The 72,089-nt window shown below is 39.5% G+C and overlaps 1 protein-coding gene across 1 annotated transcript; it reads right to left on the bottom strand.

The window, feature by feature from the left end:
- Positions 1-9,506: 9,506 nt before the first annotated feature.
- On the bottom strand, positions 9,507-53,310 carry rcor2 (REST corepressor 2). The gene is made up of 13 exons (XM_051932411.1): positions 52,326-53,310; positions 45,366-45,488; positions 39,590-39,646; positions 37,715-37,795; positions 36,883-36,935; positions 34,025-34,186; positions 28,540-28,664; positions 27,452-27,518; positions 24,459-24,680; positions 19,062-19,139; positions 18,115-18,172; positions 13,879-14,114; positions 9,507-12,920 (listed from the first exon to the last, which is right to left on the bottom strand). The coding sequence occupies exons 2-13, from the start codon at positions 45,484-45,486 to the stop codon at positions 12,582-12,584; spliced, it is 1,599 nt and encodes a 532-aa protein (XP_051788371.1). The 5' UTR covers positions 45,487-45,488; positions 52,326-53,310; the 3' UTR covers positions 9,507-12,581.
- Between the last annotated feature and the right edge of the window lie 18,779 nt (positions 53,311-72,089).

Here is a 72,089-nt window from a genome sequence, read left to right on the forward strand (position 1 = left end):
CCTTGTTGCTTCAGTTGGTTTGAACGGGTGCTATTTAGAAAGCTCTTCTGTAATTGACAGAAATGACAAAGCTACAGTACTTCTACTAAATACAGTTTAAAGTAAAATAGCTAGGTGTCCAATTGGCTCAGTGGCTGGAAGTGCTGCCTCACAGGCCTAAGAAATGTGGGTTTGAATCCCAACTCTGTCATTGTCTGTACTGAGGTGCGTGTTCTCTCCATGTATCTGTGATCTTTCCTTCCATATTTCAAAGATATTTTTAAGTTGGGCTAATTGGCCATCTTAAAACTAACTCAATGTGAATGAGTGAGTGAAAGTGTGTGCACAAGGACACGCCTGTGAAGAACTGTTACACCTTAGAAAAATATGAATTTAGTGCATTCAGGAAATGGGTAGATGGATGGATAAAGTTGCTGTGTTCTTCCAGGTAAAGGTCCCCACATTACAATACACTTCAATGGTTCATGGGTTGAAGGTAAAAATTTCAAATAAGAAAAGACAATTCAGCTCATAGAAGCATCAATTCAACTCCCAGTGCATTACATATTACTGAGTTCCTTACCTTATTGGGTCCTAAATTGGGGTCCTGAGGTGATTCATCGTGTGGTGGGTGCTCCTAATCCCCTTACCTTATCAGAGTGAGCCCAGCAACTTTATTAAAAGGCCTCACTCCAGTCACAATTCAGAGCTCATGACCATAGGTGAGGATGAGGATGTAGACTGCCCTGTAAAGTTTAATCTTAGGATTTTAGCTCCTTCTTCATCACCACAGTCTTGTAACATCTATAAAACTGACACCATGGTGCCAATCCTTCTCTTAATCTCATGAGTATCTTGATCGTCACTCATAACCAGGACCTGCAGGCACATTTATTCCCTTACCTCTTCCTAGAAGACCATTACGTAAAATTTGGAGTGCCACTTCTCAGCCTGAATAAAGTATGTCATACAAACCTGCAGAGATCAGAGCAGTTGACACTAAGAAGGACAACATCATCTTCAAACAGGAGATGCAACTTTAAATTCCCAAAACAGATAACTCTTCAAACCTCGACAGCATCACAACATCCTAAGAAAAGTGAAAAGCGATGACTCATTCTTGGCAGAGTCCAAGGTCCAGATCAGGGGTCTCCAGCTCCAGTCCTGGAGGGCTACTGTGGCTAACTCTTCATTCTAACCCTTTCTTAAGTAGTGACCAGTTGGTGCTGCTAAATTACCTTCGTTTCCCTTCATTCTTATCGGCTTGTTTTTAAGGATTCAGGCCTCTGAATTGGTTCATTTTTTTTCTTAAATGGCACCCAATTAGAAATAAGATATGAAGTGAGCTGGAGACCCCATATCTAGACTGCAAGAATGCAAACAATATTGGTGTCTAGTAAATGAAGAGACTGGATGACTTGCTCTTGTAGCAGCTTCCAGAAGATTTAGCATGATATATAATAAAAAAGATTTTTCCAAGTTCACAAAACAAATGTACACAGAATTGGTAAACTTCTATGATACTTCAGAAAATGTGTGTGAGGACGAGGAGTTCTTCTTCTTTACGTGCAGTCTTGGGGAATCTGGAATAAATTACAGAGCCATGTAGGTGAAGCAGAAACCTTGACAATCCTTAAGAAGTATCAGGATGAGATACTGTGACTTCATGGCTGTTAGCTAAACAAACAAGCTATACTGTCATATAAGCTGCTCCACTGTTCCATATCCAAGTTGGAATCTCTCTTGATCTGAGGTTCAGCTTTCCAGTATCTTGTCTTGTCTTTGTCTTTCGTACAACACTAAAGAGGAATGTTGGTCAACACAACCCATAAAATCTGTTTTATTTTTCTGAATTTGCAGTCAAATTGCAGAAATGGAACTAAGTATCCCAGTCTCCATTTATTTAGAACCATCTTGAGCTTCATTTTTCTCTGTCTGGCAGTTCCTCTTGTACCAGTTTGCTATGAGTAGCCCTATTAGGAGCATATATCTGCAGGCAACATATTGTATCTATGATTATCATCGAGACTAACATGCCTCTCTACCAAAGTCACAATCCTAAGAGGGGATGTTGCAGTTCTCAATTGTAGCCATCATTTACATAATAATAAGAAAATCACAAGAAGTTACAGTGGCAGTGGTGCTGTAAGAATTATGTTTCTAGACTTCTCTAGCGCCTTCAACACCATCCAACCTCTGCTCCTTAGGGACAAGCTGACAGAGATGGGAGTACATTCATACCTAGTGGCATGGATCGTCGACTATCTTAAAGACAGACCTCAGTATGTGCGTCTTGGGAACTGCACGTCTGACATTGTGGTCAGCAACACAGGAGCGCCACAAGGGACTGTACTTTCTCCGGTCCTGTTCAGCCTATATACATCGGACTTCCAATACAACTCGGAGTCCTGCCATGTGCAAAAGTTCGCTGATGACACTGCTATCGTGGACTGCATCAGGAGTGGGCAGGAGGAGGAGTATAGGGACCTAATCAATTAGTTTGTTAAATGGTGCGACTCAAACCACCTATACCTGAACACCAGCAAAACCAAGGAGCTGGTGGTGGATTTTAGGAGGCCCAGACCCCTCATAGACCCTGTGATCATCAAAGGTGACTGTGTGCAGATGGTGCAGACCTATAAATATCTGGGAGTGCAGCTGGATGATAAATTAGACTGGACTGCCAATACTGATGCTCTGTGTAAGAAAGGACAAAGCCGGTTATACTTCCTTAGAAGGCTGGCGTCCTTCAACATCTGCAATAAGATGCTGCAGATGTTCTATCAAACAGTTGTGGCGAGTGCCCTCTTCTACCTGGTGGTGTGCTGGGGAGGCAGCATTAAGAAGAAAGACGCCTCACGTCTGGACAAACTGGTGAGGAAGGCAGGCTTTATTGTTGGCATGGAGCTGGACAGTTTGATATCTGTGGCAGAGCGAAGGGCGCTCAGCAGGCTCCTATCAATTATGGAGAATCCACTGCATCCACTAAACAGTGTCATCTCCAGACAGAAGAGCAGCTTCAGCGACAGACTGCTGTAACCGTCCTGCTCCACTGACAGACTGAGGAGATCGTTCCTCCCCCACACTATGCGACTCTTCAATTCCACCCGGGGGGGTAAACGTTAACATTATTCAAAGTTATTGTCTGTTTTTATCTACATTTTTATGACTCTTTAATTTAATATTTTCTTTATCAGTATGCTGCTGCTGGAGTATGTGAATTTCCCCTTGGGATTAATAAAGTATCTATCTATCTATCTATCTATCTATCTATCTATCTATCTATCTATCTATCTATCTATCAGTCACAACAATTGTGCTTTCCTGTCCATTGCCTAGTATTACACCCCAGTGACTTGGTCATCGGTGTCTTCAGCTCAGTACAAAATAAAACTGGGCGCAGCAAGAGATTTGAAAGCACAATTAAAAAGTTGTGAGGTGATCATATAATCAGTTCCCCCGGCAATTCCAAGTCCTATCATTCGACATTCTCAGAGGCTATGAGGTTTGTCAGTTACGCTCAAAGTTGACATTTTGCTGAGTTTCAACAGGTGAGTAAATTACATATCTTTAAAATAAATAAATAAATAACAGCATACTACTTCGACATTGTTTCTTTTTGGTCCATTTGCTGTACTAGTAACCTCAAGCAGTGACTTATTGTCTGGGTCTCAAGATTTCCTATCTTGTGGCTCTGACTTATTGCTTTCATTTTCCTCACCTTTTCTCTGTTACGTGTTATCTCATTCCTGCCATTTACAGCCTTATGGCTTTGAAACGTTCTTATGTTCCACAACCTCCAGTGTTCATGCCGTGACTCATTCTGTTAATCCAATACCTTGCATTCTCCATGTCATGAAGTATTGTTTCATAGGTCTTACTTTCTACCTCCAGGCTATATTTATTGTTTCAATTCCTAAATTCAATGCTGTTCTACATCTTGCAACTTAGCGCCTGCAGACTCTGATTTATTCTATTGTTCAAAATATCGTCTGCTTCCTGACTGTTAAGGTCATTAGTTCTGACAATTTAGAACATGATGACTGCTTCATCTTCCTTTCCATGACATCCTGCTTCTATTCTGTAATTAATTTTCTAATTCCCACAGTTTACTACTTCCAAGCTTTAACTTATTATGTACGACCCAGAGCTTTTGATGTCCAGGGTGTATTTTATTATCTTCACAGGTGATTTTCTACCTCCACATTGTAATTTCTTGTTTGATTTCCATAACTTGCTAGATCCAGACTCTGACTTATTGTTTCTTCCCCCTAATTGTCTTCCAGATAGCTGTAATGTATGTCTGGTTTTCATAGATAGAACTTCATCTGTCCACAGCTTTTTAAGGAAGCTCTTTAAATAAATCAATAATATACACACACTATGGTCTGTACACACACCAGAATGCCTACAAAGCAAGAAGATTAAAAAGAACGAGAAGTTCTCACTTGGCTGTCCCAGTCAGAGTGACGCACTGCCGTATGCAGACATATTGCTGTTAGTCTAAGTGAGCCCCTGGAGTGTTTCCTGACACACTTCTGTTGAATTCTTCACTGGGTACCTCCAGGCTGTAGTTTATTGTCTCGATCCCATGACTTGCTACCTGCCGCCTTTAATTTACTGATTCCCAGAATGCAACTTGTTACGTCCAGACGGTCTCTTCCTCTGATTTTCTACCTTCAGCCTAAAGTGTACTCTCTAACACTGATGATCTTCTACCTCTGAAATCTATTGTTTCATTCCTGACTCCCACATCCTGAATTATTGTTTCTTGTGCCACCCATGCTGCTTTGAAGTTCCATCATTTTTAGTTTTATTTCTGTAACTGACAGTTGTTGTTCTTGGAATTGTGTCTTTTCTTAAGTTTGCAACCACATGGCTGTGAATTATTCACAAGTTGTCACAATTTCCTGTCTCATTATGGTAGATATCTTGTTCCCAACCTTTAGTTTATTATTCCATTTCCAAAAATTGTTGCATCCAGGATTTGCCTGCGATTGGCAGAGCTGTTTGTACCCTCGACGTAATGTACTGTACAGTTCCTGAGGTTTACTACCACTTACTACCTGTAACGGTCCAGTGGTGCATGTACAGTACGAGTGGGATCAGGAGAGTGCCCAGCCTGACGTTGCACCACGTGCCCCTTAGAAATTGTGCCATCCACAGTTTTTCCGCTTCTTGGTGTCTTTGTAACTAAATGTCTTGCCGGTTTGAACTCTCCCACGATTGCAACTGTCTCATTCCCACAATTTAGTAGCCTCGGGCTTTAATTTACCATCAAGTTTCTAGAGCGTGGTAGTGCCATGTTCAAATGTACGATTATAATGTTCACGGGAGTTCATGGCTTCTTGTTTCAGGTACCGTGTTTACTAGCGTTGGTCAATGAAAGGAAGCTTCATTTTCACAATTCCCGGCTTTGCAGTCCCAACTTCTCGTCTCATTCCTGTTGTTCACTTTGTCACTGCCATTTTCTTCCAGTCGTCTGCGTTCTTTCTCCGTGTGCTACTTACTGCTTTGGTTATCAAGTGATTTCTGCCAGTCTTGCTCAAATATGCCCAGTTGCTTGTCAGAACACTCTGAATGACTTTTGTGACCAGCTGTACAGATAATAAGATCAGGCCTGCTCTGTTAGTGTTTGTCAGCTCCCAGTAGATGAAACCAACAGGTGCCAGGGCTACAACCCTCGCGGCTTTAATTGAGCTTTTATGAAAGGCAGATGCGTGGCACTTGAACGCTGCCAACTCTCACTAGAGCTTGAAAGAAGTCATTAGACAAAGAAAACGCAGAGGGGACGAGGGCGGTTGGGGGGGGGGAGAAAGCGTGGTGTCTGACTGCCCACCTTTCTGCCCGAATCCATTAACGTACTCATTCTGGGGGAGACATGAAGGCAAACGCCTGCACGGCGCCTAATTAACTTCCTCACTCCCACAATACGCATTCATGCAGGAAAATCTAAAAGGCTCTTCATGGGAGAGGAAAAATAAAATGGAGCAGCTTCCCCACACCACTCATTTTTAATTGCTTTCTATTCCAAATGTCTTGAGAGCGATGAAGAAAAGGTGGCAGGAATTCACAGACTGGAGTGTTGGACCTCCCTGCTGTTCAGGCAGCTTTCTAGTGACACAAAGGGGGAGGGACTTTAGAAACGAGGGGTCTTAGCAGTCCCACAGATATCAGGTGATCCTCAGTGCAGGTTGTCGTCTTGGGCCATTTTTGCGTGTCTGGGTTTTGCCCGAGTGACGTTTAGTATTTATCGGCCAGACCCTGATTCGAGCCCTGCACTCCACATTGGGCCATGTAAGCTGTCAGTTTACTACATAACAAACCTCGACAAGTTGTCCACTGGCTGTACCGGCTTCTGCCTGCCGCATATTAAACATCCAATCCCAGCCTGCATGTCACAGCAGCCGCCGCGATTCTCGCTTCCTTGTAATTCACTCTTGAAGTCTGCGGCTCGTTGGGGGCAGCGAGGCTGCCAGGCTCATTTGTCTGGCCAGTGACAGGCTGTCTGCAAATGGTGGTGGCACGTTCACTTGCTTTTTTGTATTCCCGTTCTCATGGATTAACCCTTTTACCATCTGAAGCGCTCGTTCTGACATCACGCTGGCTGCTCCGACTGGCTTTGTATCAGATGGCTGTCACAGCAGCTCCCTTTGTTCGAGCCTTGTTCTCAAGTCAATGATGAAATGCATTTGTACAGCAGATGTTTCTGTCACGATTTGCTCCAACTGCTCTCAGCTTTTGAGTACACCATTACGAGAATCTCATGTTTCTGTTTGTTGCACTGACTCGGAGTGAGGGCCTGGACGAATGCACTGCTGTTCTCGGGGGCCTCCATTTCAAACAGGGGACTGGTGGGATAATAAAGGTTGACAGTCGTGGGGATATCGCTGTGCTTAAGGCCACTGGGTGGGTATTAGACAGCTAAGGTTAACCAAATAAAACTGAAGGCCGTCTTAACGCAGGCCTGATGGCGCCACCTTGGTGGTGGGCGATCAATGGTAGAACTGGACATGCCATAGAACATGTTGGCAGTATGAATTCAATTTAATTTATGTAGCAAACATTTTTATGCAAAATGGCTTGTATAAAATATTTGTAGCAGAGAAGTTTCATCCATTATAGTCTGTACACCCCAACCGACAGACTACATCAACCTGCACTCCACACCCTGACGTTACACGCAGTACTGATACTACAGTGTTACGGTAAACACTTTTGATTAGATGTGTAAACATCTGGGGCCTCGTTTCTAAAGTTTGCATATGCACAAGAGGAGGGTTGATACTTTCCATGGAACCGTCTGGATTTCTACATGAAAACTTGACACAAAACCTTCTGTATATTTACAGCGATTCTGACTCGTGTGTACGCAGCATTTCAGACAAACCAGGAAATGACGACACCTTTGATCAAGCAGTCAAACCAGCAAAATGTCTCACATATAATCTCTCTATTATATAAAAAAAAAAATCCTGGGACGAGACGCGACTTTTTCAGAGAGATACTATCACGTCCCGCGAGATGAGACTTTGTACCAAGAGATTTAACCAGGCTCGGGGCCGGAAATAAAAGACAAAGAGTAGATGACAAAGTAGAACATCGTAACGAATTCAAAAACGTTGGCGCGATACACATGCACAGCAGGTTAGAGATAATGGAAGTACAGAAATTTGAAAGTCTCAAAAAAATAATAGTAAAGATCGCATTAGCGCAAACAAACGGAAATTATTACTCAGTGAAGTAACGGAACAGTGAAAAGAGATTGGATTTAAACTTTAAGTCAGAGACTTGTAGATCGTCTAATTCTATGTTATTTGGAAAAATTTGGCCATTGTGTGCACCATTATATTGTTACAGAAGGAGTACAATCAACATTAAATTTGATTGCCTTAAATTTGTAAACAATAGGAAATCAGTTTCAATATATTGGATAAATCCCACGTCATTGATGTAAATCTGAAGAAATGGAGATCACACAGAAAGAGTAGCACTGCTTTGATGCTGGGTGCTGCCGGTTTGCAAAACCAAGCAAAAACTTGCGTATGCAAGGAAGGAGGAGGAGGAGGACACGCCGATACGGCACATTGCTGCACTCACCACATCATGAACCAAGTCAGGATCCCAGATTGGGACTAGTGTAGCCATATAACGGGTGACACCTCAGCGCCATTTTTATGGCGACTGGAGTGCCAGTTCTGCCGCCAACCCCCAGGTTTTTCCCTGCAGGTTGGAGGGCCGACATGCAGGGCTGGATGCGGATTACCGTCATACTCAGGACGGAGCAATTGCAGGTTAAGGGCCTTGCTCAAGTGCCCAGTGCAGTAGAGTCACTTTTGGCATTTACCGTGAAAATGCGCGTGACTTTACGGCAAGTTTAGTTTTTATACATCTCAAAGTGTGTGTGGAAATACACGCGGCCCCGGGTTGTCATGTTTCATTCAATATTAAAGGTTTCAAAAGAATACATTGACTGCCAACACACCTTTTATAACCCACGTCACGGGCTGTAGCAGTATTCCCATCACATTTGGCCCCATTCCTGTGTGCCACTTTTGGACTTGGCAGAACTGAAGTTGAATTCCTTTATTTTAACTGAAAAATTGAGCACCAAATTCCATCAACAGGGGAGTGGATGCCTGCAGCCAACCCCTTTTTGCATTTCCTTTCTGTTACAATGTCTTTTTTTAACAAGCATTTTAAAAAATCATTTTGTCCCACCTACAAGAAATCCCCCACACTCAAGAAGAAATTGAAGTGGACCCACAGTGAGTGCCGCTAAAGACAAGAGGCAGAGCTCTGCTGGGACGTGTCCTCCTTTGGTTTTCAGTCCCTGATTTGGTCTTTTTTCAAAGTGAGAAAGGGAGAGTGGCCACTTGTGGTCGATGTCACGATTAAAAGAGCTTTGTGTAAAGGAGTTTGTTTTAAATAACATCAGAGTTGTTGTACGCACAAGAACAACATGAAGGGCCTAATGTCAGAGTCAGTGTGTTCGGACAGACACTGAAATGAATGAACACCAGAAGGACACAGTAACCTCATCACCTGTAAAATGTGCGGTAGACGAAGGTGCTACTAAGATAACACAACTGTTTTAACCGAGACCACCACAATCACATTCAAAATCCGACTGTACCGCTTACATTAAAAACATCACATTTACTGATCGGCAGGTTAGGTGGATTGGAGATTCCAAATTGTCCCCAGCGTGTGCCCTGCGGTGGGCTGGCACCCTGCCCGGGTTTGGTTCCTGCCTTGTGCCCTGTGTTGGCTGGGATTGGCTCCAGCAGACCCCCATGACCCTGTAGTTAGGATATAGCGAGTTGGACAATGGATGGATGTTTTTTCTTTATTACGTGGTTCATTGTTTTTGCCTTTGCAGTTAAATATCCTGTGGAACCTGAAAACAGAAGCCGGCTGACAGATCTGTAAACGCCGTCACTTTCCCTCACGTGGACTTATTTTTATCTTTGCAGTTGACGATTCCCTGATCTGTCAAGGTTAGACAGAATTAGCACACAAGAGTCTTGTGTAGTAAAATACTTTTATTGAAAATTTCTAAGAAACATCGTCAGAAACTAGGATCTTCAACACACTACAAAACCATTAAGGAAATAAAAAAAATACATTTTCCTTTAAAATTCACTATTTAGGGGGAAAATCTAAACGAAACACACACGCGTACGTACAGTAATAACTTAAAAAAAAGTGTTTTCTCCACTAATGCTATTATAAAATTGAAAAAATAATTCAACATATGTTTAGGCTGCAGTTAAACAAAGGCAACAATGGAATAAAACTTTTCAAGCAATACACCGGCCTGGAGTCGTTTTACTTTCCTATTCTTCTACAAGACAACAAATTAGAATGTTAAGGACTCGTTTGCTTCTTTCTTCGTCATCGCTCGTCACTTTTACCTTTTTGTTCACATCTGGAAGCCGAGATGGAGTCCATGACTGATAGCACCAATTTGTTAAAGACAATAAATAGTGAGCTAATGACATCTAAAACGTCAAGTTGTAAATTTATAATCAGCAGGAGCCCCGTCATGTTGGTTGCTTACTCTTCGCCACTGGCTACTGGTTAGCTTAACAAACTCTCTAATCAGAACCACCGGTGCCAAGCGGGAAGACGGACAACAGGAGTCAAGATGGAGCACATGGCGTTCTTTCTTGCATTTACCCCGAGTCTGTATCACATGTGAATAAATCTCTTGTTAAATTAACTTCCAGTTTCTCACTTGGGGGAATGTTCTTATGTGCTACATCTCATCGAAACGAGTGGCTCCAAGTGCTTAACGGCATTATCAAAAACGTGTTTGCTCCAAAGAAAAGGTGCAAAACTTTGTTATCACCATTCGTCCCAAAAGGACAAAGCTTGCGGCCGATCATCCGAGAGTTCAAAATGAAAAACAGCCCAACTGTGGGTTATCACCACTAAAAAGAATCGCTAATCCAAGTGTCCTGCTCGTTACGTCTCTGCGGTCACACAACGTCCTTTCTATCTGTAATATTTATTAATGTACGTCATGTCCTATCGTTTTGGGCAGGCTCTGTTTAAAGAAGATGCATCTTTGCCGCAGTCTGACTAACTAAGGCTTCTCCATCAGTCAAAATGAAGCAGGCAGTCTGTTCCAACAATCAAGATAAAGCAATAGGCAGGACTATTAGAAGGTTCAGAAGAACACGAACACACAATTAGGGACCGACATTTCAAAATGGCCACCTAATTTGGCCTCCATGTATAAGTAACCCGATATGGAAAGACAAGTGTCAGTGCTTCACACGTTGAAATGCACATGTGCTGGTGGTGGTGCTCAATCTACACGTACTCCGGTCAGCCAGCAAAATTGATCTGTAATGGCTGCTTAAAAGAAAAGGAAATAAAAAGAAAAGCAGCCATACTGTTAACCTTCAGGCTACAGTCGAGTCGGCCGAGCGCAGCCTTCGTGTCTGGACTAGACGTATTTGATTAGTGTTTTTTTGGCAGAGGGAAGATGTGGTGCTAGTTCAAAGAAACGAGGCAGACAGAATGATGGCACACAATTAGACCGCCTTCTGCCTTCAAGCAATCCTGCCAAGCTGCGCCAACCAAGTGGCACGACAACTCTTTGTAAAGGCGAGTGCTCGGCCATTTAACACGAGGATCTCATCCAAAGCAAAATCCGTGTCTTTATCCCAGGAAGGTCGTCAAATTAATAAAAAGTTGCACATCCTTTTCATTTTGAGGCACTGCAAAGACGGTAAAATATCGAAAGATTACTTGGCTCCTTTTTTAAGTCGGTTTAAGAAATGAAAGCCCAGCTTAACCTACAAAAGAAACTCGAGCCGTGGCAGCAGTCGCTAGTGCTACTGTCAATCACTCGGTTCAGCGTTTGTTTTTTTTCGCTCTGACAAATGACATTCAGGACCCTGCAGGTCACATCCACCCCCTCAACTTTTTCAGCGTTTATTTTAATTGGCAAATTCGCTGTCACTTTGCTTTAAACGGCCTCGGCTGATGTTGTGCCCCAGCGTCCTGGAGTGAACTAGAAAAGAAAAAAAAAAAAAAAGCGGCCACATCACTGAGACTCCATATAATGCGGAGTGACCACAATGTGACATTGTTGGGAACGAGGGAGGAATCGTGTGAGCTTTTCTGCACCACAGCCTGCGACATTTCAGTCAAAGTCAGTCGCGTCAAAACCAAAAAGCCGAGGTGGGCCTTACTGAACTGAATAAGCAGGAAGCCAACTGAGCGGCCGAGCTCTCGCTTACGAGGGGCCCCATTCACGTTTGGTACGTTGGTCTTCTTTATGCCAGTGTTTGACAATCTGAGGTGTGTTATAACGTCTCGGCTTTCCTTTTTGTTTTTTCGCCTGGATGTTCTTTCATGCAGACTGGGGGTCACATTTGGGCCACAACACGTTGGGTTTCTGCTGGGCACCATACTACTGCCAGTATGAATTTGAAAACTATTTGATAATCCTGCCTTATTCCAGGTCCTCGTTTTTGGACTGTGCTCTTCTTTGTTCACATCTAGCTAGAATTTCAGTGGATCTACAGAAACTGGAGCTTCGTCCCTATTTGTGTTGTCAATGCAACAAACCCTGAGATGGCAGCGTGCTTCATGCACTGACTTGCTACACTGCCAGCATATGCACTCTCGTTGCCAGGACAGACATGCTCTGCATCTTCGGGCAGGGTTGGTGTAGGGCATGTTGCTACGGAGACGGTGTGTGTCCCCCAAGGCCACTCCCACAAGCTTGCTAACATTTCCCCATAAAATGTTCCTTGGTTGCTATGGTGCTTCCAGTAGCTTGTTGCTAAGGAGTCCCCATACGACTTGCTTGCCATAAAATTAAAAAGTCAGTGCAGGTTCAGTGTTGTCAGTGAAGGAAAAAGGCTTGAGGCCTTCCACTCACAGCTGTACATGAAAGAGGAGTTCAGCACTCGAAAATGCCCAGAAAAAAAAAATAAGAAACAGCTACGTTACTGCAACAGGAGCAACGGCACACCTGCTGCTGGAATCAACTTTAAAAGCAAGAGAGTCTTGCCTGCATTATTCTGTAGCCTTGGGTCACTGCAGTGCAGCCCAGCCTCTCTCTTCTCACAATCTCATCATCAGTGTGTGCTGTGACTGGGGGGATCCACCTGTAAGCCAATGAGTGAGGGTGGGAGATGAGTAACACTGTTGGACGAGGAAGAGCGAGCCGGTCCCTGCTGTCGAGCAGCTGCCACTGCAGGTCGGATTAAAGGCGGAGGGGGCTGATTCAGAGCTGTCCTGGCCTGCAGAAACTTTCCTTGCTGAAGAGGAGGTGGCTGGCGGAGAAGTGTGGGAGCAGAAGGCAAGCTGGGGCGCAATAAAGGGGGGGGCTGGGACAGGGTGGGTGGTGCACCAGCCCCTGTACTGGCTGGAGAAGTGTTGTTGGAAGATGGGGTGGACACCCCAGTAATCTGTACCTAGAGAGAAAAATCAAGAAAAAGAGGACATTAAAATGAATAGAATTTAAATCTGAATCTACCATAAAAAGGTCATTTTTTATTTATTTTTTTTTTTTTTACATAAAACAGAGTTCCTATTTAAGAAAACCACATTCACTATGAGCAGACCCCCATGACCCTGTGTTAGGATATAGCGGGTTGGATAATGACGGACTGACATACACGCACTATGAACTTGATCGAAAGGAGCAGATAATAATCCGTGTCATTTTTTTTGCCTTCAGGCTGCTGTAGGTTTGTTTCAAAGATGAGAATTAACGGTTTTAAATGTTTCTAAACCACAGCCACCGAGTGCACTCACATACAAAACACTCGTCTACATACGGAATGGGGAGTTAGGAGTGTAGGCTTACAGTAAAGACAGAATGCACAAGATTTGAGGATCATTACAACATTATTTTTTCTTGTTTATAAGATCATTATTAGCATACGTTGTGCTTGAACACTCTTTGGCCTTCTGTGAGGAAAATGAAAAGTGCCATTGCAAAATAGTCAAAATGTGCAGCTTGATGTGTGTGTGTGTGTGTATATAATAATATATTTATACAAAACCCTTGCGATGTTGAACTCCTTCCTCTCTCATCAGTGCCAACGTAAAATGCTGTAGGTTACCTAATGAGAACGCTCACTATCTAGACAACATGTAGCTCATCCTTGCACATCAGATGATTAACACTTTCTAGCTCTTAGCCATTTGCACTTCTGACAGCTGAAAACCGTGCTCTGTTTGGATGAGAAGAGTTGAAAAGGGACGACTACAATTTATCCTCTTTCCATATCAATTTAACATCCAAGCAAAAGGAGATGCCATACCAGGTGGCCTTACCCCTGCTGCTTCATTACAAAAATTGGAGGAAAGATTGAGCAAAGTATATTCAACTTTCAAATCTATCAGTCCAAAAGTAAACACACAAACCTCATCTTCTTCTTCACTGCTGGCCAACGAACCAGCTCCTGAGCTCTTGTTGTCATCCAGGGAGGATAAATTTGCAGTATTACCCTGAATTTCCTGCTCTGCCTGCCACTCACGCAGCACTTCCTCCAGATTGAAGCGCCGTCTGTAGCTGACGAAGAACGATTTAACTTGTGCCACTGTCTTGTTACCAATCACCTCCGCAATTGCTGCAAAATCTTTCCCATACTTTCGAATTGCTAGAAAGAAAGCAAAGAGTGTGATTCATGGCATTTAAAAGTACATTTACTTGTTCATTAGCAGTGAAAAGAAAACATTTTAATGTTAACAATCCCACCTGTCAATAAGCTTTCTTTAGATTGCACATTTGTTTTCAATAAACCTTCTGTACTTCACTTCTGCAGTCAGAGGCAACAGACTATATGTACAGTACACACACACAAACACACAGTATATGTATAGGATGTTCGCCCCAAGGGAAAAAACTGCAGTGCAACAGTAGCCTGCACATATTAGCAGTAGTCAAATAAAATCTACACAGAATATAGTCAACTCTAAACAAAAAAAAATTGCTGTAAAATAATTTATTATGGGCCATATGAGAGGCTGGGCATTAAGCTAAAAGGCACACCACACTGAAAACTGCCAAAAACACAGAAAACAAGTTAGTGTGTTAAGGGGAGCTTTTGTCAGATGTGTCTGAAAAAAGTCAGTGTTTAGGCCTCTGCTCATTTTAATTAATTTTTATCAAGATCATTTATATAACTAACAACCTGGTTAAGTTAACTAGGCAGAACAGCAGAGACCCAAGAGTCACAACAATTATTACAGATAGATCTAGATCAGTGTTCCCAGCCTCGGTCCTGGGGACCCACTGTGGCTGCAGGTTTTTTTGTTCCAACCAGATTCCTAATCAGTGACAACACCTGATAACACTGAGCTCATTTAATTAGCTGGTATTTTTCTTTTATTCTACATTCAGAAAAGCATAGCAGCATGAGTTTTACATTTATAAGACATTTAGAAATATTTCTGCTTTTGCTATAGATTTAAATGTTTAACTCTCTTTTGATTTCATTATACTGTGGAACCTCGGTTTGCGAGTAACTTGGTTTACGAGTGTTTTGCAAGACGAGCTAAAATTTTTAATAAATTTTGACTTGATAAACGAGCGATGTCTTGCAATATGAGTAGTATAAATAGATTTCCTCTTGGGATTAATAAAGTATCTATCTAGTAAGTATACACTTTGTCTGCTGAGTAGGGAATTCATTCCCAGGCTCCCAATTACCAGGAGCCCAGGATTCCCGGACATTTTTCATTCCCGCATTCCTGGGAATGAAACTGCTGTAATTCCTGGGAAAACGGTAATGGCCAAGCTCGCATATATAGCTTGTAAAAGTGTAAAAATCGATCAAGAAATAACAGAGTTATAGTTGAAAATAATTAAGGTGGCGCCATTGCTGCAGCTTGCACTGCATCAGACAACAGCTTTGAACAGCAACTTGAAATTGCAATGCGTCAGTCTGTTGCATACGCATTATCTGTGCTAAGAAACTTGCCATCACAGAATGGGCAGAGCGTGCTTTCTCAGCGGCTGGCGTACTTCTGCACGAAGGTGCGCTCTTGCTTGGACGACTGCACGCTGGGCACGTTAATAATAATAATAATAATAATTCATTACATTTATATAACACTTTTCTCAGTACTCAAAGCACTATCCACACAGGGTGGAACCGGGAAGCGAACCCACAATCTTCCACAGTCTCCTTACTGCAAAGCAGCAGCACTACCACTGCGCCACCTGTGAGGACGTTGTGTTTTCTACGCTCTTATTACCGCAACTAAAGATACATGTACTTATATGACAGCATGAACTGCTTGTAGATAAGGTTAGTCTTTTATTTGTGTCAACATATTGCAGTAGTTTTATTAAAAATAAGTGTCGGTCATTCTAAAACCGTTCACATGTGAGATGCCCGTGCACTGTGTCATCCCCGGGAGCCCGGGATTCCCAGGAATGAAATGCGACATTCATATAGTCAACATCCATACGAGCGTATACTGTTTACTACAGCATTGTGACTGTGTGTGTGTGTGTGCTGTGACGTCCCCGAAAACGAAACGAAAACGGGCAAATGGGGCTATGCATACAAATGTCCATCCATCCATTATCCAACCCGCTATATCCTAAATACAGGAGCCAATCCCTGCCAACACAGGGCACAAGGCAGGAAACAAACCCCGGGCAAGGTGCCAGCCCACCACAGGGCGCACACACCCACACACACCAGGGACAATTTAGAATCGCCAATGCACCTAACCTGCATGTCTTTGAACTGTGGGAGGAAACCGGAGTACCCGGAGGAAACCCAGACAGACACGGGGAGAACATTCAAACTCCACGCAGGGAAGCGAACCCGGGTCTCCTACCTGGCACCTTTCACTGCGCCACCATGCCGCCCGCATACAAACTTAAAAGGTTTAAATAAAACATAAATATATACCTTTATTTTTACTTCCTTAACTTGTGGAGGGTGTATCCTGTAGCAAAGCCCTAAGTTTTGTCATGAAAGCCCCTTTCAGTCAATAAGCCTTAAAAACAGGTGTAAAGCTAAACTTGCAGCACCGCTATTCAATTACACTTGCCTAACGCCTCTCCTAAGGGGAGATACTGTGGGATCTGGGCATCCGTCAAAACACCAATCACAGGCCCGATTAGAAAGCGGGAAGCTGTGATTTGTCGTCTCCCTCCCATGTAACAATCACAGCCCGTGTTACAACGCACTATGTATGTATGTGTATATATGTATATGTATATGTATATATGTATATGTATGTGTGTATATCAATACACAGGATTGAAAGATATAATAACTTTTTAATAGACAGACTTTAGAGACATTTACTGTACATGTTACTACTCGTTCTTTAGTTCACGCCCATTCTCCTACTTGCATCGGCATTCACAGGCATTACTAATCATTCTGTAAGTATCCCTTAATAGACCTTACTAATCAACTATCATTACAAAATCCAACGTGGTTTGTGCCCTTCAGAATGAAAACAGTTTGCATTTACTTTTTTAATAAAAGGCGAGCTTTTAAGCCTGAGAAATCACGCCGTAAATGCACACGCTTAATTGCACATGTGTTGATATGTATGCTTACACAGTATTAAACCCACCAAGACATGGAATCGTTTAAATCAAGGCGCTGCGCTACCTTCTTCCACATCGGCCCCAAGGCGTTTCACGTGATTACGTAGGAGGCGTGATGACGCGACTCCGCCCCCATTCATTACAGTATATGGACAAAAAAGAGGTTCCAGTTATGACCATTACGCGTAGAATTTCGAAATGAAACCTGCCTAACTTTTGTAAGTAAGCTGTAAGGAATGAGCCTGCCAAATTTCAGCCTTCCACCTACACGGGAAGTTGGACAATTAGTGATGAGTGAGTCAGTCAGTCAGTCAGTGAGGGCTTTGCCTTTTATTAGTATAGCTATACATATATATACATATACATATATATACATATACATATATATATATATATATATATATATATATATATATATATATATATATATATACATATATACTGTGGGATATAGACGGCCTGTCACCCTGGCCAACACCCCCAGGCTGCCAGATGGAGCTGTCCCTGCTGCATGGAAGTGCCCCGAATACCAGCAGGGAATCATGGACAATGGAGTTTTCCTTTACAGCCCTGCTGGATATCACAGGGGCCAACAGATGACGCTGCACATATACATATATATTATATATATATATATATATATATATATACATACATATATATACATACATATACATACATATACATACATACATATACATTCACATATATATACATATACATACATATACATATATATACATATACACATACAGTATGTATATATTATATATATTTTACCAAACTTAGTTTTCTAATTTCTATATTGTTCCCAAAACACATAACTTGGGAAATAACACATCACTTAATTGGCCCTGGAGTCCAATTAAAAACAGAAGCTGGTTGGAACAAAAACCTGCAGCCACAATGGGTCCCCAGGACCGAGGTTGGGAAACACTGATCTAGACAGAATTCAGAGTTCGTTTCAGTCACTATTTTAAAAAAGTTAGATTGAATAGGAATTGACAAAGTAAGACAGGTGAAATGGCACATTCTTGTCTAAACTCTTCTTATGTTCTTATATTGAGCTCTTCACATACCCTGCACTGCTAGAAGTTGTTCATCTGTGGTCCACCGAGAGTTCAACTTGGGGTTTCCCTGCAGAGGGCAAAAAGACAAAATAGACAACATATAAGCACATGTTCAAAAAAAAACAAAAAAAAAAAATCTGTATTACACACAACCTAAATGCTTAACATACTGGCTTAAGAAGGTAATTATCACTTTCAAAGTCAGTCAAATGGACATTGCACATTTCATATTGAAAGCAGACTTCTATCCATCACACCTGCAACCTTCATTAAAAGCTACTTGTGATTCAGTCCAAACAGGACTTTCAGATGGAAACAATCACCAAACACAATGATGTCACCAGCACATTATCTTCAAGCTGCCATCTGCTGTTATGTGGATGAGATACTGTATTGTTAGCCAGCGTACTTATTCAGATAGAACAGTTTTGTTGGTATTGTGAAAATAAATGACTCACAACTGCCACCAACATATTTGGCTCGCTCACGTAACTGAAGAAAAATGTAATAGACATCAAATGCCTCTACATGCTATTATTTCATATTAATGCAAAACATTTCTTTCTTTGTCCTCTTGTCTACAATAACTTTAGCATGGTTTGTGAATTATTGTTCAACTATTTCAACTCTGTTGTATAAGATGGATTGAGGGTGACAGGCAGTGACGTGCCCTCACTCACACACACACACACGCACACTGACTTTTTCAATACAGCCACAAAATGGAAAATGACTGACCCTGCTAAAAAAAAAAATATGAATCCATTTCCAGTAGCATATAAAGAATGAGAGGAAGCAGACCTGAGTATTAAACACTCTTCCCACAAAAAGAAAAAAAACTGAAGCCAAAATGAAATAGGATCGGTTTTAATGTTTTGCACACACTTTCACAAGTGACTTCTCAAGATAAGCAGCAAGCCATGGAGTATTCAGCTAAGCCATTGTGCATGCCTCACCTCCAAGGGCCGCAGCTTCTCTATTCCTTGTTCCAAGTTGAGTTTCAGGCTACTGTTGATCTGTTTGATGTGCTGCACCTTCCACAGAAAAAAACAGAAATGTTTTAAAGCTGGACAGTTGCCTTACTAACCAGCTGTCAAAATGAATGACAAATCTTTTATCATTTTAGCAAGCAGACCTTTATTTTAAAATCTACATAAAATTTAATCACAAATCAGTACTTAAATATTGTGTGTTCAAACTATATGAGAAAATTGTGCATACGGATTCAGAAACCATTTTATCAAAGCCAATGACATGAGATTACACAGGTTCCTTCATAACATCCAAAACATGATCTCCTTAGGTTAACTGGAAATACAAACACTCTTGATTTTTTTAGTTTACTGCAATTGAACCTCATGATTTCGGGAAAAGCCCTGGAAAACCAAGAACTATGACGACTTGAATATGATGACAAAATGATTTTAAAAAATAAATAAATAAATCTTCACTAGAAAATTAGCTCCTAGGTTTTTTCATTGCTGTCCTTTAATTATAAATTCCACAGTGGAATGCTAAAAAAAATAACTGCTTTAAAATGTGTTAGTGAAGAGCACTCTATATGAACGAACTGTTTTGCATTGTGCTGTCCTACTCTCTGGCAGAGTTGGGAAAATCATGCTAGATTGTTTAATTATAATTTTCATATACTGCAGGTATTGAGGTATCAATAAAGTAGGGTACTGCAGTATCTTTAGTTGAGATGTATCCTTGACACACTGAGGACAAGAAACTGATTTTTTCTTCTTCTGCATTACATCGGTTAAAAAAATCATGCAGCTGTGTGACATCTGTTGGATTGTAGAAACAATGCATTTAATTGCTATTTCCATAATTAAATCAAATTTTCTCTCAATTTAATGTTAGCACTGCTGCAGAGTTTAGTTTTCACAGACATTGTTATGTTAAATCCACGTACTATGCCACACTACAAACTATGATGGTCTCACTTACCTCTATCTCTCTCTCAACTCTGAGGTGACCCAATTATGATTTTTTTTCATATATTTAACACAGATTGGACTTTAGTAAAACATCCAAAACCCACATGGTATACAATTTTATAAAACTGGATTTTAGTATGTGGTACTTAATTCTGTTTCAATTCAAATTGCCCACATCTGACCTAATCATGGCTGACATTAAAGAACAGTAAGTGATACACTGAGCAAACTTTTTTTTATGCACAAATATTAAAATGTTATTCATGTCATTCCATAGAGCTGTTGGAAGCCATCAACGCAGCTAACACTACACTCCCGCCACTCTTGACTCCTTTATCAAAAACCTTCTCAATAGAGGTGGAGGAAATCACAGCAGAAAATGCCATGGTATTTAATGCTATAGCCCTTCTGCGTTAGCTCTCCATTTTTTACAAAAAAGCTCTGCTTTTAAAGCATAGAAAACTAAAGGACATCAGCAGAAAAACACATAAGGGGGATCCATGTTTATGTTTACCTGCACCACACAAGTAGCACATTTATTTTACATAAGTTGAATGTCTATGTAAACGCTCAGGCAAAATGTAATCCATTTAACACCTCAGACATCAAAATAGATATCTTTACCAAATCTGATTCAGGCATCGAAAACCTGGTAGTGTAAATAGACCCTCGGTAATAGGTCAATTTATACTAAATTTATATTTCACAAACTAATGTACTCAATGAGAAAACAGGGAAGCTACATACTTCAGCTAAACTTACTTGCATTATCTGAATGCAATAAAGCTTTGTGAGAAGGAAAAGGATAAGCAGACCCAGAAAACAAAACTTAGGTGAATGCAAAGCATCAAAGGATATAGATTTTTTTTACTACATGGTTAAATAACAAGAAGGTAACTGAACAATGTTCAGCATGTACAGCTTTTATTCCAGCATTCAATTTTTCTGAAAACAGCTTGTGAATGACTATTACAATTTTAAATGCATTATTTGTATACATTAAAAGTACATTTTAAATTTGAAATGTTCTAATCTTAAGGATTGTTTGCAGTAGGGCTGTCAACCATCAGGACTTATTCGCAAGGACTAGCCGAATTTGAAATGATGTGTGTGGTTATATATCATAACCGGATTTTCCTATTCTTATTGTAAAGACTGATAAGTTACTTGACATTCACTTACACCGTTAAAAAATTAAAGCTTTAAAAGGATGAACTGAGAGAAGGAATGTCCTCACCTCATTAGGTGTAATATGATTTGATCTTTAACTTATTGCTTTAAAATAAAACATTTTTGCAATATGCTACAGAAATCAATAATAAGTTGCATTTATAGAGCGCCTTTCACAAACCCAAGGTTGCTTTAAATACAGATTAAAAAAAAAAAAAAAAAAAAAATCACACAAAAGACAAAAGTTTGTAGAAAAGGAAAGTTCCGTGTTGAGAATTAGTATCTTGTTTTTAATATTTTAAAACCTAAAAATAGCAGTATTATCATACTGTAACCTGATTTTTGGGATAATATTGCACCATAGTGTCCTATGTAATTTTTATTTCTAGTTTATTATGAACTTTTTAATTCTTCTAAGGCAACCTAAAGATCGGGATACATAAAAAAAATTGAACACTAGCAAATGGCTCAACTCAGTAAGAGTAATAAAGTAAGTTAGTGGCTAGGACTAAACCTTTGCTACAACATCACACAGTGTGCCCTTTAACCCTAACAAAGTGTAAAAAACTGAAAAATGTATGAAATTCAGAAGTTCAAATATATGAACAGTTTTTGCATAAAAATATTTGTTTCCAATCCTTTTCAAACTCCCCTTGAAAAAATTAAAAAAACAAAATGTATAAGCAACAGAATAGAGAGATTGCAAAGGTTGGAAACCTCAATGTGCCTAACAACCGCACAATACTGTTGATATTGGTTTTCTACTTTGATGAGTGAGCAGCGAGCTTTGACAGTATTGAAAATCTCAAACGACCTTTGTACACACAATAGGTGCCTTCCAGATGAGCATCGCCATCAGTGGGTACATTTTACGCTACATTGTTGTACCCAAACATACAGGAGGATTCTTTTTCCCATTATCACACCTTTCAAGTATGCCAGACTTTACTAGCAACTGGCTCAAGGGAAGACTGCCCTTAGTCCCTACTCACATCCAGTTCTTGATTGCAGGAACCAGTTCTTATATTATTAACCAAATGTGTATGAGCTCATAACTGATGAATTGTGTGACAGTTTGATTGCCTTTGTTTAACTGTTAGGCTGTTTGTTTCCTTAAAATCCCACTAGGAATTACCTTAAAAGTGAGCGTTTTGGAATAGTGACATACAGTAAATGATCATCACTGGTTGTAATACTTGTAAGTGACAGTAGTTAGCTATTAGCACAATCACAGTAATTTGATTTACAACGGTGTAATATATTGTTGGTCAAATGTGACCACCTCCTTCATGGTACTTGCATAGTAACTGTTCAAAAAACAAAACCTGAACATGGACTAGATCAGCGAAAGGCAACCTTTTTCGAGTTGCGGCGCACAAAGTCCAAAAATAAAGCCCATAAATAAAGTCGTGACGACACAATCTATGGACAATCGCCAATAAAACCAGTTAATTTTACAAGTTTGAAAGACATTTTAATAATAAAGGAATCAAAGGATAAATCTTAAATTTAATTAATGTGAACGTTGACATTGTTTTTGAGCACATATGAGATTGATGCGAGGATCAATTTTCAAAAGACAGACGCGCATTTCCTTGTCGATCATTTGAAGTCTCTTGCGTTTCTTAGACTTCATTTCCGTAAGTGTTGAAAAACCTTGCTCACAGAGATAAGAGCTTCTAAATGGTAAACTGGAAAAGGTCACTGAGTTTACAAAGTTTACTGTGTTGATCATCGGTGTCAAAGCGAAAATAAGGTTAATTTTTCCATAGTAATACTCAGACGATTAAGTGGTGAGAGCTGCAGCTACAGCGATACTCTCTCGTCGGCAAGAGCCGAAATGTAGCGTTCATATTTTCTCGTTCTGTACTTGCTCCGCCTTCTTCTATCTGTACAGTGAGCGAGATCTTCTAACAACGAGACTTTTTAAGTCTCACGAGATGTGTTTTTGACACCGCTGGTGTTGATATTATGATGAATGGTGAACAGCGAAAATTTTAACTTGCATTCAAAATAAATACATTCATTTATTCAACAATCTGATTAACCATTATCTGTTTTTCCAACATAAAATATTTTTTTTTAAACATTATCTTTTTAATCAACCAAAAGTTCAAAAACACTAGCAATTTTAAATATTTTACAAAAGATTTCGCAACGCCCCTAGAAAATTCCACGGCGCACTGGTGCGCCGCCTGACAGTGGACTAGATGAAGAGTCAATCCCTTTTAGAGAGTGTAAGCTGCAACAAAATATGACTGAAGTCAGCGATAATGCATTGGGTATTCCAGATATTTTCATGTAGGGTGGCTCTTGCGGTCAAGAAAGAGAAACTTCAGGAGGCCAAACTTACATGTACCTCTTGAATTTTAATCTTCAGATTTTTCAATATCCATTCCTGACAAATGTTTATCCGTGTTGCACAGCTGGCTTCTCTGAATAAAAGCTTCAGCAGATGTGTGTAGATTTAGTCAATCCCACACTCATCACCATGTTAATCTAGCAATCCATTTTCTTATATGCTTATCCAATTCAGGGTCACACGGAGTCAACACATACCTCCTAGCATTGGATATTAGCCAAGGACCAGCCTTACACATGGCCCCTGTAAACTGTGGGCCACACACCCTTAGACTCGCTCATACCAGGCCAATGTTGAGTCTGCAAATGACCTTTCATACATTTTTGGGGATATAGAAGGAAAACCTTTACAGACACAAAAAGAATGTACAAACTCCATAAAGACAGTACTTAGGCTGGAATTTGAATATAGAGGCCATGCTACACACTGTGCCACAGCACACAGCACAAAATAAGACAATTTGCATTGCTGAGACATCATTCATTCATCTATGTATATACTGTGTTGACAAGCTGAGTAAAAAATCAATCAAAGTAAAGGAAAAGTAATAAATCACAGTGCTGTACACAGCTGTGACTGGTTATTATTTCACCCTGGCAGATGTTACAGTAACAAGAAATGGCTGTTTTGCTTTTTAACATTATATGTTTTTCCTTTATGTAAGAAGCAAAATTAACTCAATTATACAACAACTAAAACTTCAGAATGGCTTTAAGAAACAAGATATTCAAAACACTACACTAAAAATGACTTTTGTTATTGTTTCACACTTTCAAAAGTTCACTTGGACATTTAATCAACAAACTATAACCTGTTTGTCTCAAAATGAAACCTATCAACTGGTAGTCAGTAAGAGACAGAAAACAGTAGTCTTGTACCTGTCTTTTCAGGGATATAAGCTGCGAGTCCAGCTGCCTTAATGTTAAAGTTGCAATGTCTGGGTTGGCAGAAAGAGCTGCAATATCCTTCTGACTCAGATACATGCCCTTTGGTGGGCGCCGACGAGAGCGAAGAGGGTGATGCCGATATTGAGAGTTCTGTGGCTCCTTCCTGATAGGACCAATTTTGCATGCAATATTAGGCTGCTTCTGGAGACTGATCTACAGAAAATAAAAAGAGAAAATTATAAAAAGTTCAGGAACTTCACGTAAGGATATATTATTTATCTTTTAATTGTTATGGACAAAATTGTTCTTTCCTGATACCAAACATGCAGCCAAATCTGTCAGATTCAAATCACTTTCACAAGTGTTACTTGTACAAAATTTGAATATTTATCATCATTTTCTATTTCTTTTCAAAATTTGAAACTTCGGTAAACCAAGACTAATTCCTGCACCTCATGCTTTTCTACTATAGTTGGGGGCTCAAGGCAAACCACCTTTATCCTGTCTCGTGTGTGGAACCTGAACCGTAATTCCATTGAATTAACAAAACCTTCCGGCCCTCTTACAGCTTCTAAATAATGCCTGGGAAACAATCATCCATTAAAAAAATGGTTCACCATAGAAATTTCTTGGTGCAGAATATTCTATTCATTCTAAACACAACCCTCCTTATCATTTCATGTTAATCTACAACACATTCAGACAATCAAACAGCATTGATGCTAAGGTATGTGGTAATAATATAGAAAAATTAATGCCTGTTAACCGTTTGAAAACTGATGCAAACAGCCTAATCAAGATTTGCAACAAAGAGCTTGGGTACACAGGAATATTATGGGATATAATGAATTCAGTGTTATACCACTAGCTTCTGAGCTAGAGAATTCCCTTTCAGACCATAAATATATGAATAAATGGATTAACCAACTTTTATTTACCTTTTTAAAGGACATCCCATCTACTAACCCACACATTTGTTAAAAATCATCATACAGAAGGAAAGAGTAATTCTTTTTATTATCTGTGTTCTACTTATGATAAAACTAGGAAGTTAATAACTACATAATAGCTTTTTTATTTCATATACAAGTCAATTTTAAAATCTTTAGTTGCTTAAGCCACTGTCACTTTACATGACCTCCAGTGGGAGGGGATGTCAAACTTTACAACTACAGCTGATCTGTTCACTTGAGCATGTCATATTACGGTAGAAATTGCAGGGAATGTTAAAGTAGACAATCGTGCAAGGATTTTCCAGAACAGCTTTACATTCAAAAGTATTGTGCGCATGCCCCTTTTCCTGACAGCGAATAATGTGATGCCTGACAGTGCCTGTGTGAAGCTGCAGAGTGTTCATTCGCAACCTCAGCCCTTTTTCTTTTTTCCATTCTAGTGTGGTATGTAAAACCTGAGACATCAGGCAAAGAAGCTTCTGTTCTGTTGTGGTACAAAACACTCCAGTTCCTTATTCCTCATTGCTGCATTATATGCATTATACTGCTGGGTGAGGGCTCACTGGTTATCAGCTCACATGCACAAGACCTTGCTTCAATGAACGACAACAAAATCAAACCTGTTTCTTTTTCTAAAACCCCACCTCTGTCAATTTGCCCTGAATGATTTGTAAATCACTCTTGAAGGGCTTGCCATAGAATTAAAGATCAAAACTATCTAACAAATTTTCTGTACAATGTTAAGTAGAATATAATAGTCAACCATTCAACCTCTGCTTATTGTTGGGTTTTTTTGTTGTTGTTTTTTTTAACTAATGAAGTTAACGATATTGCATTGTGTTTGGCTACACACCAGTGCCTGATCTTCAAAATATATTTGTGGATATTAGGTTAAGAACAGTTCAAATATGTGCAATTGAACAGTACAGTTTTATTTAATATATAAATAAAAGAAAATTAATATAACCCATGGTTCAATAAGTTTACTGATTTTAGAGCAAAAGAAAAAATTCTTTAAAAACAAAATTGTAAAATAATCTTTATTTGCATGTCATAGGTGAACCTGAATGTTAAATAAATAAAAGTTGGCCTTTGACTTTCTCTTCACATAACACATACAATTACTATTTTAATGAATTTCTTATAGTATTTAATGTATTTCTTTTTATTTTGAATTAAAATTATTTCACAAAAAGAATTAAAGTTTGTTCCCCCCAGAATATCCACACAATCATTTTAGCCTATTTTATCTGACTTTTCTTTGCTCGTTTTGGGTTTGCCATTCAGTTAAATCCTATGCTAAAACAATTTGCTAAAGAAAAAAAATACAACTTCATAAATAATTACTCTATTCTTAAAAAGATTAGTCCAGCATGCTGTACAATAATAACTGCAATATAATATGTTGCTACTTTAGTTATCTTCTTTGGACAAGGAACTGGACTAACTGCAGAAAGACAGATAAGCATGGACACATACATAGAATTTTGAAAAATGAAATGCAAATTTTGACCAAGAATGGAATGGCAAGGTACTGCATAACTACAAATATGTAAACATAAACTCAGTTAAGGAAGTCTATGCTGTATACACTACGTTTATTTGGGCCAATAAACATTCAAATACTTTAAAGCAGCATTCTATTTTGTGATAGTCACCCGTTCCAGATTTTGCCAACCTTCAATAAGACTGAAAGGAAAAAAAAATGCACATGTACGCACATGTAATAATATAAGCAACACTTACCATTTCCATGTAGCTGTTAAAATGACTGATAAAACTGACACTGGTTCAGGTGTCCCCTGTCACATGATAGGGTTCTGTATATTTCTTACAACTTCAGGTTGTAATATATACAGAGAGAAATAACTGCACAAAAAGAACAAAATTCCCAACAGTTCACATAATGCCCCTGTCCATTCTTACACATAAATGTTACAGTTTTACCTTAGGTAACACCACAAAGTTGGTATTAGGTCTGAAAAAACTGAAATAAACAGATTTAGCTATATGTAAACCATATATACTCACCTCTTTTTTGGTCTCCGATTCAAAATCACTGTCACTGGCCACATTGCTATCCTTCATCTCATCACTGCTAAAGATACAAAAGTAAAAGGTAAATCATTCATCTATCTACTTTCTTAACCCATATTATGTTTAAAAAAAGGTATAAAAAATGGTGTGGTAACTGTAAACTGTAACATTTTACTCGCTTAAAAAAAAAAAACAATATGAGGGCAACGGACTAGAACTATGCTGTAGCCTCCTTATCATTACGTTTGAGATGGTCACCGACACACAGCCTAACATTCTAATCTGAACAGTCGAAGCATGTCCCAAAAGGAAGGTTTTCTTGCGCACGTTTCAGAATGTACAATAACTTTTCCGTTGCTTGCACATGAGAGAGTAAAATGACAATGCCTGTACCATATGATTGACATACTACTTGTGTTCTTGTAACCTACCACTGCACAAAAATTAGCAACTTACACATTTCCCCTCATATGAACAACAGTTACTGTATTGTGAACAGTGCTTTGGGGCTAACGTCTGTCTTGTCCTTCCACTTCATCACAAACATTTTGCGTTTTTGCTATGCACCTACTTGCACCGTGAGTTCACGGGGCATGTCATGGCAGTTTGATCATACAGTGCTGTATGCATCAGTTTTACTATCCGTGTCAATGTCTGATAACCAATTCACATTGTTATTACTTGCTTGACTCAACTAATGTTTCAGTTTGTTCTAAATTAGCTTTACAGCTTCTCGTTTACATGCCACTGTGTTTTGGCTGAAGACTCAACCCCACTCATGAATCTTGATGAGTTACCTTAGAGTGGCAAAATACATAGAAATATGGAAGATTTTTTGCAGCTTGATGTAACTTCACCCAACAGATGGCAGAATAATAATATTCTGAGAGTTATTCAGGCATAAGTCTCTAAAGCAGATCATTATATGTTACCCTGAGTCTAACTCAAGAATAGCCATATTTACACGCCAAGTGTATTAAATAAGGCTGCAAAGTAACTCTGATAAGCTATACCTGCACTATAAGACTTCAAAAATATAAAAGAAATATAAAACCATGAACATATTACTGTATATGGGTTACCTGTCTTCTTTTTCCTTCTTGCTGATTAGCTTGCGAGCCTGCCGATCCATAACACTTGTACGGGATCGAGTCTTCTTCCAGGAATAGTAATATTTCACCAAACTTGGCATCATCTTGTCAGGTAGCTGAGAAGATGCAGTTGATATTTATTTTTATGCACATGAAATATGAGACTTGCATTATCATTCAAATTAATCTTAATTGACACATTACTATTTGTTTGTTGTATTATATGTAGTGTCTCCTGCAGAGAGCCATTATAAAATACAGGAAATGCTTTGTTACCCATTAGTGACGGCGATTAATTTTCATGCATATTATAAATTACATCAACAACAAAGGGACATCATAGATATATGATCACTACAAAAATGAAACTGAACCTCCCTAAACCCCTTCAACATCAAAATTTCAACAAGTTTTACTTTTGTTATTAAATTATAGGAAACAGCAAAGCCAGCAGACACTCAGCATATATTATATTCTTCATGTATGATAGATTTACAGGCACAGCGAGTTGAGCCATAATCATATTTTAGCATTTAGCAGAATTGATTAGATATGACACAAAAGTGAAACGGATAGTAAGCAAAGGGCAAGGATATAATATATTGTAATATGCAGATTATATTCTACTGAGAGTAAGAGATGCAGTAACTACAACAGATAAAAGCTGAAGCAATACAACACATTCACAATGCCTTATCAATAACTCTCTGCCATTAGTCTAGTTGAAGCCAAGATCAAATAAATATGGTTGCTTTGCTGCATGATTGCATCAATGTTAAACAATGTGCCATAGTGAGATTTCTTTCTGCAGAAGGAGCAAAACTCTACTGAAATTCACCGAAGGACGTTAACTTGGTATGGAAATGAAAAGAGCATGAATCAACATAAAGTTTATAAATGGGTAAGAAAAGCTCAAATATGGAAGAACAAGTGTAACCGATAATTCTCAATCTAGTCAATCATCAAAATCATGCCATCACCATGGCAAATGCCTTTATCAGAGAAGACCGATGGATTATGTTGCCTGCTGTTGCTGTACATTTGGATATTAGCTATGGATCTGCACATGCCATACAGCATGATGACTTGGGTACCATAAAGTTTGCAGAAGATCTGCACAAGCAACAGTGCGTGGAGGTTGCAACCCAATTCCTAAAATGTTATATGAAGATCCAAGTGATGTGGTTTTTCTGACCAAATTTCTATTGTTTCTCATTCATGCAGGTTCACGCTGTACAACAACCACAAGATCAGACTTTATCTGACAGAATATGCATCTTTTTATCCAGGCTTTGGTCTTGTTACATCTGGACTGCTGTAACTCACTGCAACCCACATATACTAGAAAGCTGTTACAGATGGTCCAGAATGTAGTGGCCCATCTTATATTTAACCAGCTGAGACCAGCACATGTCACTCCTCTCTTCAGGTTGCTACATTAGCTCCCTGTAGCAGCACGCATGAAGTTCAAATTCCTGATGTTTGCCTACAGAGTAGTCAATGGGTCAGCACCTGCGTATATAGAGACACTGGTGAGGTGCTATGTTCCTTCTCGCCCATTAAGGTCTGCTAGTGAACAGCATCTGGTGATGCCATCTCTGTGTGGTATCAGGTCTCAACCAAGACTCTTTTCCCGTGTAGTTCCTAGTTGGTGGAACATGCTGCCCACCTCCATCCAAACTGTTGATTCCCTCAATGTACAGTGTTTAAGAAGCAATTGAAAACCCAGCTGTTCTGTGAATACGTATCTGATCTTTCATATTGTTGGCTCATTTGCGGTTACATTAAGTTCAATTATTTTACCGATTGTTAATCTATGATTATATATTTATTACTACATTTGTTCTGTAATGTCATGTTATTGGTTGATTGTTTGCTTGATCAATTATTAATCTATGATTGTAAATTTAAGAGTTATTGCACCATTTTGATTGTGGCAATAAACTTTTGTTACCTGTCCTACTACACTTGCTGAACAAACAGGCCCTAGCCTAATGTTATTTGATTATGTTTACCTCTTTTGCAAGTTGCTTTCGATAAAAGCGTCTGCCAAGCAAATAAATGCAAATTTGTTCTGGAATGATGTCACTGAATATGGGTCCATCACTGGGACCCAGAAAGCAAGAGACAAGGCATGCAGTGGAAATGCCCGTTTTCTACAGTAACGAAGAAATTCAAATGACAGCCCTCCACCAAGAAAATCATGACGACCTTATTTTGGGGACATGAAGGGTTCTGTTCTGGCACATTTTCTGGAACATGTACAATCAGTGACCAGTGCAAGGTATTGTGCTATGTTGAGAGAGAATCTGAAACCAGCAATTCACAGCAAATGAAGAGGAATACTGTCAAAATCAGTCTTGCTGCTCCAAGACAACACAATTCCCATTTAGTGGACACAGTGGAAGGCAATGCAACTGCTGCAGTTTAAATGTCTTCCACATCTCCTTTTCAGCCCTGACCTATGACCACGCGATTATTTTATCTTCGGTCCACTTAAAGAGCCTCTGTATGGTCAAGGTTTCACCTCTGATGAAGTCAAGGAGTGGTACAGACCTGGATTTGGAAACAGCTGAAAAGCTTCATCTCCCAAGAAATGAGAAGCTACTGGAACAATAGAAGAAGTGCATCAGCCTGCAGGAAGACTTTGTGGAGGAGTGATATATTCATTTACTCATGGTTACAAGTATTAATGAATAATTCACACAGAACTTGACCAGACTTGAATTTGAACCCTGCCTACTAGCGCTGTAAGGCAGCAGCTTTAACCATGATACCCTGAAAATCTAATTTAATGATTCTATATGGTCTGGTTTTTAATAATGTAAAAAACTTTGTGATAATATACAATGTATCACAAGTCTGTGAATAATACAACAAAATATTAAAATGCTTTGTGAAGAGATATTTTTATACTTGCGCTTTAGGTATAAAGACCATAGAAATACTTTTTCCTGCCCTTATCCACATAAGAGTTGAATTTTTTAAGTATGATTTAGTGAAACCAAGCAAATATGCACTGCATCTAAATACGGAGAATTAAAACCTTTTCCAGCCATTCATTGTACAGCATAAAATTTTGCTGTAAGGCTCTCTTCCACTAGCAGATCAGAAAACGCAAAATTACGTAGCATGTCTGCACAATACACACACACACACACACACACACACACACACACACACACACACACACATACATACATACATACATACATGAACACAATCCCTTGTAGCTGATTGCCCTGCAGTACTTGATCAATAACTAGCAATCTGAGAAACCACATCACTTCACTCATAGACATAGCAGGAAGAGCTAACAATTTAAAATGGAAAGTGTTTTTATAGCATTCAGTAATTATTTTTTAGTCAAACACATTAAATCTAAGTATAATAAGGAAATTTCCTCGGGCTCTTACCTCTGTAACACATGTGGAGCAAACAGTGGATATAAGCAAATGGACATTTGTGAAAAACTCTTCAGGTGCCTGCCTGCTGGCATTTCCATGCTTGCCAATCACTAAGACTTCTGTTTTTTTCCACAAATGCCAGAAGTGACTCTACTCTGTTGGGACTTTGAGCAAGGCCCTTAACCTGCAATTGCTCCGTCCTGGGTATGACGTTAATCTGCATCCAGCCTGCAAGAAGGTCCTCCAACTTGCAGGGAAAACATGGAGGTTGATGGCAGGATTGGCACTCCAGCCACTGTTAAAAACCTTGCACTGTTTAGTGTGGTGCTGAGGTATCACCCATTGCACGGCTTCACACAGGTCCCAATCTGGGTGGTTCATCGCATGGTGGGTGAAGCAAAGTGCTGTGATCAGCGCATGCTCCCAATCCCCTCCTCCTGCTGGCATTATGACTGGTTAGTACTAAATAGCTTTCAAATGTTGAATAAAAAAGTATGGAAACAACCCACTTCTCTTAATGAATTTAAGCAATATGTTTAATAACACCTGAGTAAATTCTTCACCCAGGGTGGAGCCATAGGGAAACATAAGCAGTTTGTTGTATATGCTTTTTCACTGCATATTGTCCTTGTGTGACCCTTCTATTGTGCTTACAGGGACCAAAATAAATGAAACACAGCAAGATGTAAAGTTAAGTTCCAAAAGTATAACCTGTCTGTCTGCTTCTTCCACAGCCCTGAAGTCACCGAACAGGAAAATTAATTCTGATTTGAATCTGCTTTCCTGCACATTTACAAGATAGGCCCCAACTCCATGACTGGATAATGTGAGTATTCTAAATAGAGAAGCAAGCAGGATCTGGAATAAAGAGCATTTGCTTCTCAGCCCTACAAATCTTTATCTTGTCCTTGTGTATTTTCCTCAGTGTATATTAGAGATGAGCATTGGTAACTAACTCAGACATCCATTTTACAAGAGCACCTGGCTAAAACCAAAAATTAGTTAACTGCCTAATACAACATTTTAGGGCTGCACGGCATAGAAAATATGCTTTACAAAAAAGGAGACAAAGATTTTAAATAATGCAGCTCACAAACATAACAGTGATACCTGTTTACCGCCAAAAAGCCCCAGAGCATCTATTCTACCCCATGAGGTATTACTGAACAAATCTGTCTGCAAGCTGTACACTGGATTCAAAAGATGCACTTTAAGTAGCAAACTAAACTATAAAGCAATCGCCTTTTTGTATTGGCAGTGAAAACTACTTTTTTTACACAATATTTAAATTTACAGGTATAATAGGAAAAAATGTACTGTGGGATTAACTACCTTTCGATTCCACATCTGGATACTGTCTATGTGAAATCTGCATATTCTTCCCAAGTCTCTGTAGATTTTCCTCTTGGTTTCTTCTGGATTTACGCTCATATCCCCACAGACAGGGAAGTTACGTTAATTTTTAATTCAAAATTGGTCCCATTTATTAGTATAAGTGTGTATCAGGGTTTTTTTGTATAATGTTTAAAGGTAAAGAGGTGAGGCAGACATTTTACGTATGATCCAAGGGTTTCTTAAATACTCATGCTTAGTTAACACAGGCTATTTTTTTTTCTTTCAAATAAATACAGTTAAGATGCTTTAAAAAAAAACTGCTGGGACCAGAAATATTTTTGTGAAATATTATTACCAAAAACTGTACCAATATACACAAGCATTGTTTCTCATATTAAATGCAATGAATCTCTGTATTAGTGAATATAGGTTGCGCACTTACAGGTTGTACTGAACATTGTTGTACAAATACAAGAACCATACATTACATATTGACCTCAAAATATACAAATAGTTCATTAAATATTAAACAGGTACATGAAAAGGAATGTTACGGAATTAAAAATACAGTTGCCTAAAAAATGCTGTTTACATAAAAACTCTTTCTGTACTGTTACTCTGTGCCAAAATTTAATTCATGCTTATACTAGCAGGTGAAGCAAACAATTTACCAAGTCACGTCCCTCAGGACATATGGTTTTTTTTTTTTTTTTTTTTTAATACATCCAACATACCATCTGCTGGATCCTCTGGAAACATTTGCCATGGAAGCTGAAAGCTTGCTCAAACAAGACCTTGTCCTCCACTGTCCACTCATCTGGGAAGGGGGTGAAGTTGGGTAAGTCGGCCAGAGACTTCTCCACATCATGTTTGTGCCACAAGAGCATCCCAAGTGCCTAAAGTAGAAACCGCAGGTGCAGAAATAATCCACTTAAGAAATGGCAGCTATGCAGATGGCAATTTCAAAACAGGCCTAGGCCAATTAACAGTTAATTCAAATTGCTCTGACAATGCTAGGCCCACAATGTTCACTCCTACCTCAGGAAATTTCCATGTGCTGATGATGCCAGAAAAGCAAATTGGGGTGGAGGTGGGTAATGAATAGTTCTGTCTGTATTATTCAGCTACTTGTGTAGTTTTGACAGATAAATGCATATTATTGGCGAGACTCCTTCAGAATGGATTAGCAATTAGCAGCAGCTACAGTATCTTCTACACTTCTAGACTTGAAAACAAAAAGTGGAGCCTGACACCTCTAAAAACATATGTGAACAATATTTATACCTCTCTGGATTTTCTGTTTATTATGTCATGCTGTAATTTTAATCACCTAGGGAACAACACCCCTCCCCCCCAAATACAAAAAGGGTGAATAATATACAATGTTTTATATGAGACCCATAAACCCCACCAGATCACTTGCATATCATCCAATGACATTATCACTTCTGGGTTAAAGGGTCAATAGTCAACACCTTTAGATTCATAGAGGGAACCATTCTGACCTTCCTGTGAAGTTTCCCCAAATAATAGTTTTCATCTGAAGATGATAAAGCATTAATTAATTCATTGCCATATCAATGTATTTCTTGAAGTACTGCCCTCCTAAAATTAGTTATTTCTAACTCAATGCTTTCATTTATTGTGCATTTTCACTGTTATTTGCTTTGTGGTATCACCGACTATGAAACATACTGTTATAAAAAATGTTAACAGGAACATTGTTGTGCAGATGGTATTATTGTTTTCCACTCTATGTAAATGCAATGGAACTGATGTTTATAGCTAAGACGACACTGGTCATGTTCAGCAGGGCCAACCTGTGCCAATAGAGCATTGTCATACTATAAATGGCTCTCTTAAATGTAATTTCTCAGATAGATGACAGACAGACAGATACTTTATTAATCCCAAGGGGAAATTCACATACTCCAGCAGCAGCATACTGATAAAAAACAATATTAAAGAGTGATAAAAACGCAAGTATAACAGACAGTAACTTTGTATAATGTTAACGTTTACCCCCCCGGGTGGAATTGAACAGTCGCATAGTGTAGGGGAGAAACGATCTCCTCAGTCTGTCAGTGGAGCAGGACAGTGACAGCAGTCTGTCGCTGAAGCTGCTCCTCTGAATGGAGATGATACTGTTCAGTGAATACAATGGATTCTCCATTATTGGCAGGAGCCAGCTCAGCGCCCGTCGCTCTGCCACAGATGTCAAACTGTCCAGCTCCATGCCTACAATAGAGCCTGCCTTCCTCACCAGTTTGTCCAGGCGTGAGGCGTCCCTCTTCTTTATGCTGCCTCCCCAGCACACCACCGCGTAGAAGAGGGCACTCGCCATAATCATCTTATTGCAGATGTTGAAGGACACCAGCCTTCTAAGGAAGTATAGTCAGCTCTGTCCTCTCTTGCACAGAGCATCAGTATTGGCAGTCCAGTCCAATTTATCATACAGCTGCACTCCCAGGTATTTTTCAAGAAAGGGCAGAGCCGGCTTTACCTACTGAGGAGGCTCAGGTCTTTCAATGTCTGTAGGAAAATGCTGACTATGTTCTATCACTCTGTGGTAGAGAGCGTGGTGTTTTTTGCAGCTGTGTGCTGGGGCAGTGGGGTGAAGACAGCTGATGCCAACAGGCTGAACAAGCTGATTAAAAAGGCTGGTTCTGTCCTGGGTGTCAGACTGGAGAACCTGGTGGAGGTGTCTGAGAGGAGAATGCTGAAAAAGCTTCTCGGTATCATGGACAACCCCTCTCACCCCATACGCGCCTCCTTGATGGGTCATCAGAGCACACACAGCAAAAGACTCATTGCCTCCAAATGCAGAACCGAACGCCACAGGAAATCCTTTCTACCTGTGGCAATAAGACTGTATAACTCTTCCTCATCCTGTAGGTGATCTTTTTCAGAATTTTTGTCATTAGGTCTCATTCGGTTTTTTTTTTTTATTTACTCATCTGTATGTTACTGAATGTTTGTTTCATCCCATCATCACATGCTGCTATCTCATTTATTCATGGCACAAACACTAAGTCACTTTTCATAACCACTTGCACTAATAATCTGTTGTTTTATTATATCTGTTATAGTTTTAGTTATAGTTGTTTGTTGCTTTGTACAAATTAGTTATACAGTTATAATACAAACTATTAGTTATAGTTATTTGTTACTTTGTTTAGAGTTGTTATTCTGTTTGCACTATTACTACTGTTCTTTTTAAACTCTTTACTACCTTATCTTTATTCCTCTTGTTGCACTGAGCATGTATATGACAAAAGAATTTCCCTCGGGATAAATAAAGTTCTTATCTTATCTTATAGGTCTCCACACAGTCACCTCTGATGATCAAGGGGCCCATGAGGGGCCTGGTGGTCCTAAAGTCCACCACCAGCTCCTTGGTTTTGCTGGTGTTCAGTTGTAATATGATTGGCAATAATATATAATAAAAAATTGGAATTATATTGGAAATAACGGATTGTCTTTTCCTTGATGGAAAGTAAAAATAAAGTACATACTGCATATACTATCAACTGTAATGCAACTATCATGTCTAAAAACAACCCTAAAAGATGGTGAACTTAATTTTTTTTACCTGCTCCATATTGTAGCCATGTTTCTCCTTCGCCATCAGGATATATTCATCCACTACACAAAAATTAATACACAAAATAGCAAATTGAAGCCAATGGTGATGGTAGCAATATGTAGAATTGCTATAAACTGTATTTTATGCTCCATTAAAAAGAATACTATCAACTAGAAATACATAATGGTAACGTAAAGGCTATACATATCTCAATATCAGTCTCTTGCTCTGATTATTTTTGTCTATATTATATATACATATACACACACATACACATACATACATGGTCAAACCACGCCGGTTCATCTGCTTATTAACACAAATAGTCTTCAAACAGGCAATCATGCAATTGCAACTCAACATATATGGCATGGCCAATAGGGTTAAGTGTTGTTTAATCAAACAATTAGTCAAAAATGTCTATAAGATTAAAACTGATGTCAATATAATGTAAATAGTAGAATTAAACTGTAAAATTAACTCAGTTCATTTTCTGATCTGGTTTCTTTAAGTCTTTTGTTACATGTTCAGAGCACATATTCTATGTTTCAAAATAATCTTGACATCATATCACACTCCAGTTTACATATTGGTTATCAGCAGGAATTTCATGCTTTTTTTAATTCTTAAAACTAACTGATCAAATGTACAGTTACACATACAAAATGAAAATTAACAGTTAAGAAAAAGTGGCTGCAGCTTTAAAAGGAACATCTCCTTTTATTGTGTAGTGTGCCATCTGGTGATGATGTCAAAATACTACATCAGTTTCAATAAAATTAAATCCAAGTTGTTTGGACTGCAAAAAGAATACTAAAATGTATTCCAAAGTTCTTACATTTAGCATCTGAAACAATGTTGTTGGGAGACCATACAAGCATTCCTTTGGGCTCCTTGTCGCTGAATCGAGCAGGGCTCTCTGAAGAAAAAAGGAAAAACACAAAAAAACTGAATACATTTGAAAAAAAATTATGCCAAAGACCCTGTTATGTATTTTAGAAAGGCATTAGTTCAGTAAAGCCGATGTCAATATGTGACTTCTAGTTGTTGGGTAAGTATTAGTTGCTGAAAGCAGTTACTGATCTCGTTGCTGAACTGTGTTGATTTACATGGTTGAAAATTGCTGGCCATGTCAAATTTAGCATTTGCGTGCCAAACTTCCAGCAGTCATGCTCACTCATTTTGTGACAGCCAATAATGTGCTGCCTGTAAGAGCTAGTGCTATACAAAGACGTAACAATTATGGCAAATTCAACCGTAACATCTTCTGTTTATGAGGTTCAAAACACCTACATTTCTTATTTCTCATCGCTGCATTATTTGCATTGTAGTTAGATAGATAGATAGATACTTTATTAATCTCAAGGGGAAATTCACATACTCCAGCAGCAGCATACTGATACAAGTTGTTAGCTCTCATGCACACAGAGCCAATCCTCATGACTAATGCTTTTGTGAGAGGGAATTATGGGCTATTTAGAGTGTGTTGCTGGGTATGTCAGACTTTGTGACTGACCTTCAGGGGTGTGTGACACCAACTTGCTAAGAGAACTATAACTGAAGACTGCTGGAAAAGTCATCTGATGTGAGTTTTTTTATTTATTTATTTTTGACCATATATTTATCCATCCATCCATCCATCCATTTTTCAACCCGCTGAATCCGAACACAGGGTCACGGGGGTCTGCTGGAGCCAATCCCAGCTAACACAGGGCACAAGGCAGGGAACCAATCCTGGGCAGGGTGCCAACCCACCGCAGGACACACACAAACACACCCACACACCAAGCACACACTAGGGCCAATTCAGAATCGCCAATCCACCTAACCTGCATGTCTTTGGACTGTGGGAGGAAACCGGAGCGCCCGGAGGAAACCCACGCAGACACGGGGAGAACATGCAAACTCCACGCAGGGAGGACCCGGGAAGCGAACCCGGGTCCCCAGGTCTCCCAACTGCGAGGCAGCAGCGCTACCCACTGCGCCACCGTGCCGCCCCCCATATATTTATATGAAGTGAAAATATTTTTTATTCACAATTAATGTATATTTCATATATTTCTTAAGATAGAAATTAGAGCCTTGTAGTACATTATAAATATAAAGTACATAACTGGTTAGATTAATCAACTCATCTAGAGTCACCCAGGAAGCCACAAATGATCTTGGACCTGGTATCGTACTACTAGATCACAGTCTGCCACACCATGGACTAATGCCACTTTTATACTAAAACCTGGAATTACACTATTCCTAGTTTATGTTTTTTCCTATGAAATCTTTGTTTCACTTGTTTGCTACTTCATATGAAAAGCCCATGCTGACATAATGTGCATCAAGAAGGCTGCATTGATACTGTGGTGACTGACTGGATTATGTCCATGTTGATTACAAGCCAGTAGTCAAAGCATTGTTATTCCGGGCACCGTTTTTACATATTGTTAGTGGTCTGAACTGGTTTTATTTCAAGTGTAATGCAAAATGTAGTCACAAGTGTAATTAACTATTTTTTATAATCTCTTAGCATTGATTGAAAGCTTTGATGCAAGCATCATGGTCAGCATAAAACATTGGTGAGAAAAAAAAAATTCTAAAACTAAAAAAGTATTTCAGCATAAAATACACTACCCCTTTAACTCCTCTTCCCAGGCTCCACAAGTTCCCCTGGACAATGTTAATAAGAAAAAGATGCTTTTATTCCACACTCTCTTACCTGGTTTACATTCTGGGATTGCTGCTTGATAATCACCCCCAACTCTGATCATGCTGTCTGAAATCAAAACAGAAACAAGTATATTAAAATACTCAGAACATATAAATTCAGCTGTATTTAAGACATGAAAAATGAGACACAAAACAGCAGCTGGAGCAAATAAATAAATAAATAAACTGAACAGCAATATAAACCTCTGAATGAAAGTAATTTATTAAAATGGCACTTACAAACTTTAACACCAGTCCCTGTCTTGTGCACATTTTAGGTGCAATGTATTGTCCTAATAACTTATTAAACTGAAAAAGATGAAAATGTTTTCAGAAAGGACAACACAAGGGCAGATTGGTCAGCACTGCCACCTCACAACTCCAGTAGACTGGACTCAAATCCAGGCTCTGTCACTGCCTGTGTGGCGTATACATGTTCTCCTCCTGTCCATATCGCTTTTCTCCAAGTACCCCAGTTTTCCTCTTACACAATAACAATATGGCTCCAATGTGGATTGGGAACTTTAAACTGTCCTTGTACTGTCCTTGACTGCATGTGAGTGGGCTCAGCAAGTGGACTGCCACCTTTAACAGGTACTGTATCATTCTTGCCTTATGCCCACAACCCAAGAAACTGATTAAGCACATTTTTAAGTTTAAGCATTTTTTGCATTGTGTAGAGAGAAAAAAATTAATTATACTCTATTTGTCTTAGCAAGCAAATATATGCCCCAGTTCCTTTTTATTTCCTGCACAATCATGATTTTATACGATGTGTGTGTCCTGAATTTTATGTACAAAACACAAGACAGATAACCTGAAATCAGTTTTCTGCCTCAGTCCAGCTTCAGCAAAGGAAAAGTCCCCTGATCAGTGGCCTGAGCCTCAGCAGGAAACAAGCTGAACTCTTCATTGGCCTCCTCTGGCTGCTATCCAGCAAGGGTCAGTTAAAAAGAGCAGGGTCTCGGATCAAATTTCAACTTTAGTTTCACCTTACTGCCAGTCACAACTATTCCACTGATGCCAGGCACCAAATGGGATCAGTTCACCACTTTGATTATCTCTGCAAATATTGAAATCCACAATTTTACAGTTTGTGTCCAGTTCTTTAAACTTAATCTAACATTTGGGTTTGAAATATAAAATGTGTCCCTCAGGGTAGAGTAAAAAAATAAAATTTGAAGAAAGTACTGAAAATGACCAGTATTTTAGGTGTTCCTGAAAAATTTCATTAAAAATTTTGCATTGTCTTTAACTATTTCAGCATAAATAGATTCTCCCCACAAGGCTCACCATGATCCTCATAAATGAGGTGGTTTGAGGAGAATCCTTCAATTTTCACTATAGGAAAGATAAATGTGTGTGGCAGCTAGGATGCAGGGCTGTTTCCTTTCTGGCCCGTCTCTTTCCTTTTCATTGGAGGAGCGCTACTAGTCTCAGCCATGATGCAGGAAGAATTTCTGTACTGTGGGCCTCAAGGTTATCGGAAGCACTGCTGCCACCGCTAATCAAGCTAAAAACAAAAGGGTTTTAGTGCTTGGGGGAAAACAGACTGAACTAGCTTACATGCTCAGACTTTGACTTTACTATTTAACCCTTGACCTTAAGATTATTTCTAACTGACAAGTATCCATGGAGGAACTGTAAAGCACAAGAAAGAATATTTGATACAAAAAGGGAAGACAATATCAGATAGACCAAAAAATAAATAAATAAATACATATATACATACATAAAAAAATACTTCCTGTATGTGTGAGATGTTCTGTGGCCAAAAAAAAAAAAAAAGAAAGCCCTGGACCTCAGTTCAGGCATCTGTCATATTAATATAATTAAAGATCAACAGTGAGATCACTTTAGTTTTAAAAAAAGGAGAAAATAGTTGCTCTGATGTTTTGAGTGGGTATAGGTAGATGGGTTAATGCTTGAAGACCAAGCCCCATGTGGGAAAACTTTAGTTGGCTAGTTGGTGATTACAATTTAATTTGAAGGTGGGGTAAACAGCTATAAATAAATGGGGTATATAAAATAAAGAATGCCAGCCAATGTTCCTGGCTCTCTTTTCTATGAGGAAGGTACCTACACTACTTTTAGAAGTTCCTAAAAGGGGTCCTTCAATCTCTCAATGTCCAGGTTTTCGTATATGCTGAGAACAGTGTTGGCAACATTCTGCTTGCACTTTCCTGACAAACTGTAAGAACTTCTTTGAGACCACCAGATAGCCATATGACATAGTCTTACTGAACACAACTCGCTTGTGAATGTTTGTGTTGGTCAGCACTGTGGTTGCTGCATTCTTGTCCTGTACAGGGGCTTTGTTTAGCCTGACAATTATCTTCTAAACTGTTGTTCGACAAGTCCAAGACAGCTGATGAGCATTTGGCCTTAGTTTTTTACAGATGCCCCCCACCCCAAACCAAGCCTCTCCATGTCAGGCATCCTCAAATGTTGATCAGTAACGCCTCAGCATCACTCTTTACCAGAAAATCCAGAACTACTGGTTTCGGGTCTGATGGCATAACTACAAAATCACTCGCCAGTCTTTGACCAAATGTGTTCTTGTTACAGGTATATATGTACAGTATAAGAAATGTGTTGGTATGTGACTTTTGTTACAGACAACCCACGACTAACACAGAGGCCCAATAACAATTCCTCACTCAGACATAGATAAAACAAAGGGATTCCTCAAACTCACACCCCTCCAAGTATAGCAGGGTTACAAAATTAAGTTTGAGCACCAAATTCAATGTTTCTCAAAAAAGCAGAATTTTTTAACCGTTATTAGACACATACAAATATAGTGAATTTCCCACTGTGGAAGTTGCACTGAGGTGACCCTGTAACACCGCAGCACTCAGGTAGATGTTTCTAAATACAATTAAGCCTGCCTAGGGCCTGTCTTGTTGAAAAGCTCCAGAGGAGGAAAGACCACCTTCTGCTATGTTATACTTTATGTTTCAGTAGCAATGGTGAGCGAGAAGTTGAATTAATTGTACCTAGCTGTTTTTTTCAGCTTTCTGCACATGCCATGACTCGCTCTCACCAAAAAGGGTACACTCCATGAACTAGGAGTCAGTGTCATTACCAACTTATAGTACTTTTGTATCTATCTCACTTACTCATCTGAATTGCATGGAGTCCAACCTAGGCACTATGATTTCTGGTATTGTACCATATTCAGTACTACCAGATGTGCAACTGTTGCTTGGATCAGATTGAAAAATAATTATCACATATTCAGAATTATAAGAACCACTTGAAGGAAAAGAACTAGCAAAAGTCATGATTTGGTTAAAGGGTAATGCCATTACTGATGACTTTTGTCCATTGGTTTGTATAGTATTAGTTTTATATTTCAAATGTCAAACTGCTGAACTGATACTTGCTTTGGAAAAGTTAAAATCTAGGAAAAAACCTTAAGTAAAATAAGTAACCTATATATATATATATATATATATATATATATATATATATATATACACACACTGTATGCAAGGCTTAAAAAGTGTGCGCACCCAGGTTATGAAATTATTTCCCTAAAGACAAATTCATACCATACCTCATCTTGCCAGGGACACAAATTTAACAACACTTGCTTAATCTCTGAGGGTTTAAAACTACACAACTAGCAATTATAGGAGGTGATTGATTCCCTCAAGGCAGTTCACTACGGTTTTAGATTGCCTTATACTGTAATAGTACTGCAAGATCACCTAATTTTGGCAGCCAATCAACGTGAACTTCAGAAGTTACCCAACAGCCTAAACAAATGCTTACTGTATATCTTGAGTTAAACTACAGTCCTGACCCATTCATTTCGGCTGAACAGACATACAGTATGTGCTGGCTCCAAAGTTTGAAAAGATTGTCCTTCACAGACACAGTGCAAAACTATTTTTTTTATTCACAGCTGCTATTATTCTTTTGTGCTTATTTTATGCATTAGACTTCCAGTTGAGTGCACACTGGCCGACAACTTTCATACATACAATAGCTAACTTGCTCCGATAAAAATCAAACCAGTTTCATTTTGTCGTAATGAGTCACAGTGTGCTATAATGGAGCAGCTGAGATGGTCACATTTCACACCTGGCAGTCACAGGTGTGTAATGTCCATGACTCGCAGAAATTCTCAATTATGCAAATGAAGATTATGAATGAAAATAGTTGGAAATGGTGTAAGGTCATCAAAAATTTCCTGGATTGCAAAATGGTTTCTCCCTTTAAATAAAATCACAAAAACTGGATATCTTTTTAAGAAAATATATCTGGAGAGAAGGTAGGATCTCCTACAACTTTTAGGTTAAACACCGTTATATGAATACCAATATTCAGATGCTTAATTAACCACTTTGTTGCACTGTTCAGAAACTACGTCAGTATCAGTATTCCGTATCACTTTGGAGGAATTTTAGCCCACTCTTCCATGCAAATCAGTTTTAATTCAGAAATGCTGGAAGTTTTTGGTCAATAACTGCTTATTTGAAGTCTTGCTACATCTTTACTTCATTTCAGTCTTTACTAAGTCAGCCCAAAACTTTAACCTTGCTTCTTTTCTGCCACTGCAATGTGGACATGCTTTTGGTTTTTGGATGACTGTCTTGTTGTATGATCCAACAATGCATCAGCTCCCTGGTGGATAATCAACCATTTTACTTAATCATTTTCTGATACAAACCAGAATTCATGGTGGGGTTTACATGTCCTTCCCACACCATCACACTACCACCATACCATGTTTGACTGTTGGAATGACATTCTCAATGTGAAAAGTGGTTTGTTTCACACTAGACATAAAAGCACACAGGTTACCCAAAAAAGTTCCACTTTTTTCTTGTCTGACCATAGAACATTCTTCCACAAAGCTTGGGTGGCATCCAAGTGCTTCCTTGCAAATAAGAGACAATAATTTATGTTTTGGTTAACAATGGCTTTTGCCTTGCTACTCTTCAATGAAACCCATTTTTACATGGAGTCATGAGCACTTAATCTTTTCTGAGGCAAGAGAAGCCTGTCGTCCTGTGGATGATTTATTTATTTATTTATTTATTTAATCATTTGTGACTTCCTGGATGATTTTATGCTGAACCCTTGGAATAATTTTGGCAGCCAGCCACTTCTAAGAGGATTTACTGCTGCTCCAATTGTTTTCCATTTGGAGATTATGGCTCTCACCGTGGTTCCTTGAAGTTCCAGAGCCTTAATAATAGTTTTTAGATGTTTCTAAACATCCAGATATTTTTTTCTGATCTCTTTGCAAATTTTCTTTGATCACGGCTTTATGTTCATGTTGAATATTTGGTGGAAAAGGTCAAAAATAGGTAAGGTTTACATTGAGCTAGGTTGGCTGTAATCGTGCCTGACTGTGTTCGATCAGCTACCTTTAATAATCACTTGAAATTGGTTGATGTAGAAAGGAGGTAATTACTTTTTCACACACAAACCTACAAAATGGCCATTAAACGAGGGATGGTACCAGTTCATATTTGATAACTTCACTAATTAGATAAATTAAATAAAGTTACACTTGCTCACTCTGGTGCCCTTCATGTAATAGTAGATTTTGACTGAAAGACTGTAAACATTTAATGTCTGACATTTGCAATAAAAGAGAAAAATCAGAATGGGGCCAAACACTTTTTCAAAGCATTATATACTGTATATCCTTTAAGAGCATGCACTTTTAAAATTCAAAATTTCAAGCAGTAATAATATTTCATTCTGCTACTTTATTTTACTAATGTTCTCTATAGAAGTGGTCATCATACTAAGAACCTGTTTACCATGAGAATGCTCATCTTCACTGCTCTCCTCTTCAGAATGCTGGCTGTGACCATTGCTGGAATGCTTGGCTCTACTCCGAGACAGGATTCCCGAACTGGAACGCTCCATCACTGATGGCATGTCTAAAGAAAACCAGAAAGTATATAGTATTTTTAACATGTTTGTTGAACAAGATTGTAATATATATAAAGTTTAGTATTTGTGATAAAAAGAATTAAACTACAACAATTACCTGAATTGCATACATTACCATTTACTATCATTTTATAATACTTTATAACATACTGTTTCAACGCAGAATATTCAACTGTTCAATATTTCTAGGCTGAGGAAAGAAACAGTATAAAGTCTGAATCTTAAGCCTAAGCAGCTTTTTTTATTAATCTTTATTTGAATTAATTCAGTCTGTCATTCACTGGTCTAAGAGACTCCTCTGTGCAGAAAACAATATGCTCACCTCCAGTGTAGCGTCATTCCTGAGCAGTCAGCCTATTCCACTATGAGACAGTTACCTGAGCTCTACTGCTATCATCATATTTAGGAGCTAAAGTCACTAAGTTTATCCACTCCATATCCTCACTTTAACCCAGTCTGCCACTTAGAAACACCTGCTTTACTACACTTCTTGTGCAATATCAACATGAAGTACTACCATAAAGCCTGAAATGCTACTGCCCTGCACAAAAGCCTGTGTCAAATGAACAGACCTACAAAATAAACCGCGAATAAAGACTTCAAGCATTACAAAGAGAAACATGAGCACCTGTTGGTTTTTTTTTTATCCCCATCTTCCTGGCCTATGATCCAGATGGGTACATACATGTGTGGATGTAGAAGTTCCACACAATGTTAATCTACATTTGTTCTTAAAGATTTTAAATAATGCTCTGATGCCAATGCCTATCCATAGAAATTGTGCAATGTTCAGGCCTGTCTGTGTGACACTTGAAGGTACATGTGCACCTTGACAAAAACTAATCTGTTCCATTACCAACAGAAAGAATTAGACTTTTATATTATTACTGGCATTTTTCAGGTGTGACCACATTATCAAAGCACTTGACATGTGTACACTTTACATAGGGTAGGTAACTTACAGATACACAGTGAGTTAAAACAAAGATTTTATGACCACCAGCCTAGATGGAATGGCCAATGATCAATCCACCTCTGAATCTCAGTATAGGCTGCTCATGACTGATGACCAAGTGAGGAGACAACTGATGACGCTACACACAGGAAAAGCTACTGAACCAGATGGAGTCATTTCTCAAGTTCATAAAGACTGTGCTGATCAACTTTTGCCACCTGTTCAGTCTACCATTAAGGATGTAAAAGGTGCTGCTGCTTTGGAAAAATATCCTACATTGTTCCTGTTCCATAGAAGGCAGGCACATCCTCACTTAATGACTACAAACTTGGGGCACTTACATCTCACATCATGAAGATATTTGAGAGGCTGGTCCTAGACTATAGGAATCATCTTGTGGTAGACTACCTGAATGCATTGAAATTTGTCTATGAAATTTTAAAGTGAAGGATGCAATTGTCTTGGGGTAAGCCAAGAGATATGTAGGTGGATACGCCTATGGTTTTCTGGATAATGGACTTTCTTTTGGGCAGACTGTGGTTTGTGAGACTCAAGGACCGTGTCTCCAATATGGACCTGAGTAACACTGGAGCACCAGAAGAAGCAGTCCTCCATCTCCTTTTACCATCACACTGTACACGTCAGACTATAAATTTAACACCAGGTCATGTCACTTGCAAACATTTTCTGATGATTCTGGACATATGGTTTTATTGACAAAGGGGTTCAGAGAGAGTAAAAGAGTAAGGTGGAAAGCTCTGGTTCTTGGTGCAGAAAGCATCATCTGCATCTTAACATCAGCAAAACCAAGGCACTGGTTATTGATTTTGTTGCACCAAAAAGCCTCTACACCTGGTCACTATTCAGGGAGAGGATGTAGAGGTTATGGATTGCTACAAGTTCTTGGCAGTCCACATCAATGACAGACTAGACTGAACTGGAACTCTGTGAGAAAGGGTAGAGCGGACTCTTTTTCTTAGCAGTCTGTGCTCCTTTAATGTGGTTTGTGACATCCTCTACGGCTTTGTGATGGCCAGTGTGATTTCTATGCTGTTTTGTGATGGGCCTGGTAACATCACTTCAAGAGAGGCCCACTAAATCTACAACCTAATTAAAAAGGCGGACTCTGTTGAGAGACTCACTCTCGCCCCCTGGAGGTAGTAGTAAAGGAGAGAATGAAAACAAAACTAAGGGGCATTATTAATAATGCTGTACATCCTTTTCTCTGACACACTGAGTACTTTTGGCCAATTAATTATTCAGCAAAAGCGAGTCAAGAAATGCTAAAGGGGCTCCTTTATATTAACGGCAATATGCCTGCATAACTGCCAAGTCAGAAGTTTTCTTTCTTTTTAGTCATTCTGGTATGTGTTTAGGCCATAGTTAGTATGTGTATATGCAGTATATACTGTATCTATATATATAATTCACTAAGCCGACAGAACAAGCAAGACAACCATGGGATACGCACGACATAGCCATGCCCGCCGACTCACAGAGACCCGCCCACCAACGCTAAGACCATGGGATACAATGACAACTCAGAGCCACGCCCACCAACAATTCACTAAGCAGCCGACCATGGCACACGCACAACAGAGCCATGCCCGACAACAATTTGAGTGAGAGCGAAAGCATTTGCCAAGAATGTTTTCATTAATCAAGAACGAAAGTCGGAGGTTCGAAGATGGTCACATACTGTTATAGTTCCAACCATAAATGATGCCGACAGACGATCCAGCAGCGTCATTCGGTGGGGGGGGGGATGGGGGAATATGGTTGCAAAGCTGAAACTTAAAAGGAATTGACGGAAGGGCACCACCAAGTGTGGAGCCTTTCGCTTAATTTGACTCAACATGGGAAACCTCACCCGGCCCGGACACGGAGAGGATTGACAGATTGATAGCTCTTTCTCGATTCTGTGGGTGGTGGTGCATGGCCGTTCTTAGTTGGTGGAGCGATTTGTCTGGTTAATTCAGAAAAACGAACGAAACTCCCACCTGCTAAATAGTTACGCGACCCAAGAGCGGTCAAGCGTTCAACTTCTTAGAGGGACAAGTGGCTTTCAGCCATGTGAGATTGAGCATTAACAGGTCTGTGATGCCCTTGGATGTCTGGTACTGCACACGCGCTACACTGAATGGATCAACGTGTCTCTACCCGGCACCGAGAAATGTGGGTAAGCCTTTGAACCCCATTCGTGATGGAGACCGGGGCTTGCAATTGTTCCCCACGAACGAGGAATTCCCAGTAAGTGCGGGTCATACGCTCGCACTGATTATGTCCCTGCCCTTTGTACACACCCCCTCCTCGCTACTACCATGGTCGGGTGACTTGGTGGATTATATATAGAAAAGCAGCCAGAACCACAAAAAACAATGAAAAGTCAACGTGGCTCAGAGGTGCATGTGGACTGTAGCAGAGACAAAAGTGACTGAGGCGGTGTTTGGAAAATGAACAGTCAACGTGACTCACAGGCACATGTGGACTGTACACAGACGAAAGCGACTCAGGTGAGGAGTTGGGGGCAGGCACATGAGCAGGCAGTGCGTACTTAACGATGACTAAGAAATCAGCAGCCTAGAATGGCTGGGGGGCCGGGACGGAGGGGGCGGAATGGGCGTCCTTCCCCTCTCCTGCCGTTCCGCCCTCCGCGCCCGAGCGCCGTCCAACCCCGTCCCTCGCTCTGGGAGGTGGAGGCACAACGGCAGTGTTCCAGTTTTCAGTCACAAACAACTGTATGTTGGTTCGTAGCGTGCATTGTTGCAATGTTACTTTTCTTGGTGGTTTATTAAATTACGGATTTTTCAAATGTTCATTTTTTTTCCCTGTGCTTAAAAATCATTAAAAAAGCGGCGTGATTATGCAGCGCATGCTACGCCGCGGGTTGGCTAGTACTGTATATATTTATTGAATGAGCTTCAGTAAAATGCCATACTTCCCCTGGGATAAATAAAGTACTATCTACACTAGCTCTGCTAAACAACATTGATTATCTGTGCTTTTAATGGTTTGAGGAGACTGGCTTTTTATCACTTATTCCAAAATCACAAAGAATATTAGTAAAGAAAAACATTTTGGGTTCCACAAAAACTATGCAAGATGCCAACAAGTCAAAAAACCTTACACTGGGTGACAATATTTGCCTTAAAGCAAACTGATTTCTTACATCATTATTGACTCAAATAGTGAAAACTGAATTCCATCTTCACTCAATTCATTATTAAATCAGGCATATTTACCTATCTTTTATTACATTTTAGCTCAAACAATACATATTATGTGTTATTACATTACAGCATGTGGAATAAACTTATTGTATGACAGAAAATGAAGTGCAATGCCAGAGAAACATAGAGCAAACTGAAAGATAATCACTAAATTACTGAAGTGAACCTGTAAACATGTACATAGTGTTTAATGACAAACCACAAAAAACTAAATATATGATAAAAGGCTGCTAAGTTTTAATTAGTAATTACATGTAATATATTGAATAAACTATGGTTCTCATCACCAATGTCTCAGAGGTGCATGATATATTTCTAACTAAAATATACTATGACAGTAAAGGGAAAATGGAATCTAATGCATTAACCTGCAGTTTCATAAGAAAGAGACCAACATCCCTCAGCTGTTAAATTTAAAAAGGAACACATGAACTCTTTATCATAGTGAACTGCTTAAAGTAAAAGTATTCAAAAAGAAAATGTCCTTTTCAGGATGTATCCTAAAACTCACTGTAAAGACTACATGGGCATTATGTGCAAAAAATAAAACTACTTAAATGTAACTAGTAAAGAATACCTCACAATATTTAAACAGGGGGAACTTAAAATGGATTTTCCAGAGTAAGAGGATAATGAAAAAGTGAAATATGAAAACAAAATTAGTCATCAACCCATGGTCTTATGGGATGAAATGAAGTTTTTCTGCTCTACAGCAATCAACAAAATGCTGATTTTTTTTTAATATAAATACAGTCCACTGAAAACAAGATTTGTTGTTTTTTTAATATTGTATTTGTTGAACTTCTATAACATATTGAGGGTATTTAGGCATTTCCAAAAATCAGACTGGGTCGAAAGAATAGTAGCACAGAAATGCAGCAACACTTGATAGTGTGGTATCCTTTCATGACTTAATATTCCATATGTATAAAAACAGGATCTGCTCCACTGTGCTGAAAAGATGCCCCACTGTAAACAGACAACAAATTAGTAGTTGGACCAATGTCTAAGGCATACAAAAGCTGTCAATGTTTTTCAATAGATGGTGGTGGTTGTGCTGTAATGAAATCAACAAGGCAAAACTAAACCCACCAGATTACAGTGAATGGGCCCTAGTACTGAAATGCAGCATGAGAAATCTTAAAAATGCCCAACTACAGCTTTTCAAAACAAACGGAGGAAATCTCTTGGATTTGATAAGGTAAAACTGACACACATGACAGCAGAACAATTAGATTGTTTTTTTGATTTCTCCAGTGCTTTCAATACCAACCAATCATTTCTGTTAAGTGTGTTCTGGTTAATGGAGTTTCTTTTGGCCAAAACGCGGTTTGTGAGACCGGAGGACCATGTCTTCGATATGGATGCATGTGAGCAACATTGGAGCACCAGAAGAAACCAGCCACTGTCTCTCTCTTCATGCTGCACACTTCAGACAATAAATTTAACTCCAGGTCATGTCACTTGTATAAATGTTCTGATAATTCTGCATTTTATTCTACTTTATGTCAAAAAACGGCGACTGTAATCAACTTGGGTGACCAGTGAAACCACGCATAAAATGAACGACGAGATTCACCATAAAAACCACGGAAGACAATGCACGCGACTCTTTAGGCTCAATCTGTTTTTGATAACACCTGACCAGATCTCTTCTTCATTGTCTTATACAGGCTTGAGCACAGACCTACTAGTCATGAGGAACTTAACCTGGAAGTTGTGCCTTGGGAGATGGAAAGACCTAACCTGGGAGACCGAGGATACAACAAGCTTTTCAGCTCTATTCTCCCATTTTTGAGGCACATTCTCCTCCTCTTTCTCTCCCCTTCTGGCACCGCTCATGTCCAGTAGCAGCCGATCAATGCGGCGGGGGGTCGAGGGGGGGTAGTGGCTTTGGTTTGAAAAAGGGGGTCTGCCCAGGGGACGGCAAGATGGAGGGAGTTGTCCGCGGGTCCGGCTGGAGGCACACTATGGATACGCCGGAAGGTGGCCTAATGGGGGTAATCCATCTGAACATCAGCTCGCAACAAAAAGAACTAGCGACCCGTCCGTGCCTCTTACCCTGGTTATTTTATTGTTCCCTTGTCCCTAGTTTGTCATTTACCTACATCAACATAAGCGACACACTGTCACCAGTTAAACTTGGGATACTTTTTTATGAAGAGAAATAAACGTCGGAATGGATGGGGCAGCATAAGCATGCAGCACCCATAATGTGCCTGGTCCAACAAACTGGCCCCACGCATAATGCGCAAAAAGAAAAGCGACAACAAGAGAACACAAACAAGCGTGGGTCATCGACACTTTCTTCCTTACTTGCACCCCTCCGTGAAACCGTCTACAAAACTGATCACGAGTGACCCCTTGTGCGTAAAGTGCCAAAAGCTGGAGAGTGTAGTTTTTGTTTTGCTATTGTTCGTGTTTCAGGAGAGTCCGTCTCCTCCGCATAAAGGAAGCGCGTGCGGAGCAAACGAGTGGCTGCAAAGGCACCGCTCGAGAAGGCAGGGGGAGGGAAGGGGTGATCGGCTTGAGTTCTTTTAAGCAATGGCAGTAATACGCAAGGATATACCAACCGTGGCACCCCGCTGCAGGGACCCTTAACTTAGAAGTCGCGACAGAAATATGGGATTTTCTCCTACCTGGTTTATTTTTTCCAAAGCCGCTCCGTCGCTAGACGTTGCCCGCCACCTTCAGCAGCTCAAACTGCTACAGTTCCCCCACTCCCGTGTGGTCTTCGCCCCCGATGCTATCGAAAAAGCTTCAGAGAGGGCCTCACAATTACACCACCTTAAGTTAAAAAGTGCACGCCAGACAAAAATATCGCTCAAAAGCCAAGACCGCGTTGATGTAGGAATACAGTGGAATCTCCAAAAAATGTTCCAAGTTAATTTAAATAATCCAGAGAGTATAAATATTTCCAAAGTATGCTTTTTGGTGCGATTTTTTAGTTACAGATATATTTGGTGGTAGGTGCGGATATATCTTAAGATAAAAATGGTAAGACCCCCCCACGCGTGACCAATCCACTCGTTATTGATTGCGAGTTTCTCAGTTTCCCTCGCCGTTCTCGCAGCACACCAGTCACGAGAGAGCAAGTAGAAAATGATGATTAAATGACTCCCACGGAACGCGGCCACTCTTCTCGTCGCGTTGGGGTACGGTGCCTGCCTTTCATTGGCCGGGGCACGCTCCCACGATTTCGTCGGCAGGCTCTTAATTCCTCGCTTTTCTTTTATTGATAAAAAGAAGAAAAAATGATGCTTTCGTTAAATATCGAGATGCCGCGGAATGATTCGGAGAGAATGCGTCAACTTTTGTAAATATATATTAAGTTTTGTTAATGGTAATTTTTTGCTCCTCTTTTGAATTCCGCGTGACACTGCCTCACGAATAAAACTGCAAATGCCGCTTTGCTCTGTGTATCTGACTCTATGCATCACGCCTGCATGTCGTGCACATACTCGCTTTTTTCTGCCGCGCGCACTCTCGCGCGCTCTGTTGCTCTCTGTCTGTCTATATAAAAACCGACTGGGGCGACGTGCCCGCCTGCTGCCACACACAATGAACTGCTGCAGACAGTGGCCCTGCGAGCCGCCGGCTCATCTCACGTTCGCTCACGTACATCCGCCGCTGTTCTCTTTCAACTAAACTTTGAGTCTGCAAGTAGTTCCGCAGCGGCAGCTGCAGCGGTAGCAGTTAAACCCACCGCACACGAGGGCATGGCCTTTAGGAAGGGGGCGGAGGGCGCTCTAGAGTTGGGGTAGATTTTCTTGACAATTTTCAAATAGATGTAAGAAGTAGAAGAATGCAGTAAAACACGGTTAATGCAGGCGATTATTACCTGCTTATATCATCCCTCCCTTCGTTAATTTTTAATTCCACTTCCACGAGAGGGTTTATTTGTTTTTGAAGGGGAAATGCGGAAGAACACGCCAGCTGTGGGACGCAGCACCTTCGTCTCTGAGAACCAGTACTGTCTATTATGCAAGTGTGCAGACGGAGGATGTTTTGAGTGTAATCGAGGATCTGTAAGACAAGGGAATCCCTCTGTTTTTTATTATATTTACTGTGTACTAGTTTAGTATATATATATAGCTGTCTGTCCATCCACCCATCCATCTTCCACAAACACACACACACATATACTGTGTATATATATATATATATATTACAGCACAGGCAGAGAATCAGAACACAACAATAATTCAGTCTCTATTTATGTAAATGTTTGTGTACTAATACATTCCTTATGGGAATTTCTCTTTACATTGGTTGTCATCACTGGTTCAAATAATCAAGTAATATATTATTTAAAACAATCAGTGCAGCATTACATTACCTTGTATTTTGTTAGGTTAGCCAAAATTATGACCTCATGCAATATCTATATAAGCTTCCTTGTTGCAGAGGTGTTGTATTGGATGTTTTCTGTGATGCCATAACAAAACTCCAAACGGTTATCCTCCTTATACATAACGCATTACAGAAGTTTTAGTACACACAAGTATGACTTTATTTTTCAGGAAAAATAAAACTAATCTCTGGCATTCATTATAAATGAAAGAAAATGCATTAGATTCCATAATGGAAGACCTTCTGTGGGGCAAAAAGGATGACTTAGGTCAATGGAATAACACCCTTTACACTCATGAGGAAAATGTCTGGGAGCTGTGATGGGTGACAAGAGAACAACTGCGTTTCAAGAGAGACAGTAAGGAGGCACAATTTCTTCTCATGGCAGATAATAAGAAAACATCAGAAACCAGCACAAGGTTATAGGGGAAAAAACCTTCTGACACTACTGAAGGGCCGTTAGAAAACATGTTGCAACCAATATGCACAGTCTGATTTAGGAAACATCCCATGAGAATGGAAATAGAACAAGTGCCTGAACTCTTATGTTAGCTAATATGTTATTTACTTTTCCATGTCAGTATAGATATCTGATATTGTGTTTAAATGATCTTCCTTTTTTTATTTATTTGTACCAGGAGCCAAAGTTCTTTATTATCACATACACTGCGAGAGCACAGTGAGATTCTGATGCCACAGCATAAGTTCAATTTTTAGAAGCTCGGGTTGCCAAAAGGTAATATTCCACAAGTAATATCTCAAATGATTTAGTTCTTCATGACTTTACAACTTTTATGGTAATATACAATAGTCTGCTAGTCAGATCTCATGAAAATTAGGCTATTTTTTTTTACCACTATTAGCAACTAAGTATATACTAATTGATATTGGAATGTCATGTTTTAACATACAATTCTGAAACCCACTTAATCTAATTCAGGATCACAGGGGGCCAGAGCCTATTGAAGCATAATTAGCAACAGGAATAAAATAACCCATATTTCCAGTTCATTGCAGGATACACGTACACACACAAAATTTAGACTCACCAATTAACTGAAAACGCATGTGTTTGTGATATGTATAATATAAAAATTATATTTTTGATATGTAAAATATTAAGTTGGTCTGGATTGTAAAAAGAAGATGATATTGGAATAGGTTTTTCTATGTAAATTTCATCTCTTGTTTAATTTCCATACTGCTTAGCCAGTCTGATTACTGTGCAAGCCTTCACTCATTTATTGTAGCCCAGTTTTGAGTCACCAGTCAAACTTTCAATCTTTAGTACCTGAAGAAAGATCACATGAACACAGGGATAATGTGAAAACTGTATATGGATATTGATCAAGCTGAGAATTCTATCCAAATCATTGGAGCTATGACACAGCAATACTGCCATGCCATGCTATCTTTATTTTCTTTGCTTCATATACTGGATATGAGCTGGGTAAAATTCAGAAAATTTGGGCCATTGTTGTATTGTTCTGTGTGAATAAAGTACATTAACAGTCAATAATACAGGCCACAAGATTTATGCACCATCTTGAACATACTCTACCACAGTAGAAGGTGATGTACTCTTTTAAGCTTATTTAAGTGTCAGTCAGTCAGTCATTGTCCAACCCACTATATCCTAACACAGGGTCACGGGGGTCTGCTGGAGCCAATCCCAGCCAACACAGGGCGCAAGGCAGGTACAAATCCCAGGCAGGGTGCCAGCTCACCGCAGGGCACACACACACCAAGCACACACTACGGACAATTTAGGATCGTCAATGCACCTAACCTGCATGTCTTGGAAACCGTGGGAGGAAACCCACGCAGACATGGAGATAACATGCAAACGCCACGCAGGGAGGAACCCGGAAGCGAACCTGGGTCTGCTTACTGCGAGGCAGCAGGACTAACACTGCGCCACTGTGCCGCCCCTTATTTAAGTGTGTATTAGGAAAAATATTTAATAGATGTAACTCTTTCAGAAATTATTTTGGTAAATGTGAACAGTTTTCTAAAGTATATTGGGTTGATAAGAGGGTAATTTGTTATTGTTATTTTCAAATATCTCTCATAATGAAATGTTGCCAGCTTAATTAAATATATAACATTCAATATCAACTAAATTTATACCTACTTTATGTATTTATGGCATTTGGTATGATTATAGGCCTGAAAGTTGCACAGTTGGTGGACTCCTTGTTCCGTTATTGTTTGCGCAGCACTGGTTTCTATCTTGCACCTTGCACAGTATTATTTCCTGCCTTTTACCCTGTGTTGCATGGAAAGAAATTAGCTCCCTGCGACCATAAACTGGTTAACTAGTTCATCCATCCATTATCCAACCCGCTATATCCTAACTACAGGGTCACGGGGTGGTTAACTAGTTTAGAAAATAAATAGTTTCATGAACAGATGAGGCAAAGCATTGGTGTTTACAGTATCTGATGGAACATTATTTATACATGTTAAAGAATTCAATATGATAATAGAAGTATGTAAGGTCATTATGCAAGTCAGGAACTAAATCTAGATTTGAATTAAAAGCTTCACAGTTTAAAGATCCTTCTTATATCAAAAGACTATCTGTAAGATAATGTGCATAACAGACATTTTATATATAATATTATATATCATTTGTGGTAAGAAAAATAGGATATCCAAAAGCAGTGACCCAGATAACATGTAAATCGGCATGTTCAGGTACTATGTGGATATGATTAGGTTTGTGTGTCTGTTATACGCATAAACTTTATTAGAAAGATGCACGCTATTCTTGGCAAAACAAGTAATAACTGGATAGATTCAAATCACGGTCAGCACAGGGTGCATGTTTTGCTGCTACTCCACATCTAAAATGCTTCAAGAAATACTGAGATAGTGTAGAAGAAATGAGTAGCTGGTCAACTTGATATGTCTCAGTAAAGTACAAAGCTAAACAGAATTTAAAAAATAGCTAATCTGGACTGAATATATGATGATCTGCTGTCTTCCCAGTGGTTTGACCCACCCACCTGTCCACCTTAAAAGGACAATGAATTTCTCCTTTCTCTCATTACCCATGTCTCACTTTATTCTGACCTCTTTTCCTATTGTAAGTGATCCCTTGCCCCAACTCTCCTCTCAACCTTAAACAGAAAGGATTTTTGTGATTTTAACCTATTGTGGCCAGGATCACTTATGGCCAAGATCTTGTATCATTTGTTGTCCAGGGGGATTCCTACTTTTTCTACAGGGAGGTTAGGTTAGAGCTCCCTCAAGTAGAGCTTCGCATCCTAGCACCTTTGAGTCTTCTGCTGCCTCAATAGTCCCACAACCCCAACACAGTTGTCTTGCTGCCTGAACTTTTTATTTTGTTTCCCACTTGTGGCCGGCCAGAACATCCCTGCAGCATACAGTATCTTCTAGGAGAGCAAAGATGGGAAACCCAGTATCTCCACCTGGATGCTAGATTTCAGCCTCCCTGGGTTGCAGCGGTGCCTTGGACTCCCGCAGAGCTTCATGGGGGTTGGAGTGTTGTGCAGCCCTGTTGGGTTCTGCAGGCGCCGCAAGGGGGTGTTGCAGCAGGAGCTGCTGGACCCTTCTGGGCACTGGTTTCGCCACACCCGGAAGTGCTGCCGGATGTCGGCAATCAAGTACCTGGAGCACTTCTGGGTGCCCAATAGAAGGTGCCAGCAACCACCACTCAGCGCGCCAGAGTCGGGAGGAGGAGGACGAAGCTGCTCTGGGAGGAGTGGAGGACGAGAAGAGTGTGATTTGGGGTGTGATTTACTTTTGTGTGTTTTTGGGACTGTGTTAGGGCCAGTGGGACACGGGGAAGACGTGTCCCATGGCTGAAGAAAAAATAAGACTTTTTGTTAATTTTGCCCGTGCCTCTTGTGTCAGTCTGTGTCGGGTTGGCGCCAATATAGTGCCTTATCACACACTATTCATCCCAGAACCATACTGCACTCTGTAAGCCAGCATATTCTCTTATCCTTTTTAAAACCTTCCATGGCCTCACCTTCTTTTTTAACAGATTATTCAGGCATCCCTGGCAACTGCTTAATCACCTGATCATCCTAGGGGGATACTGACTACTTTCAACCAGGCTGCATGTGTTACAGCTAATGCCTGCTCTTTTACTCATAGGCCTTGCTATGACCCATCCCTGCCCTCTGCCGCCCATTCCTGCTTCACAATTTCATATTCATCATGTTGCCACCATCACTATTTTATTTATCTATATGTACAGTATATCATTATCTCTATCTATATTCTGTTTTTTAATTAGATACAGTGCATGACTGATATTAAACAAAAGTTCTGACCTCAGCTTTCATACATATATATAAAACATGTCCGTCTTACCATGATCTCAGTAAGCAGTAAATGTCTACCAGCAGTATTATTCTTTCTACTTGTAATTCTCTGCAACAGTGAAAGGTCTGAGACTTCAGTATTAGCAGCATGACTACTAGTAAGCACCCTGCAAGATATTAGTGGCATTAGTCCAATAAAAAAGCATCTTCTTCAACCACTTCATTTCAAAATATATCACACAACCCAGTTATTGAAATAAGATTCATTTCAAATTGAAATCTCTATTTCAATTAAATGATTTTTCAAAAAGACTTTGGTTAATAGAATAAGGGATACCTGTAGATATATTATTTTTTCTGTCTGTTGTTATTTCAACTTTACTATGAAGAAGACATTCAGGAAAGTAGGGAGAAAAATCAATGTAAAATGTAAAGGAAGGTATTTATTCAAATAAAAAAAGGACGTTACTTTTCCTGGATATACATCAGCCATTTAAAATAGGAAAAGGCACTAGCATGGACTGCTCCTGTTTTGATAGACTCTTGCTGCCATTAAAGGTGTCTGCAGCCTTTTCAATGCTGGAATGCCCAGCTGAGAAGCCTAACTACAGCAAATTGGAGTCTCCACTGAGATTTAATCATTAAGGCTGCCTGGCTGGCTGGCTGGACCGATAATGCAGACACTGTACAGTTGTCATCAATCTTCCAGACTCAGATGCCTTACTAAATGAACATAAAAATTCATGACATGAAAATGGCATTGCTTCCAATGCAAGCAGTAGGGTAAATCTGCACTGTTGTAAAAAGTTGCTTCTTTAATTTTTTTTTCCAATTGAAATGTCTTTTTGTGAACATTTTAAGTAGATTATCAAATGTGAGTATTTCAGCTTGGGCAATTCTGATTCGGATGTTTGAAACTCTCATTTTCACCTATTAATGGAGAGGATATTGTCTTTTGCTAGATGATGCATGAATTGAGCTCTTTTACAGAGCTTTCCTGGCATTGTCTTCAAAGAGTTATGTGACCCCTCCCCAATCACTTTCTCTGTACTGACACTCTGTACTGCTCTTCCACTTCAGAGACAACGAAGCATCTTTTTGACATTCATACAGACTCAGTGCCTTCCTACTGTCTTTACAACTCACACACAAATCACTCACATATATCTCAGCACAGTCAGTACTGTCCTAATCTCCTTTTATTGTATGCTCATTTTTACAGATTTTCTACTGTTTCTATTGAAAACCCTACTTTCAAGCTCTGTGGACTAAAGTTCTGCCTACAGTATCTTCAGATAAAAAAAAAAAAAAAACTGTCCTTACAGACTTAAAATATTTTACTCTGGAGTTTTAGCAAAGTGAGAGCTTCCCTTTCATAACTGTTGTCTCTGCACAATCCCTGTGCAGATGCATAGCCTTGTCTCTTTTCAGGCTTTCTATTATATCTGTCAAGGTATAAAAAAAAAATTGTGCTATGGGCTCTTCAGAATTAGACCTTCTTTTTCCATTTTCAGAGTTTTAGAGTTTTATTTCTCTCTTACCAGACTCATGGCCTCTTTACTATTTTTGAAGACTGCATTTACTGGCCATCTCAGCAGACTCAGTCCCTATCCCCCCCACCTATATAACTTAAGCTATGTAGGCAACACAGTCTAGTGGCTGAGGGATTGGACTATAAATCACTAGGCTGCCGACTCAGTCCTCTCATCTAACTTAATCTGTGATTTTGAGCAAGTTAGTTAACCAGCCTGGGCCCCAGTTTTAGAAATATAGAAACAATTGTGCTATCCTGTATCTGTAAAGTATCATGTGCCACTGCAAATTCAATACCTCCCTATAGTCTGTAAAGACCCACACCCTTCCTGTACCCTTTTTGCCTTTATAGTCTATATTTCATCTGTATTCAGAAAGTCTAACTGATGCCTGATTTTTCTGCCTAGACATGTTGTGTTATTCCCTTTATTCACTTGAACATTTTGTAAACTCATAATTTAATCTCAAATTTAAGACTGAGCCACATCTGTGGTTCTTTTAGAATTACATACTTGTCACCTCTGAAAGCTCAACCTTACTCTCATCAGTATTGTTTTTGCATGTCTGCTGACTGTAAATAATGTATTTTCACTTTATCTCTTCTTTCCTGTGAAACACAGGACTCTTCTACCTTCTCTGAACATTCAGCCCATTTTATATTTTACTTTTAAAAATTGTTTTTTTATTTTCTATACCAATCTTAAGCAATTTATTAATATGATGATTGTCTGCATTTTAAATATAAACTTCTTTACTAGCTAAATAAACTCAAAGGCTACTGTTTAGCCTTACAGTGTCTTCTTTCAATGCAGCATTATGCTTTTGAATAAGAAGACTTACAGCTTCCCTAGAGTGAAAGGTTTTATAACTTCCCTGTCTGATGTACGCTACTTTGTATGTGAATTCCATGGCACAATATAGCCCACATGTTTAAGAGTCCCTGCAGCCACACTTTGCTTTTGGATTATCACCCAGTTTACCATTTTTTGTTAGTTGTGATCATTTTCCCCAGCTCTCTGGATTCCATGCCTCAATGCCATTTTTAGAAATTTTATGAACACCCTCTTCATATTTATGATTGACTCTCTTCCTGGTGACTATTTAGATTCAAAGCCTTCCTACTTGACACACATCTCCTCAGCATCTCTAAGGATTTAGAGCCTCTCCTGAGATTCATTGCTATCCATATAGCCTGAGTTTAGTCTGTACAGTCTCAGCAGAATCTAAACCATGCCAGTGTCTCTGAAGGCTCATGGGCTCCCTGCTGTCATTGTAGATTCAGAGCCTTTTCACAGTCTCTTTAGATTCAGATGCAGCCTGTCAGATTTAGGCCTGGCCTGCTCTGCTTTTGTGCTACAAACTTGTAGCCCCCTTTTCTGTGGCCTTCAAATTTCACAGCTCCTCTTTCTTCATCTGGATAGATTTGTGGCCTTCTTTAATGATTCTTCTTCCAGAGAACACATGCACACACAAAAACACACACACACTCGGCTGTGCTATCTGTGAGCTTCTAATGACAAAGGAAACAGAGCTGCCGCTACATGATTAACAGGACGAAAGCAGGGCACAGGATTAGAGTGCCTTTTACACACATCGGTTTCCCCAAATGGACATACAAATCTGTGCCTGGCAATTGGAGAGTGAATAAGCAAAGAAAAGACACTCAAGATCAGAGGCACCATAAAGAAAGTATTTGTTTAAGCTACTTTTACAATAATGAAGCAAAAAAATATATATATCTGCATTATAGTATAATACAAAAGAATGAAATATAGATAGATAGATAGATAGATAGATAGATAGATAGATAGATAATTTATTAATCCCCAAGGGGAAATTCATATACCCCAGCAGCAGCATACTGATAAAAACAATAAAGATCCATAATCCAGCAATAAAAACACAGTGCAAGTTAAAAAAAAAAACAAAACTTGTATAATGTTAACGTTTACCCCCCCCCCCCCCCCCCCCCCCCCCCCCCAGGTGTAATTGAAGAGTAACATAGTGTGGGGGAGGAACAATCTCTTCAGTCTGTCAGTGGAGCAGGATAGTGACAGCAGTCTGTCGCTGAAGCTGCTCCTCTGTCTGGAGATGATACTGTTCAGTGGATGCAGTGGATTCTCTACGATTGACAGGAGCCTGCTCAGTGCCCATTCGTTGTGCCACAGATGTCAAACTGTCCAGCTCTGTGCCAACAATAGAGCCTGCCTTCCTCACCAGTTTGTCAAATTTATTGGACTAATTATGAATTTATGAAACTCACATAGATCAGAGGTACTTTACAACTGTTCTGAAATAAACATAGAAAGTTTATTCAATGATAACATGTACCCACAGTATGAAACTGCCTTTTCCATTAAAGTTACAGGATGTATCAATATTAAAAAAATAAATAAATTTGTTAATTTCTGACATGTTGCTTCTTACTTTACAGTATATTTGGACAAAAATAAACATTGATAAAAATACTGAAAGGCCACTGATTCTGTAATTAACTCACTAACTGGAGTTCTCATTATTCATTTGACTTCATTGTCATTCTATCAAAAAATAATGCTAAAAGCTGCAGAGCAGATGAATATTAGACTCAAATCATGAGCTGTCTTAAACTGACTTCTTCTAAATCAAAGAAACATAATCAATAGACCCCTGTGAGGGTAACGATCTACAGGCTTGGGAAGTTACATATTTCAATACTTTTAGCTGCTTTTGGGCATAGATTAATATCCAGGAGCAACTCTTTCCTGAAGGAGCATCCATCAATTTTAGGAAAGTAAAGATGCAGTTTACTGTCCCTGACTTTGCTGATATAAATCCAAAGATTTGTTAATTAAGATAAAAGGCATTAGTAAGGCTTTGAAGTCACATGTGTGCATACAGAACATATAATGTAATATTGGTGGTGAAAGATGTTTTTTGTTACTCCAGAAACAAAACAAAGTTGCCTTTTTGGGAGAGGGTAGAGGATGTAAAATTAAATACCCGCTGGAAAGGTTATGCCTCCTGCGGTGGGTTGGCACCCTGCCCAGGATTGGTTCCTGCCTTGTGCCCTGTGTTGGCTGGGATTGGCTCCAGCAGACCCCCGTGACCCTGTGTTCGGATTCAGCGGGTTGGAAAATGGATGGATGGAAGGTTATGCCTATCTTTCTCCACCGATGAACAATGATATATTATAAACTAATATAACAAAAATACTCAAGAGAAATTAATATAAGATTCTCAAACCTGCTTAAGCCAATTATGTTTTATGGGGGCCAGAGCCAATTCTGGTAGCCTCAGGATCGAGACATAAACGAGTGTTGGATGGGGCCATAGACCATCACAGAAAAAAGGAGTTACCTTACAGCTAATCTAAGACAAGCTACAAAATGGAGATAAATTAGAGTAGTGGGCCTCTAGGTTGTAGAATCAGCTAAGCATATTACCATTGCAGAACTCTAAGCCTCTGTCTTCTGAATTAAATTCAGTTGGCTAGAACATTGCATGGCTACCACTGTACTATATACAGTAGTGTATGCTCATTTTTTACCTGTCTCATTTGAGACTGCAGTAAAACAAAGAGAGCTGCTTTAAGTATTTTTTGCAGACTTCACATTTTCTTACACTGCATACTGTATAAATATATATAGGTTCTGTGATCTGATAACATGAAGATTAAAAAGAAAGTAGAAAATACATTTTCTCTAGCAGGCATTGCTACAGTATAAGCCAGTTTTTTTATATATATTTTACTAATTTTTATTGTAATCATTCCATACAATTAGGTCAATTTTTACAAAAAATAGGATTGAAAACAAATCAAACCCCACCCCTGAGAAGGAGAGCATGGCCAAAGGAGTAATACTTAAAGCTTGCAAACATACCTAAATTGTTGAGTTTAATAGGGCAATAAAGATAAATGGAGAAGAAAAAGAAATAGTATAAGCCACTTTAACTCAAGCACTTTTGCTCACATTATAACTTAGTCTATTTCCAAAACTAGGCATTGACCTAGGTCAAGCTCCAATTGTTACACTTCTCTTTAAACCAGACTACTGTACTTTTCATTTTCTATCCTATATAAGCTCAAACTGTTAAAGAAATATTTAGAGAAAATGGAATGAAAGAGCAAGAGCAACAAATTAGAGTTTTGCAAAAGTACCCTGGGTCTATATTTTTTATTTCATTGTTTTTAAACTTGCTCCTGGGGATCCACCATAGTTGCTAGTTTTTAGATATATTCCCCCATTGTCAGTCTTCAGTTTCAAGAATTCCCCATTACAGAGATTTTACTTAAAAAAAAACTTATATTGAAGTGGTGCAGTAGTTAGAAAGCTTACCTTGCAGCTGTTTTTTGGTACTTCATGGTACTTGGACATCCTATGTCTTTGTGGATCTTTCTTAAAGTATCCCATTCTTCTTTTCACATTCAGTGTTAGATTAAATAGTGTATTTTAACAAACTGAGTATGACTGAGCATGAATTTAGCTTAGTAGGGGCATAAATTCCATTCGGGTATGGTTTGTGTCTTATGGCAGATGCCACCAGGATTGGCTCACAGTCCCCTGACCTTCAAATGAAGTGGTTTGGAACATACATGAAAGAAGCAAACTTCACAAAATGACATGTATCTCTCCAGGATAGTATTATTTGTTTGTGACAAAAAATGGTACATTAAGGTGTATGTTGATGGATGTAACTAGGAAACTGATCTAATGCGTCTTCATATAGAAATTTGTGTTAATACCTAGAATGATTTCAAAGCCTTTAAAATGATCCTTTTAACTTTTAATTTTTTGTAGACATTAAAACTGGCAAGCAGTCAGTAAGTAAGTGGAATCCAGAATGACCATGTTTGGTACACTTTGTTGCCACCATTAAATGGTTGACTGCTTCAAGTTGCAGCACACTGGGATAACTACCCTGCATTTATGAGATTTAGCCAGAGCAGTTGACCCTGTGAAGTAACATTTATTTCCAGATTGCAGCAAATCTTAAGTTAGATGCCTGGACTGTTGCAGAAAAGTGATACTTATCTTTTCTGCCAGAAATAATCAGTGACAGTTGATCTTTTAACATTTAACCCAGGACCCAAAACATTTCAGTTAACTTAAACATAAAGATGATAGGAAAGAAAATGATGATGAAAGCTAAACAAAGATAAAGAATAAAAGAGTCAAAAAAAGGCTCAACTGTGTCACCACAACTCTGTCCAATCAGCAGCGCAAGCACTGAGAATAACTTAAAAAGATTCCCTCCCACAAAACAACACTCACAATATGCCAAGAAATTGACCAAAACATGACTAGTAACCCTGCAATCATCCTACCTCAGCCCACTGCACCTGCCAGTATAACCCAAGCAATCATATCCCTATCTTACACATACGTGGACCCCACCTCTCACCCCTTTCTGTCCACATAATTAAACACCATATAAAGTAGTAATGAAGCACCAATGCTAATAAAGTCCAAACAATCAACAAACTAAGATTAGCACAGAGTAACAAGTACATTGAAAAGCACAATAAGCAAGGGTAGGTGCAACACAGAGGGGGCATGAATGGTTTGCAGCAGCTGACTCCCTCATTGTAGATTTGTCAGTGCTGCAGCATGTGCAACACCTGTAGCAACACGAAGAGAAAGAAGGAGGATTTTGTTTGCGTCCCAAAAATACAGTAGGTGTTTTCCAACAGTGTAATCCAGCATTAAATACGGTCAGGAATTTTATTACTTGGCTGATGCCTTTATCCAAGGTGACTTACAACATTTGAGAGATAAATTTGGTAACAGACACATGAAGTAACTTGCTCATTGTCACACTGTATTAATAGCAGGATAAAAACCTACAACCTCATAATCCTTAACCATTAAACCACACACCCTGTGATTTTTCAGATCTCCTTGAAAACTGAGTGGAGTAGTGGTTCTGAGGCTAGGAATCTGCTCTGGCAATCAGAAGGTTGCTGGTTCGAATCCCATAAATGCCAGAAGTGATTCCACTCTGTTGAACTCTTGAGCAAGGCCCTTAAAATGCAGTTGCTCTGTTCTAGTTACGAGGTTAACCTGCACCTGGTCCTGCAAGCAGATGCTCCAACTGGACTGGCACTCCTGCCTCTGTTAAAAACAAAAAAACTCATGCTTTTCTATTCCATTTGACCCAGTGTGGTGCTGAGGCTGCAATTGAGTGGTTCAGTGGTGCCAATGTACTGTATTAGTGCATACTCCCAACCTCTCTCTCTTTAAAACTGACTGATGGTCAGGATAATTTAAAAACCTCATTCTAGGGATCTCAGATGTGATTAAATTTCCAGCAAGAAAACACATCCTATTACATCTTTCAGTTGTTGGAGAGAAATTGCACAGTGTAAGCACAACTTTTTTCAAAACGTCATTAGATTACTATCCTCTACACATTTTTAATACTAATAACATGTACATTATTTATTTTGATTTCTGTCCACCAAATCTATTAATCTGGAAAAAACAGAACATGACATTCTATTACTTGAATTTGATGGTGGTTGACAGTATTCAACAATGCACCAAGCTTCTTTGTGTGCTTATTTTTCACCTCTTTCATATATATATACTGTATATTGGGTGGCGCAGCGTAAAGGGGCTTCGTCTCTGACGCTGACGTCTGAGGTTCCATCCCCGAGAGGGGAGCAGTAGAGTGTGTACATCTGATGAGCCCAAATGAGGGTGAAACACGTGTCGCGTACTCTTTGCATTATTTGACAGTAAACTATGCAACATTCCATGATCTGCTTCTCGCAACTGAAAGAGGGCACCGTGGCGGATGTTTGCCGAATGGCAGTCCCACTACAAGTGTTACCTGGTAGGAAACCACCCACACAATTCAGGTCGTTGAGATTCAGACTACGAATGCAATGAATATATATATATATATATATATACATATATATAGTATATATATATATATCCCCTCCTCGAACCGCCACCTTATTGTGGTGGAGGGGTTTGTGTGTCCCAATGATCCTAGGAGCTCTGTTGTCCGGGACTTTATGCCCCTGGTAGGGCCACCCAAGGCAAACTGGTCCTAGGTGATTGATGAGACAAAGTGCGGTTCAACATAACCTCCTATGATGAATAAAAAATTTGGACGCCGTTTTCCCTCGCCCGGACGCGAGTCACCGGGGCCCCCCTCTGGAGCCAGGCCTGGAGGTGGGGCTCGATGGCGAGCGCCTGGTGGCCAGGCTTGTACCCATGGGGCTTGGCCGGGCACAGCCCAAAGAGGCAACGTAGGTCCCACTTCCCATGGGCTCACCACCTATGGGAGGGGCCAAGGAGGTCTGGTGCAGTGTGAGTTGGGTGGTGGCCAAAGGCGGGGACCCAAGTGGCCGGGGAGAGGGAAGTCTGGGTATCTCTGCTGAAGCTGCTGCCCCTGCGACCCGACTTCGGATAAGCAGAAGAGGATGGATGGATGGATATATATATATATTCACTGCATATATATATATATATATATTCATTGCATATATATATATATATATATATATATATATATATATATATATATATATATATATATATATATAAAATGCTAAGGTCTGTTCACCTGTCACACAATTAGTCACAAACTACTGAGGCTAGAACCTTCATCTTGATTGAAAGCTTTTGACTTGATATGTTCTGGTAAGTCAAAAAATTTGATGTAGTGGCAAAATTTATAAACTGATCTGCAATTGTGACTATCTTAACGCAAAGTGATAGGCAAAAAAAATGACATGGCGGAAAGAAAAAGATGATCAGAGACAGTAGCTAAGCATCACCCAAACATCAGAGGCCAATAATGTGATGAAGAATTGCCTAATAGGAACAAGAGAAAGAAGCACATCATTATCTGGTGAATTTCAAGTATGTTTCACTAGTTTCCAAATAAAATTAAAAATGAGCTAGCATTATGTCATGTGTCGGCATAATAAGGGTTAAATCCTGAGCCAATGTGTCTGTTGGTGTGGAAGAAAAATGTGGAATTGAGGCAGAAATTGATAAAAAGGAGAGCATGGTGCCTTAATGTGACAGGGGGTCACAAAGGAGACAAAGACAAATGGCTACCATAGAGAAAGCAGGATGAAAAATCTCAAGAAGATGGAACATATGTATGTAATATGTGAAAAAATAATGAAACGTGCAAATGTTCAAAACAGTGATGCTGCTTTGTTTGTCTAACTCTGTACTGTATGCCTGTTAATCTGAGAACATAATACAGAGCAGTGGAAACCACTCTGTATGCCTACAAATATTTTTCATACGCGCTTTGTCCATTTCAAGGCTGGGAGAAGCCAGGCAGCACCAGGTGAAATGTAAGAGCCAACTCTGGACAGGACTGAACACCAGTCCATTGCCTGGAGCACTCACATTTGCCAGGGTCACATGGAATGGCTGAGTCACCTATAAAGCATGTCTTTGCCATGAAAACCAGAGAACCAGGGAAAGGCCACACACAGAAACAGGGAGAATGTGCAAACTGCACAGGGGCAGAGATGAATCCTGTAACCTGGAGGTGAGAAAAAGCAGCAGTAGCTCAAACCACTGTGCCACTCTCATTGTGTCGAATTCATGGCTGCTTTGCATTAGACCTTTACAGTGAACATGCTGGCAGGGCTCCATTTAACAACGTAACATTCTGTACCATACTTACACACTAAATGAATAACACGGATTATGTATGTCTGGAGATCTCACGATCGTTAAAATATAATGCAGACGCTGTGCGTGTTATGAGGCCCACTGTGCCGCCCGAGGGCGTTCAGCGGCGCCTTTCACACGCCTGAGTGAGGTCAACCTCACACCGTTAGCCCGAACCACCTATTAGGATATAACTGGCGACAACTGTGCCCGGAATTTCTGAAGCGACGAACATCTGTCTCTGTGCGCCGATGGACTCGAATGACCTCCCTCTCTTGAAGGGCTTGCGCACGCCTCGAGACAGATAACCTTCTTTTGTGTAGGCTGGAAACAAAGAGTGCGCGGGGCGGGAGGCAGGAGGCCATCTGCGCGTATTGTACACGGGGGAGGGAAGGCGGGAGAGCGTGTTTGTGTGTGCGTGCGTGTGCGTGTGTGTGTGTATGTAAAAAGATCTTAAAGAGAAAGGGGCCTCCTTGTTATTTGTATTAATAGTACTCCGTCGAGAACATGAGTTAGACTAAGCATGTTTGATAATGGAAGGATAACGAATAACATTAGTGTAGTGAAATATTAATGGACTATTCACCATCTACATGTTTTCCTCCTGGGGTCTTTATAACATCACACTTCCAAGACTCCAAGCAGTTTCTTCGATAACCCGATTAACAGTAAATGGTAGTTCTAGGGGTGCTAAAGAGTGAATAAAATAACCCAGCATCACATGGACTGCCAGAGCAAAATGCAGACTTCCATATGGGAAGTAGTGCCAGGCTTTGTTTCTGTAGCAGCGCCTCTCAGCACAAAGCTGAGCTCGAGTTTTAAGGCTCTCCTAACAGAAGAGCTAAGATACCAATTGACAGGCGTTGAAAAGGTGCCTTATAAGTTAAGTAGAACCTAAAATATTCATGATCACCACAACTGTGCCTTTATGCTTGTTTCGGTGTGGTTAATCTGCAGGAAGGTGGCATCTGAAGCAATCCATCCTGATCAACAGCCTTGAAATACTGGATAATAATAGAAATCCAATCCCCATTGGGTAAGCATGAGAATATTGTGGTTTCTAGTCTTTTTTGTGGCTCCACTCGCCAGGAATTTCATGCAATAGCATACCATAAAAAGTCTGAATTCAAGAATCTTAAGTAGAAAAAGAAAATCTGAGCACATCTCACTAGTTTTATTGACATTCTATTGGTTATTGACTTTAAAATACTACTAGTGGTGCTAAATAATCTTGCCCCTTCCTATATTTTGGAATGCCTGACCCCCTACACTCCAAGTCATAACCTTAGATCTTCTAATGGTGGTCTGCCTGTAATTCGAAGAGCCAAGTGGTGAGGTGGAATTTGCTGTTATGCACCTAAAACCTGCAATACTTTATACCAATAGACATAGGACAAGCTAATTCTGTGGAACATTTTAAAAAACTGCTAAAAACCCATTATTTTAATTTGTCTTTTTTGTAGCTTCATTTTAGTTAAAACATTAGAACAAACTAGACGAGAACAGGCCATTCAGCCCAACAAAGTCCTATCCTAATCTTCTAAAAAACATCAAGTTGAGTTTTGAAAGTCCCTTAAGTCTTACTGTCTACCACGCTATTTGGTAGCTTATTCCAAGTGTCTATTGTTCTTTGTGTAAAGAAAAACTTCCTAATGTTTGTGCAAAATTTACCCTTAACAAGTTTCCAACTGTGTCCACGTGTTCTTGATGAACTCATTTTAAAATAACAGTCTTGATCCACTGTACTAAATCCCTTCATAATTTTAAACACTTCAATCATGTCACCTCTTAATCTTCTTTTGCTTTTTGCTTAGTTGTACTCTATTATTAGACTATATGGACTTAGAATTATCATACTGTACAGGGATTTGCAATCTTTACTAATCTGTACTTTTCTCTACTTTCTTTTCTGGTTCTTCAATGATGGTGTTTTGTGCCACCATCACCTGATCAAGGCACGGTGTAGCCCACTATGATGCTGGGAGGACGTTGGGTGCAACAGCTGTCCACAAGACCAAATTCTTCAAATCCTCTTAGATGAAGCATGGAAACAATAAGGAATGACTTAAGAACATTTACATTAGGTAGAATGCCCAGTGGGTGCACTTTGAGCTACATCGTTTGTATGAAAATGTGCTCTATAAATAAATATTGTTGTTTTTGTTGAATTAGTGTAAGCCCCCCTCACTTCTGGTGTTCAAAAGAAATGTAATGCTAGATCTTTAGTTATTTTCAGCTCCATGGAACTGTAAGGGCATCTCTTCCCATACCTCAAGTCTCATGGTGATGGCCATGGCCCTTAATGTTGCCCCCTCTGCTAAGACAGCCCTGTTGCACAATGGATTAGGCTGCTTCCTCCATCAACAGCTGTCTGCTTCAAGATTCTTTCATACTAGTGAAGATTCTTTGGATATTAGCTTTCTGCTTGCAGTGCCAACAGACATGTGGATTCACCACCCTGGGTGGTATGGTTGTTTATAGTTGGTGGGAGGTGTGATAGCTGCTGAGGTCATGTAGGTCCTACTCCACCTCTGCATGGTGCACCTGTTCTTCACCAATCATCACTGTCTCCAGCTCCATGGTTTTGGACTGAGTTTTCCCCAATGTTACTGGCCTGGCAAAATGCATTTGGTACCCAAGATCACTTTGGTGTTAGATCCCTTTCTTGGACAGATTATCCTGTACAACAGAGCAATTGCTGAAAAGCATATTGCACAAAGTATTTCATTTTGACAGCAAGAATACCAAGGCTTCCTACCTTGCCACACACTCTACATTCAGCTGCACCTACAAGCCCTTAACTCTCTCACTCCAATCAAACCTCTGCTCCCCCATGTTTCTACTATGTAGTCTCAGCATTCTGCTACCTCTCCCATACACTGAATGCAAAAAAAATCTTAAGAAGCTTATTTTGTTTTAATCTGACCCATTAAAAAAAAGCTTAACACAACTCTGCTATATGGGACATAACAGGCTAAAATAAACCCCATTTTGGTTAATCAAGTGCCTTTTTACACTATTTTCCTGAACCTATCTGTTGTCCCACCTAACATCTACCATGGTGTGCTGTGTCTCTATGCATACTGTTCTCCTATCTTGAAAATTCCGCTTATGATACCAAGCACCAGAATTAAAGATGCAATGTAGTAGATTTTTAAAGGTAAGTTCAAAGTCACTTTTATTTTTCCTCCCTGCTATGATCTTTCACGTTCCTGTAATTCAGGCCAAATAAGACACTGGTGTTACAAATCTACTGGATTTCTGCAACCTACTCTTGTCTTAATTTCAGCAGCTGTCTTTTCTATATTGTACCACTGTCTCTTTGCCAAATGGTCATCTCCAGGTCTTTCTGCTCTCCACTCTGTCCTGCCCAAGACTAGGGATTGAATGTATGTAGCTCCTTCTACTGACATAATCTGTGGGCACTAAGTTTAAAGGGGTTGCAAAGTTCTCCTGTGCTTGGCTGACACATTACACCGCATTAAAAACATCTTATATTGACCATTTAAATGTAGCAAGTGGTGCACAGGATAGTATTGAAATCTTATAGCTACTAGACCTTATTTTGCCTCCCATGTAGCATGCA

The sequence above is a fragment of the Erpetoichthys calabaricus genome, chromosome 1 (assembly GCF_900747795.2).
Source record: "Erpetoichthys calabaricus chromosome 1, fErpCal1.3, whole genome shotgun sequence".
In the NCBI taxonomy this organism is placed as follows: domain Eukaryota; kingdom Metazoa; phylum Chordata; class Cladistia; order Polypteriformes; family Polypteridae; genus Erpetoichthys; species Erpetoichthys calabaricus.

What these genes read in the sequence shown, in the direction of transcription:
- rcor2 (XM_051932411.1), bottom strand. Translation starts at nt 45,486, where the DNA reads ATGCCATCAGTGATGGAGCGTTCCAGTTCGGGAATCCTGTCTCGGAGT. An exon ending in TCCAGAGGATCCAGCAGATG is followed by an intron (nt 28,665 to 34,024) that starts GTATGTTGGATG and finishes GCATCTTCTCAG; the next exon opens with CTACCTGACAAGATGATGCC. An exon ending in GCAGTGAAGAAGAAGATGAG is followed by an intron (nt 12,921 to 13,878) that starts GTTTGTGTGTTT and finishes TTTTCTCTCTAG; the next exon opens with GTACAGATTACTGGGGTGTC.